The sequence below is a fragment of the Myxocyprinus asiaticus genome, chromosome 45 (assembly GCF_019703515.2).
Source record: "Myxocyprinus asiaticus isolate MX2 ecotype Aquarium Trade chromosome 45, UBuf_Myxa_2, whole genome shotgun sequence".
Lineage (NCBI taxonomy): Eukaryota > Metazoa > Chordata > Actinopteri > Cypriniformes > Catostomidae > Myxocyprinus > Myxocyprinus asiaticus.
In genome coordinates this window covers 6052400-6124488 of record NC_059388.1, presented here as the reverse complement: position 1 = coordinate 6124488, position 72089 = coordinate 6052400, and the positions used below count along the sequence as shown (strand labels likewise).

Here is a 72089-nt window from a genome sequence, read left to right as displayed (position 1 = left end):
ACGTGCTCCTGTCGTCAAGACTTGCCCAGACTTGGTGCAGTTGGATGCTTCTGCAGAGGTCAGGTACGGGTGTGTCCCCCATAAGTGGATGTGTCCCTCCCATAGGTGGATCTCGAACATGAGATGATGAGAGAACAAAACAGCTGAAAGAGGGATCTGAGACTGTAACAGGTAAAGGTGGGCAAGGAGGAGGCTGGAACCGGCTAAAGAGAAAATGTAATGTTTAATGACAAAACTCAACATTAAACAAATATAAACAAACACAGACACACACACACTCTCCCGAACTGGCGTCTCCGGCTGCCCTTTATCTGATCTGCTGATTTAGCACCTGCTCCATCATGGCCTGGCCACACCCACCTCCTCGTCACAGAGCCATATCTAGAGACCATTGTCCAATCACATTCTAGTCAAGTGAGTAAATTCAGCTTTCTGCACGCTATTATATTTGCACACATTTCAGTTGGAGGCAGTTTGTCAACAAAACCGCTGGAACAAAACCACTTATGCACATCCTGAACGTACAATGACATGCTTCAATGTAACTGGAGCTTGGGAGTGTCAGGGCAATCCTTGCATGCATTCAAAAGTGCAGAACTGCAAGATAATATTGTGGGTACACATCTAGTTCAGGACATCAAGCACTTTAAACCTTTTTTACTGCAACTATTTATTTAGTGTCAGACCGAATCAGAAAAAGAATTTAACCTCTCCACAGCACCTCACAAATACCGTAACATTAGTCACAGCAGAGGATTTAATGTCTGACAGTGATCGTCTTGAACTGTTTTGTTGATGAGCCGTTTTAAAGGCTGTAACAGCAGCCAAGGATGGATTAAGAACTGGGCCGGTACACTGTGGAGGGCCCCCATGACGTGTCAAGTGACCTCACCTTTATGTGCTTCAAGATGCTTGGCAGATTTGGTTGGATTTTTCAAACTGACAGAAGAAAAGTTTGTAGCAATGTCTGACATGGCCAATTATATGTACTTTTTAATTATAAACCGATTCAAAATCATGCGTTATTAGGGATGTGCATGGTAGGCCTATTCAAATACCAAAATCACTATTATTCTGCGCGTTTAGAGTTCTACAACCCGATCTGAGTCTGACGGTACCCGACAAACCATCAGGTTTTGGGCCAGGTTCGGGTCAGTGTTATGGGCTTTTCACACGTGTGTCTGCACTGTTTTTAAATTGTTTTTTTGTGTAAACACGCACTGGATGGACGTCTTTGATCGTTAAGCCGCGTCACAACTCAGGACCGTCAAATTTTTTAGACATTGCATTAAGTTTAAAAGAACTTTAATATTTATAAACTCATCTCGTGACACCTGTGTTTCACCATTTGTTGTGCTGCATTAAGCTTTTTCAGCTCTGGTGTCACAAATCGACATTCTGATGAAGTTCAGGTTGCAAAGAAAACTTAATGTGACTGTTACACATGAATCCAGAATGTTTTTCACCTGGCAAAGTTTGATGAACAATAAGCCAATGTTTTTTCCCCCATTTTGCTCAGGTGTGCAGAAAATCATTACACAAGTTAAATGCTAAATCATTTAAAATCAAAGCATCCCAAAGAAGTCCTATAAACCGTAGCTTTCACTGCCTCATGGGAAGTGAACTTTATTCTCTGCTATCTGAGACTGTGTTTGATGCATCCATGGCAATAAACGTTCTTTATTCCCGAGTTCCGACAAATAACACAATAACCATGCGTGAACTCATGCCGTTAACCAAATATTACAAATGGTTACTGTGCACATATTTAGGGTATTAAGGCACCTTTCTCTTTATCATTAAACATTAAATGCATGCAGGACTTAAACATTTTAAAGTCCTCTATACTGTTGAACGAATGCTATCACTTATATGAATTTAAACCATCAGCTTTGCACACAGCCGGGGTAAACTGCACCTTATATTTAGAAGCATTCTGTGAATCACAGGCTGTGCTTGTCCTTCAAATAAATGCACTGCATCTGTGAGACGCAGATTCCCTGAGCGCGCACTCGAGTGTCTGTGCTCGAGCTGCTGTCACCCAGCACGCATTCAGCTGCACAAATAGTATTTCTCATAAGGCTGACATTTATGAGGATTTATGATAGGAATCTCAAAATAAATAAATAATTGATTTAGAGCTCGGGGCCCTTTGGGTTTATAGGCCCCTGGGCAACGGCCTAATTGGCCCGGTGGTTAATCCGTCCTTGACAGCAGCACATAAAATGACTAAACCTAAAGCATTAAAGAGATTAAACTTCTTGTGGAGTTTTACTGTGCTGACTTTTATTCACTGTTAAGTAGAGTAAGCTATCATCAAACAAAAATGATCTTTAAGAAGTTGCGTCTCAATTAATTGTCTCCTATTAAAACCACCACCACTAAAAATATCAATGTTAATAGACGACCCCACTAATCGACAAGTTGGTTGGCTGACTAGTTGATTAGTCGACCACCTTAGCACATCCCTAATGTGCTGTCAAAGCCACAACGTGGGCAATTTTCTGCGAATGAACATTTGTTACATGGTGGTGCTCGTCTGGAATTTGGCACATCAGGGCTAAATTTGTACTAGCACGCTGATATGCCGTGAGATGATTTTGGAATTGCAAGCCAAGCATTGTGTTTATAAAAAACATAACATTTCATGGTGTTTATGATGGTTAAAACTCAAGACTAATTCATAACACAATGGAAGTATGCAAGGAGAGAAGCAGTAAAGTTAAAACATGAGTTACTTAAAGAGAGGAAATTCTGAATTTTAACTGGCAGAGTCTTGATATCAGTGTAACTGCAATGATGTGATCTCAAACTGTTCTAGAATGACTTTCAAAAATATATGTGAACTAAAATAGTTTTGAACAGTGGGCCAAAGTCTCTACTAACCACTGCAGAGATCTAATAATTTATTTATTTTGCTAATGGAGCAAATGGGAAATAATATTAAGGCTCCAATTTACTGTTATACAAGGTTTCCCCACTATAGTTTACATCCTCAACAGAACCTGTTGTTTTTATTTCATGTATTTATAAACAAAGCAACAAAAAAGTATCTAATTTGTACCTAAGGGTCAGATTGAACCTTTTTTTCTTCAAATTTCAAAATCATGTAATATAGGCACTGTTTGCTCTCTAATCTCTCTACTTTCTCTCTCTACTAAAAAAAAAAGACTGGGTGTCTATGGGCGGAGTCAAAAAACATGTTGCATGTTTTACATGTTTTATAGTTTTTGCTGCCATCTAGTGGAATGATCTAAGATTAAAAGTAGGGAGATCGAGCAAACAGAGCCTTTACTACAAGCTTTTGAAATTGAAGATAAAAAAGGTGTCAATTTGACCCTACAGGTATAAAGTAGGGACTTGTTTGTTTAAACCATGGAAGGGTTAAACCCGGAAAATGTGTAAAGGGTCCAATGAAACAGGAAATTGGGAAAAGATATATCCAATTTTGTTTTTTTACTAGCTATTGCTAGTAGGTGGTATAAGTGGGAGAAGAATTCTAAAGACCATATTATTGGGCAAAAAACTGTATACGTTCCTAAGCATGAGATGATGTCATCAATATTTTTAGTGCATTTTCACTGTCAATTTAAGTTTAGTGTTATATTTTATAGTACACAAGCATATAGATGGCTGCAAAACTAACAAATAAACTTAAAGCCACAAAACTCCAATTTTCATTTCATGGCATCTTTATGGTTAAGAAATTTAATTTCAATTTCAGTAAAATCTCCTTATATAGTATACAATGAGTTCTGATTTTATGTGTCTGAGATGGAATTTACCGGGGAGAATTAAAATGGCTTTTAACATTGTGTTTTTTGTTTGGGACTGAAAAGTATCTTGAAATGCAGTCTTTACTAAAGTACTGAGCCTGGTGGTTCACTGGCTTAAAAAAAAAAAAGAAAAAGGTTTGTAAGCTCTTACAAGTAAGGACTATTCAGCTTTTCTCTCATTCCACAAAGACAATCACACAGTTACAAATGAAGACAACAGTTCTAGGCTGAGGTGTTTGTATGTCAGGTGTTGCTCACATTAATGCCAACTGCAGTTCAACAAATGTGAACAATTGTTAGTTATTTGGTCGATTTGTGTGTTTCAGGTTTTGCAAACTGATTCCATAATTGCAGCCATGGTAATATAAACACTTAAGACAATTGTTATACAAATGTACAGTATGTGTAGACTGGGGACAGTATCTGTTTTTCTGTGCCAGTGCAGCTTTATAATGACTTGAGAGAGCTCATTATGAGAACACAGACTACACTGTGGATGCCCAACGGATAGTGCCTGCAAGACAGGGAGCGAAAACGAGTGTGAAATTTTACTGGGCCACAAATTCACAAAGGAAATTTGCTTGTCTCTTCACATATAAATAATCTTCAAATGGGCTTGATTAGAAATAACACTGAAACACAAACTGTGCAACATGATTTGTGTCATAACCTTTTTGGGAGTTACCACAATTACAACTTGTGTTATTTCAAGTTGTCTGTTTGTCCACTGTCTTCTATAGTTTTCTATAGTCTTTGGACAGACAATTATTCATTTCTTTTTGAATTTATTCAGTATATAATTATGGTAGTTCATACAACTTAAGGCCTATTCACACCAAAGGCGACGCGAATATGAGAGGAGAATAACAGACGAATGGCCTTTTCTCATAGAAAGCGAAGCGAATGTTTGCCGTTAGAACATTAACACCTTTATAACAGGTGGCACTAATTGCCAAGCAATTTACCACGGTACGGTAGGTGGCTCAACAACGCACATTTGAGCTAGTCTGCCATCCGGCCATCACCGGTGAAAAGAAATAACCACTTGACAACTATGCAAAACAAACAAGAAAAGCAAACGATTCTCTAACGAGCAGATCAAAAAAAAAATAAAGCAGTTTTCTCTACAAGATGCAGGAGCGATGACAAGTGTGTTGTTGATTTGCTCAGTGAGAAAGAAAACTTGTCAAGTACACTTCACAAACTATTTCAGTTCATCTGCTGAACAAGCTGACTAACAGTATTATCATGTCTACAGTCTGAGGAGTGATTAGAAATAATCAATTGTAAAAAAATTTAATTAATTATATGCCACTGTCACACATACTGTTTATACTTAAGTGCATTTGTTTAAAATCACAGCATAATGCACACTTTTAATGACTGTTAAAACAAATGTTTGACTGTATCTTATTGCCATTTACATCTACTTCTGTGATATTTACTCAAAGCCCTGCATGTTAATAATTTAAACATGATGAAATTTAAATGCTCCAAGAGTGCAAGCAATAAAACACAGATCTCACCCAGCAAAACCCATCTTCAGTCTGACCCATTATTAGATACTTTAATACTGCTAATGACAGACAAGGCTGTTAACAACTATTTAAAAACAGCACAGCAGTAATGATTTTGTTTTTGGTATTCAAAGGCACACTGAGTGCACTGCAAGTAACCGCAATAGAATTCATATTATTCATATTTGGCGAAGAAAAACACTTCTGTAAAAAGGGTTTATTAAAAAAGTGATACAAAAGGCAAAGATGCCACGATATATATTATATTAGAGATATAAGAGAACTCGCATAAGACTAAATGCAGCAATTCGGAATAAAATATAAAGAAAATCCACATGAGATCACAATTTTTTAAACGGGATGCAAGGCAATGAATCAGCAATATCATTTACATGTTAAAAGAACCCATTTGAGAATGTTTTTTTTTTTTTTTTAAGGCATTTAATGCAAATTAAATACATATCCTTATTGCTGGTTCAGGATTTCAGGCGTTTAATGTTGGTGGTCAAAACAGCTTTCTGTTCAGCCTTCTGCCACGTTACTCTGGTTCTGGTAACTGCAATGGCTTCATACACGTGATCTAAAGCTTATATATTATTGTTCAGGGCATTTCTTCACCGGGCGAACAAAAAACTACACACCATAAAAAAAAAGCTTCGCTTTGTTGCCAATGTTCGCTCCAGGTGAGAATGGCTCATTAGGAATCCATTGTTTCGATTCAAAATGTTAAGCGTCGATAAATCACAGAAAATTCGCTTTTGGTGTGCAAAGGCCTTTAGATCTTCGAATGCTTTGTTGTTTGTCTGTGTCACCACTTAAATACCGGACATCTTAATTTCTGCCAAAATACTGGATGTCCTGGCTTATACGGAACACTTGGCAACACTAATGCCTAATGGCATTGGTTCAGATACTTTTGTGGTGCTTTTTTGCAGTATAAATCAACATTACCATTCATTTTATGGAAGCAGCAGCTCGTACATTCTGCCAAACCAACATGATCAGACAGGAAAACATGTTATTTAAAAATGTTTTGACCCAGTGTGCAAAATTCCAGACAAGTGCCACCATAAGTTAAATGTGAATGCCCTGAAAATTGGATGTGATGTGCCTTTTAATGTATCATCCATTCCGCGAAGTAAGAGAAAAAAGCAGTTTTACTCTCAGTACTATTGTGCTTCAGCTTCAGAAATTGCGGGGCAGTTCGGGCATTCGCCATTCCCAAAGCAAAGTGTGATCTTGGCAAACAAAACAACCAACTAATCGACAGAGATCAGTCTGGCCTAACATCTTTTGTGTTTCAAGGAAGAAAGAAAATAATACAGGGTTGAAATAATATGACATGAAAATAATATGACATGAAGGTGAGTAAATGTTTTTTAAATGTCAAAATGTCAAAATTAATTTTTCAAAATTAAATTTTTTGGTGAACTATTCCTTTAATGTAACACCACTGAGTTATCTACAGATTAATTTTACATTAATATGTTGATTATTTAATTGATGATTTAATTTACTTTGAAACCCATAAGAACAACATTATGTTTTAAACTGACACTGGCTTTATGTTAGAAATATACTGTAAATATATAAATAAGCAAAAGGATAAAAAGTCTGAATGACCCCAGTCTCTCTAGAGGAGGAATAACAGGAAGAGAAAGACCTACCTTGGCATTTCCTGTAAAAGAACATCCATCAAGAGTGTCTAAACAATTTGGGCCTAACTTACAAAAGAAGCCAGTAAAAAAACACTGGAGTAGTTAGTCAGTGACATAGTAAAAGTGCACCATTCTAAAATATTGAAAGCTCTGATTGATAAATAGACGGGGAAATGACCAGCATATAAAAGACCAGCAGAGCTGGTCACTAGCATATTTTGTGTTTTAGATGCTTGTAGTCAGTATGGGATTCAGGTCTGCTTGTGTCTCAACTAGGTTTTCTTTACTAGCTTAACCAGAAGAACCAGCTTTACCAGAAATACCATGCTGCTTGATTAGCTTCAATTCCCAAGTTTTGCTCAGGAATATCATAGCTTGCTGGACCAGCGCCAAATGGTCACTAACAAGCGCAAACCAGCATGGAAATTTATTGTCACTGTTAATTCCACAGAGTCTGTAGGCTCAGGAGAATGCAGGCAGGGTTAGTGGATCTGGCATAGTTTCATCAAGAAATTTCTTTCCCTCATTTATCTTTGATTGTGGAATGGAAAGAGGAACCACACAAAGAGGTCAGGACATTTTACCAGTGACTGATAGAGAATAAGTAGAGCACGAACACTGCCACCACCTCCAGGGCAAGACTCGAGTATGTTGAATTGAACTGTGCCACTCAGTCGCTATGACACGCAGACTTCCACAATCCTTTCATTGACACATCATATCTAATGGTGTTTCAGGAGGTCACAAATGTTGCTCCACAAGATGACCGGCCTGAAAGAAAACTCTCTCTCTGCCTGGAAAAAAAGTGTGAGTTTTTCACTTGTGAGAATTTCGAGGTATAAAAAGGATTGGATGTCCAGTTTTGATGGCTTTGCTTTTAAAAACATCTATTTTAATTTCTAGGTTGTTGGTTAAAAGTGAGCATGAATGACTGATGGAACTAATGATAACTGATGAATGACTGTCGCTGTTGAAGACAGTTAAAAGACTCGTCAGCTTACCATAAAATCCTAGTAAAAGGATTTAATACTAATGTCGAATTATTTCGAATAATTATAATGTAGCTACAACTTTGTTTTTCTCGGCTTAGTAATATGCTTAAAGCCAAAGTAACCAGAATTCCCTCAGAAGCAAGAAGAGGGAAGAGCCCAGTGCTGAAGAGACTGCTTTCTGTCAGCAATGGCTGGAGGCCTAAGTCCTTCTTCTGATAAAGGACGATGTAAGGCTGGTAAAGGCCTCCACCTAGCCAAGGTATGGTCTTCTTGTAGTCGTGATGTTTGGGAATTCAAAACTGGAACCCAAACCGGGTGATAAACTCCACCTAAGACCAATAGTCGACAAGTACCTTACGGAAAAGTTGGAAAAAAAATTTAAGACAGAGTCAAGAGGGTGTGAAACCTTAAGTGCATGGGGTCTGCACGGAGGATTCAACCTGGCGAGCACAGTCAGCCCGGTCAGTGCGTGCGAATCCCCTCCGCGTACGGTGCCCATCCAGGCTCGGCCACTGCGGGGTGCACTTCTTCCGTGAGCGGTTCTGGTGCACTACGACTGGCTCCAGATTGGCTTGGAAGGGTCAGGGGCCAAAGGTTGCTCTGGCTATGGCTGCAAGCTTTACAACATCTTATCACCCCAACTTTACCACTTCCCTCCGGGGCCTCTGCTTCCTCTCTCCCCTTCCCGGGGATGGGGCCCCAATGCAGGGGATGCAGGCATCAACCAGAGCTTACTGACTTTAGTCCGCCTCCAACTGTGCTGCACCACCAGGGCAAGGATCGGCCCATGTCTCGAGGGTGTTCGGGGTCTGCAGCGACACCAGCCATCCATCTGACCTGTCTTGATACAAGGACCAAGGCCAAAATGATCTCAACCTATTCTCAAACATTTAACATGTATTATACCTTATACCTGTAATAGTAATACACATTAAACCAATATTATTTCTTTTTCAAGTATAACAATCACACCCTATCACCCGCTACAAAAAGTCATGTAAATATTGAATAGTATCTTGAATATGGCACATATATATGTTTCTTATACCAAAGGATGCAAGTAGATTTGTAGTAGTCTCTGTAACATTGTTAACATTTTCCTTCATAACTCAATGCTACCCAACCTAAAGCATGTGTTGTCATCTTTTATCTTGTTTTGGCAGGATCAAGATTAACAATTTGATTGGACTAGGCTTATTTGCCTGCCATGTAGATGACCCCATATAGGGATGGCTTCCATGACTTTGTCACTACAGTTTTTCCATGCCTTAAACCTGCATTTAAGGACATGAGGAATATCAACACTTTTGTTAAGTGGGATTGGCCTTTGTCATGATACATAAGCATTACAGATCCAGCAAAGTACAAGAGAAGCAAGATCTTGCATCCTGTCACATGGACCCCACAAATGAAGTACACCAATCCTGGTGTACTGCTTTTGTGGGGTCCATGTGACAGGATGCAAGATCTTGCTTCTCTTGTACTTCTTAGTAAAGCTGTAACAGACCAATTCTGGTCTAAAGTAGTCCTTAACATCTAGCATTAAATGATGGTATCTGGACAGCATGCTTGCAGCTAAAACTCTTGCAATATCTGATGGTATTGATAATGTTATATTTTTGTTATATTGTGGGCTGGGGCTGGATTCACAAAATGTTCTAATATTTTTCTAATGTCCTAACTAATATTTTATTCCTTTTTACTAACTTAAGAAAAAAGTTATGAATATATTGTATACCCGAAAAGACTTCTAAAAGGTGCATTAAGTTGTTTTTTTTTTCACATTAAAAAGAGAGTATTTGAAATTTTGAAACACGTTTATAATCCTGATGACTCACGAGATGCTGCGATTTTTTTTCTTAAACCCTCAACGTTAATAGCTAATGACCCACTTACAAACTTCTTGTAATTTATCCAAAGAATTTTCTTTTTTTTTGCAATGGTATTTCCTGATGGCAGTGTCCTCTTTCAGAAGCATAATGTGCCCTGCCACACTGCACACATTGTTTGGGAATGGTTTGAGGAACATGATGAAGAGCTCAAGGTGTTTTCCTAGCCTCCAAATTCCCCAGATCTCAATCCGATTGAGCATGCCTCGGCAGGTTGCGCTGTTTTGGTCATCATCTTTCTATCTATCGCTCTGCTGCCCCATCTATCTATATCCTCTCTATATATCCTGTTCAGCAAATAACACCTTTGATCAATAAAACGAGTCCCATGTGTCTGGCCTTTTTCATGGAGACAGCTGAGCTGTGACATTAAATATTTATTGGATAGGAAATTGATATTTTAGAATGCAATGGCTCCTCTAAGGTCATTTAGACACGTTATTACTCAGTGAAGAATATGCATTCAAGGAAATATGATTGTAGATGAAAACACCAAAATACTGTACATCCTACAAACAATTTTAATTTAATTCATATACAATTCCCACTGGACATACTGCAGCAGATTATTTGACAGTGGTTTTGACAGTATTATTTCAGTGTTTTGCACACTACATTTTCTTTTCATTGACCACATTTACATACACATCATTTTCAGATAAAGGCCCATATTCTGGTTAAGCCTTTAAAATATATTTTTTAAAATGCTCCACAGCTATTGAATTATTCCTATATAATTGCAGTCTTCATAATCTGAATGAACTAAGCTGTACATTCTGATTAATACAGGCATATGTTTAAAGGCCATATTCAGATTTGTAGAAACCCGAATATTGACTTAATCTGTTTATGGCAATTAGGTTTATACGTTTTTTACATGACGCTTAATCGGAATTTGAGCAAAATCTGAATAATATCGGAATATTGTGCATGTAAACAGTCAATGTTCTATTTATTGGCATAACCCAAGTGGCACGTTCTGTTTTAATGTCAGTAGATTGTGACATGCTCAAGTTTAAACAATATCACCATACTAACTGAGGAAAAGATAATCATAACAGAACACATTTACAGCTTTTGGGAGTAAAAAATCCAAATGCCCATGTTCTTCAATGATGGATTTAACACACCCTCATATGGCTCAGAGAGGGCAAAACATAAAATACAATAATAGTTCATGAGTTTACATCTCAAAATCAGTTTCAAAAACCAATTACATATCACAGTCCTGCATGCCTACATACAAACTATCTCACTCATTCACAATACTGAACAACACAAAAAAGTTGCAAAACAATTAAAACTGTCAGCTTGTCAACATCGAACACTTTCAAACCTTAACGAATTCCAAAAAAATGTGGTTTTACAGTAACATAAATTTGTCCTTCTACAACTGCATGCTAAGACATTTCAAAATTCCCATCCAGAATTTTCATTTCATTTATCAAAATTTTTAATAAATCAAACGTCTCTACATTTGTACCCCAACAGTCTTGGTTGGAATAATCCATAACTCTTTTAGGTTATTTAAGAGTGAGGGACAAAAATAAACAGATTTAAATCTTTAAAACTTGTCTTTGATCAAATTATGTTCTTAGCCTTTTTTTTTATTTTTTGTTTTTCATACAGGCACTCATCTGTGTAAAAAGTGTGAAAATATGGTAATGAGAATAACTGGGAATTACTGTAAATACATGCCACTAGTCACGAAAATGGCCTGGTCAAATAATACGGTCTCACAACTTTATTAAGGCCAGAAACATACTTTAAAAAAGTGAACCAAAACACATAGCTTCACAAACTCCATTTCACGCATAGCTGTTTTCCGAAATGTGTCAGGATTCAAAGTTTTTGTGTTGCATTCTCAGCGTTGCCCCAAGGGGTGATATTTCAAGCAATATGTCAAACTTCTTATCGCACATCTTCTACGGTCAGTATTCTCTTTTAAGTCAAGTTAGTGAAACTGTTAGTTAAATGGTTGACATGTTTACAGCTAGCTACCTGAATAATAACACATCTGGTTTAATGGCGCAGACATTTGAAGTTACCTATATCACCCTCTTGAGTACTGACATGTTTGTCGTCTTCGAAGATCCCCCATCCTTTATTTCAAGAAGTCCTTAAGCATTGGACGGGATCTCCCAAATATTGAATTCCCATGCTGTGATCCTAACAATACAATACACTATGGTCATATATGAAATGAGCTGCGTTTCGTGGCGAAGCAATTTCAACAAAGTAGTAACTTCACAGTGTATACCACTCTTCCTAAGATTTTAAAATAAATACAAGAAAAATAGAAACATACTGACAAGAGTACATGAGCCAATCAGCTTGGCCAGGCTGGGAGATCAGCTAAACCAGTTTGGCCACACTAGAAGACCAGCTAAACTAGCTTGGCCAGGCTGGGAGATCAGCTAAACCAGGCATACATCAGCTTTGTCCGGTTGGTTGACCGGCTTGGCCAGGCTGGGAGACCAGCTAAACCAGCTGAAAACCAGCTTGTCCAGACTGGGAGACCACCTTAACCAAACAAACACCAGCCTGGTCAAGTTGGTCAACCAGCTAAACCAGTTTGGCCAGAATGGGAGAACAGCTAAACCTGCTTAAAACTAGCTTGACCAGGGTGGGGGACCAGCTTAACCAGATAAACACTAACTTAGCCACACTAAGAGAACAGCTAAATCAGCCAAACACCAGCTTGGCCACAATTGGAAACCAGCTAAGACCAGCAATCCACCTTAGGCTGGTCTAAGCTGTTTTTCAGCAGGGCCGACATTCAACTCTACTTCCCTTTTCCAGACTAAACCTGTGTTTTTACACTCATTTGTATACAGTGCATCCAGAAAGTATTCACAGGGCTTCACTTTTTCCACATTTTGTTATGTTACAGCCTTATTCCAAAATGGATTAAATTCATTATTTTCCTCAAAATTCTACAAACAATACCCCATAATGACAACGTGAAAGAAGTTTTTGAAATCTTTGCAAATTTATTTAAAAAAAAAAAAAAAAAAAAAAAAAAAAATCACATGTGCATAAGTATTCACAACCTTTGCTCAATACTTTGTTGAAGCACCTTTGGCACCAATTACAGCATCAAGTCTTTTTGAGTATGATGCTACAAGCTTGGCACACCTATTTTTGGGCAGTTTCTCCCATTCTTCTTTGCAGGACCTCTCAAGCTCTGTCAGGTTGGATGGGGAGCGTCGGTGCACAGCCATTTTCAGATCTCTCCAGAGATGTTCAATCGGGATCAAGTCTGGCCTCTGGCTGGGCTCAAGGACATTCACAGTGTTGTCCCGGAGCCACTCCTTTGTTATCTTGATTGTGTGCTTAGGGTCGTTGTCCTGTTGGAAGATGAACCTTCACCCCACTCTGAGGTCCAGAGCACTCTGGAGCAGGTTTTCATCAAGGATGTCTCTGTACATTGCTGCATTCATCTTTCTCTCGATCCTGACTAGTCTCCCAGTTCCTGCCGCTGAAAAACATCCTCACAGCATGATGCTGCCACCACCATGCTTCACTGTAGGGATGGTATTGGCCAGGTGATGAGCAGTGCCTGGTTTCCTCCAGACATGATGCTTGCCATTCAGGCCAAAGAGTTCAATCTTTGTTTCTCATGGTCTGAGAGTCCTTCAGGTGCCTTTTGGCAAACTCCAGGCGGGCTGTCATGTGCCTTTTACTGAGGAGTGGCTTCCGTCTGGCCACTCTACCATACAGGCATGATTGGTGGAGTGCTGCAGAGATGGTTGTTCTTCTGGAAGGTTCTCCTCTCTCCACAGAGAAATGCTGGAGCTCTGTCAGAGTGACCATCGGGTTCTTGGTCACCTCCCTGACTAAGGCCCTTCTCCCCCGATCGCTCAGTTTGGCCAGGCGGCCAGCTCAAGGAAGAGTCCTAGTGGTTCCAAACTTCTTCCATTTACGGATGATGGAGGCCACTGTGCTCATTGGGACCTTCAATGCTGCATAAATTTTTCTGTACCCTTCCCCAGATCTGTGCCTCAATACAATCCTGTCTCGGAGGTCTACAGACAATTCCTTGGACTTCATGGCTTGGTTTGTGCTCTGACATGCACTGTTAACTGTGGGACCTTATATAGACAGGTGTGTGCCTTTCCAAATCATGTCCAATCAACTGAATTTACCACAGGTGGACTCCAATCAAGTTGTAGAAACATCTCAAGGATGATCAGTGGAAACAGGATGCACCTGAGCTCAATTTTGAGTGTCATGGCAAAGGCTGTGAATACTTATGTACATGTGATTTTAATAAATTTGCAAAGATTTCAAACAAACTTCTTTCACATTGTCATTATGGGGTATTGTTTGTAGAATTTTGAGGAAAATAATTAATTTAATCCATTTTGGAATAAGGCTGTAACATAACAAAATGTGGAAAAAGTGAAGCGCTGTGAATACTTTCCAGATGCACTGTTTATGAACACTGTAAGAATAATTTTTTAATTATTCCTTATTCATCTTCCTCAAAATAAAAACCAAAAATTGAAAACAAATAATCAGTCCTCAAGATAAAACAATCAAAATATACACAAAGTACACCAAATGCTAAAAAGTCAAAGCACTGCTCCCATTTTATGTTATCCAGTTTCATTTTCTTAAGACTTCATTTGAAGCAGTGCCTCCTAATACCCTCCCCCGACCCATCTTTATGTTAAGTGAACAAATAGCCCCTGGGTTCAAGGTTCCAACGACTCGTGGACGCCATTAAATAGGTCAAGTCAATTAAGTCCCCATCTTTCACGCAATTTATTTTGAAAGACACTACAAGCTTCCAGTGAGTGCATACATCAGAATGGGTACACATGCAAGTCTTTACAACAGTTCCTTGGCAACAAGAAGGTAGGTTTGGTAGCGGATGAGTATTCTGGGGTATATACAGAGGGGTCAAGCAAACAGACACAGAAAAGACAGCCATTTTGTGGGTGGGGTATCAACTCAGAACTCACGTTCACCCTTATTTTTCCCTCTTTGGCTCCTCCCCCTATTTTGCACAACTGCCAACACGCATACGCAGAGTGCCGCTCTTATGCAAGTGCCAAAGCTGTAGAAATTCCTCAGGCATCGCGTGATATCCCGAGGTGGGGTGGATGTTATCATAATAGTGGTGGCTAACTGGTTGTTTGTCCAGCCCTACAGAAAATGGCCAGAAACCATAAGAGGTCACTTCTTCGCACAAACCGAGTGCGAGGCTCACTAGAAACAGGCCTGTGGAGAGCCGTTTGCCATGGACACCGTGGTTTTTCCAGAATCTACCAACGTTTTTGAGGAAGTCCGGGTTGGCAAAAACAACAGTCTGGTTGGAGGCGGAGTCTGCAAGAGCGTGGTATGCCCGCAGGGAGGGGTCAGTGCCAGGTTTCATGGAGAACGCTGGCATGTAGATGTAGCTGGTACCGTAAGCTTTCATGCTCTCTACAAAAGCCTTCCGGGACCAAAGTAGGTTCTGAAAACTGATGGGTAAAAATACAAAAGGGATAATAAGCAATGGTTCCAAAATTACAACTCAGCTAAAACTATTCTTTTGTCGTGTTGGGAACAAAAACTGGCTTTTGATATCCAACCCTAGTACTAATACCAATACACACTGTGGAGATCTTCCAGCTAATGCATGATTTAAAACATGTTATCTACTAAGATCAATCAATATCTGTCCCTCAGGACTGGCTGTCTGGAGAACTGCATGTCCTCTCAGCCTTTCTTGGCCATTCTACCTTAGCTTCCCAGCATCTCATTACTCCTAGTTGCCTTAAGAATTTGTTTTGTGAATTCTATCCTCTCTGTTGGCCAAAAACAATGGTTTGACATTTTTGTGACATGTTTGACATGTTTCATAATTGTTTCACTGTTTAGATTTAGCTGAAAAGCCTATAAAAGTCTGTATTTAATGGCAGGTTCCCATTATCACAACTTACCCCATCTAGTGTGACAACATGCCCCACTATTGGTCAAAATGTGTTAAATGAATTATGTTTTTTTCCTGGTCAATAATGGTGGAAATGTAATGAGTTTTTTTTTTTTTTTTTTTTGTAACCAAGACTTTGAGGCATCTATAGAAATACACTTGATTTGTAAAAATGGATATAAATCAAGTACTAAAGGCCTGTCCATGCCAGCTCCACGAGATGAACTCCTGACGAAAGGTCTATTCCAGGGGTCGGCAACCTTTTTGACATGGAGTGCCATTTTTTATTTTCCTGGTCAATGGCTGTGGAAATCTCAAGGATTAATAGTGGTGTTTTCCTTATTACATCACAAAAAGAAACAAATGAAACACAGAATGTAGGTTGTCATCCGCGCAGCCTGACCAAAACAAAGCGGGCGTGTTTACTCGCGCGATTAACTGAAAGTGAAGTGCTGCCGGCTCGTGATGCGTGAATGGCTTGCATGCGCTGCACAAGTCTGTTGGGTATACTGCAGTCTCTTCACATTTTAACTTTTTGTTTAGCCTTTAGTGTTAATTAGTGCTTTTTTGGTTGAGTAAGATAAAGAGCGCTATTGCATAAATATACTGTACATCCTGTGTCTTTATATTTTTGCACATGTATTTCGCTACATATATACTCCAAATGAACTCCTGAACCCAGCTTCTCTTTTTTTAATACCTGGATAATATATCAGAAGGTACAGTGATATAAATACATATGGACTAATGTACATTATAAGCATGTATAGTACAAATTATGATGCATAACTTTAAAAATAATATATTTTTCAATTATTGCATATTAGTTTTGTATTGAATTCAGGGTATTTTGTGCGTGGTGAGAAAAGGAGCACTGTTACAGGAATAATTTACGTGTTATATTATCCTTGCAATAAAATAATAAAAACAACAGTGAGGTTTGGCAATTCGTTTGGCTACACTTGTAGTAAAATATTGCAGGTAAAGGCTCCCAAACAAATTGCTGAACCTCATTGCTATTTTTAATGCCAGGATAACACAACAGGCAGGGTTCGGGTTGAAGGGGGATGTAGGGGATGCCATCCCCCTTGTTGCAAGAAATACCAAAAAGCATCCCCCTTGTAGAAACTCCATCCCCTTTAGATCAGTTATGTCATGTATTACTTAGAACTAATCATGCAAGTAAAATATTTAATATTAATAGGTTTGATAAATAACAGTCTTTAAATAAGTGCGATTAGGCAGTCAGAATTAGATTTCAACGTGTGAGGTTGCCAGATTTCTATAGGTGAAATCCCCCAATCAGTTTTCATGCAGGGTGTCATGCAATCTGGCAACCTTGAGCGCACGAGCTCTGGCAAACAGGTATATCGGAGTTTAGCGATGACTTTTCATTCATTGTGTTCACATGAAACTTCTGAATTTTTCAAAAGTTTCACGCACTTTCAAAAATGGCCAAGAGAACAGTTCAAGAAAATATTTTGTCTTTATTTAAAAAGAAGAGAACAGAAGGTAAGATATTGCTATGACGAGTTACAACATGTACATGCTTTTAATTCAAACTATTTTCAGGGTTTCGCCCATAAAACACTTTTGTGTGTAGAACAACTTTTTTACACCACTGTTTAAACATCCTTCATAGAAACAGCCCAAACTTCCTTTACTAGTTTAAGTAGAAAAAATGGGTGTATGTGACAGTGGGCGAGCGATCTAGAAAAAAACCTTTTTCATGATCATAACGTGGATTTTCACAAGATTCATCATAAAATCCAATACCAGATGGTAACAGGTGCATATTATGTCCTAAGGGTCAATGAAGTGACGCTCATTTTTGTCCAGATCTTTTACATAAAAAATACATAAAAAAAGTTCATTTCACATGAACTATTTACTTGAATTCACCTCTTCTATTATGAACATATTTTCAATTTCTGATTTTAACGTCCTATTGACATTTTTTGGGGGCTTTCAGTAAAAAATGTGCGGTGTCCAGAGACAGTAAAAAAGCCAAAGTCTTATTAAAAGCTGAAATTCCTGAAAAAATTTATTTTGCCATGACTAGTGCAGAATAATCTTTTATTGTTATTTCTTAAAAAAAAAAAAAGTAGTGAAACAATTGTGATTTAAAATATGATTTATATTTAAAAATGCTTTTGTCCACCAAATCAAAGTAATTAGGTGTAACCAACACGTAGGTAGCCATTTTGTTGTTTATGTTGACCATAAAAACCACAAAACAGAGCAGACACCTTTAGAGCCCCAAGACGGAGCTAAAAATTCATGAGAACTTGACACGTGTTATAAACTAGATTTTTATAAGATTTCTCATTTTAACATCTTGGACAACCTTATTTGTCAATGAACAGTAGGAATTAGACCCATCCCAAAAAACAAACAAAAAAATTATTTGACTACACCATCCCCCTAGAATTTTTTTTTTTTTTTTTTTTTAACAAATCGACCACTGATAACAGGCACAGTGATATACATATTAAATAATGTACATTAAGAGAAAACACACATTATAAAATATGAGGTATCAGCACATTACATAACTATTCTAAAAAGAATGTGTTTACAGCTTCTATATTATTTATCTACTGCATAATTGCATTCATTCGAGAGTTTTTGTGCCTAAAATGTAAACCAAATGCAATAAAATCCAGTACAGCCAGTGAACGAATAAAATGCAAAATAAAAAAATAAGTTGGAAGATTATTACCTTTTTTCAATGATGCTAGGATTAGCTGTCACCAGGTGTGTTCTGGTACCTACGTCAGCAGTATACTCTTTAGACAGTGGAGGAAGGTTACATCTAGTAGAGATAAGATTGAGAGAGTGGGAGAAGAAAAATACACTACAGCAAACTGAAGGAAAATTGTTGTTAAGACAACATTATGATTGTTTTCATAAAGGTTCATCTAAAATGCAATAACTTTTTCTGCCTCTGAAACCCATTTTTTTGTGGATCACACAAAGGCAACATAGGAAAAATTTAATAATATTAACCAACTAGATTTTTATGTTTTATAAAGAAAATGTGTGTGGTGTTTGCCTATGCAAAACTTTTTGCCACAATGCTAGGGTGATTGACATTGCTAGGTTTTTGGAGTGTTGTTAAGCATGCTGCGATGCTGTTGCTATGGTGTTCAGTGTGTTTGTTAGGGCATTACTAAGTGGTCGCTAGGGTGTTCTGGGTGGTTATTAGGGCATTTGCAAGGTGGTTAGTAGGGAGCTCTGGGTGCGTTGCTAAAGTGTTTGGAGTGTTTTTTTTAGTATGCTATGATGCGGTTGCTAAGGTCTTCTGACTGATTGTTAGGGCATTGCTAGGGTGCGCTGGATGCATTGCTAAGGTTTTCTAAGTGGTTTTTAGCATGTTGCTATGCGTTTGCTAAAGTTTTCTTAATGTTTTTTTTTGGCATGCTGCAATGTGGTTGCTGGAGTGTTTTGGGTGATTGTTAGATGATTGCTAAGTGGTTGCTAGGGTGTTCTGGGTGGTTGTTGTTAGGGCATTGCTAGGGTGCGCTGCTAAGGTTTTCTAAGTGGTTTTTAGCATGCTGCAATGCGTTTGCTAAGATTTTGGAGTGTTTTTTCTTTGGATATTGCGATGCGGTTGCTTCGGTGTTCTGGGTGATTGTCAGGGGTGGTTGTTAGGGCATCCTGGGTGTGTTGCTGTCTGGTTGCTAAAGTGTTCAAAGTGTTTTTTAGTGTGTTGCTACATGTTTGCTAAAGTGTTCTGAGTATTTTCAGCATTTTGGGTTGCTAAAGAGTTCTGGGTGGTTGCTTACTGACGCATGATATTCTGGTCTCTAAATATGGCAAAAAGTGTGGCACAAATTATGCTAATACTAAAAATGTATAGTGTATAATTTGATGTATGAGCAATAGCAATGCCGTAGCCAACATGTTTTCACTGTTCAAATCTAATCAGCCAATCAAATCCCAGTGAATTAAATTAAGTTCCACCCTACATTATTTCCAACTGAACATTCAGTTTCACTCTGGAATCTTAATTTTTTAGAAGTTAAATGTGTTGCAAATGCCATTTTATGTTCATCTTGCTAACACATATGGTATACTGGACATATTCTTCTCCTACAGTGGCTCTAACAAGTAAAAACCAAAACTTGACCCATATTCAATAAATATCTTCCACACAGCTATTCATGTCTGTCATTTCAGTCCATCCAGGTCTTCTGAACAAGCAGAGATTTGTACAGCCTGTCTCACCTCATGATAAAGTCAGCCTGGTCAATTTCACCTCCACAGCTGCTGTGTTTCAGGACACCTCCATTGCCCACCACAGAGCACTTCTTCAGAGGAAGCTGAAATGGTGTATCCTAGCAACATAAAATAGTGGGGGTTACACATGTACTCTACACAATGTAAAAATGACTCACTCACACACAGTACATTTCCATTGGTTTCTTTTGATGAATACACATTCAAATCAAGGTTCCTTCAATATTCACATGCTTCAAAGCGCAGTGAAGCTTCTTGAAAATCCCCTTTGTAAGTCCCCCTTACTCTATCAAATGAGCTCATGGCCAAATGGAAAATCTCGAGTGGGGTCGAGTGGATGAGTATTTGCTTTTAAATTTTATTTTAATTAAATTTCTTGTCATAAAACAAATTCCTGTATATAATATAGTAAACATGTGAACAAGTGGGTTATGTCTGATGTACTGTATGTTTTATTTAATTTTTATAGCTGTAAAAAACAAATGAACAAATAATATCAGCAGTCCGGTTTTCCTATGTGCACTGTTTGACTTCTCAGACATTGTGTGTATGTGATAAGTGCTAATGTAAACAGACTTGGCTGCATGCATTGGATAACCACACTTGATCAGCATGTTTTCTCATTGAGTATATGAGTTTTAAACTGTTGTCGTGGTGCTTTTGTGATAGTTTGGCTGTCTATCTGGGAAGGAAGAAGGTACGCTGCTATGGAGTCTTCATCGCCGCTGGAGGAAGTCTTCAGATTCCTCACCAGCATCCACCAGGCCCTAATGGATCTATAGGTGGAACAGCAACAGCGTTTTGAGATGCTCCTTCAAGGACAAGAGGAGGACCGACAAGTAACGGAGCTTGGTACCCCAGGAGGCGCGTCCACCACGACCCCGGCAGTAGCGACCCCCCATGTAATGCTTGCTAAGATGGGGGCGCAAGATGATCTGGAGGCATTTCTGGAGCTCTTTGAACATATGGCCAAAGCTCTGAAATGGCCGCAGGCGCAATGGGCAGTCCATCTCCTACACTGTTGACCGGGGAGCCCCAGCTAGCGACACAACAACTTACGGTCGTCAACCTCCTGGAATACCTTGTGTTGAAGAAAGCCATCTTGCAGCGGGTCGGCTGCAGTCCAGAAGAGCACCGGCAGCGGTTCTGATCCCTGATGCTGAGTGAAGTCGGCCACACATTTGCCTTTGCTCAACAGCTCCGTGACGCCTGCCGGCGGTGAGTGCTGGCTGAGGAAGACAACGACGTCGGTGATGCCAACAATCTCGTGGTGCTGGAGCAATTCTGCCTAAGGGGACGGCGGAGTGGGTCCAGTGCTACCGACCAGCGTCCCTGGATGAAGCAGTGCAGCTGGCGGAAGACCATCTAGCAGCATATCCGGAGGCTGGCGTGCCCCGCTCTCTCTCTCTTTGGTCCCTCCATCTCCCCCTCTCTCTCTCTGCTCCTTCCTTCTGCCCTATCCTGTTCCCCGAAAATAAGCATTGCACTCACTCTCCGTATTTTTCAATTATAAACGATTGTTGTATCGAGTGACGCAGGATGCTCAAAGGAAGATACAACTCAGTTGTTAGTACCAAAGAGCCGTCAGGAAATGTTGTTCCAGGCAGCTCATCATAGTCCGATGGTAGGTCACTTGGGACAGGGGAAAACAATAAGCCGTCTCATGGCCCATTTCTATTGGCCAGGCACTCGCGGGGATATTAGCCGGAGGTGTGCGACATGCCACGAATGTCAGCTGGTAAAATCCGCCAACCACTCCAAAAGCGTTCCATTGATCAAGGTTCCCTTTGACAGAGTTGGCATGGACCTCGTCGGGCCATTAGAATGGTCAGCACGCGGGCACCGCTTTGTGCTAGTTCTGGTGGACTAAGAAATGTGATACCTGGAAGCAGTGCCATTGCGCAACATCTCAGCATGTAGTGTTGCGGAGGCACTCTTCAGAATAATCTCCCGAGTGGGGATTCTGAAAGAAATCCTGGTCGAACAAACTGTTATTTGCAGTTTGAGAGGTCCCGCAAGCCTCCACAGGGTTTTCCCCATTTGAATTGTTATATGGGTGTAAGCCCCGTGGTGTGTTAGATGTCATGAAGGAAAATTGGGAGGAGGGACCTTCACAGAGCAAAAATGAAATTCAATATGTTCTTGACCTGAGAGCAAAACTCCACACACTGGGGCGTCTATCACAGGAGAATTTGCTACAGGCGCAAGAATGTCAGTCCCAGCTGTATAATAGGGTAGCATGGCTATGGGAATTTTCACTGGGAGATAAAGTACTTGTATTACTGCCCACATCAAGCACAAAATTACTCTCAAAGTGGCAAGGACCCTTTGAGGTCACACGGCGAGTTGGGTGCTGTGCTGTGGTGGGGATTATGATGAGCGAGGGAGGAAAGAGAGCATCCAGGGCCTACTGCCTCTCAAACGCTTCCAAATTCATATAAACTCAGCAAAAAAAGAAACGTCCTCTCACTTTCAACTGCTTTTATTTTCAGCAAACCTAACATGTGTAAATATTTGTATGAACATAAAAAGATTCAACAACTAAGACATAAACTGAACAAATTTCACAGACATGTGACTAACAGAAATTGAATAATGTGTCCCTGAACAAAGGGTCAAAATAAATAGTAACAGTCAGTATCTGGAGTGGCCACCACCTGCATTAAGTAATGCAGTGCATCTCCTCCTCATGGACTGCACCAGATTTGCCAGTTCTTGCTGTGAGATGTTACCCCACTTTTCCACCATGGCACTTGCAAGTTCCCGGACATTTCTTGGGGGGAATGACCCTAGCCCTCACCCTCCGATCCAACAGGTCCCAGACGTGCTCAATGGGATTGAGATCCGGGCTCTTCACTGGCCATGGCAGAACACTGACATTCCTGTCTTGCAGGAAATCACGCACAGAATGAGCAGTATGGCTGGTGGCATTGTCATGCTGGAGGGTAATGTCAGGATGAGCCTGCAGTAAGGGTACCACATGAGGGAGGAGGATGTCTTCCCTGTAACGCACAGCATTGAGATTGCCTGCAATGACAACAAGCTCAGTCCGATGATGCTGTGACACACCGCCCCAGACCATGACAGACCAAATCGATCCTGCTCCAGAGTACAGGCCTCGGTGGAACGCTCATTCCTTCGATGATAAACGCGAGCCCGACCATCACCCCTGGTAAGACAAAACCATGATTCTTCAGTGAAGAGCACATTTTGCCAGTCCTGTCTATTCCAGCGAAGATGGGTTTGTCTTATAATATAATAAATATAACTAAATATAGCTAGTTCTTAGAATTTTTGTCCAGTATGTGGTGCTGTTCTGAAACATTTTGAATGGAAGTCTATGGGGGCAGTTGCTAGGGTGCCGTAAATGATTGCTAGGGTGTGGCTACACCATTTCCAAGATGATCCTTAAAGACTGATTGGCAGCCCGATTGAAATGAGCCAGCCCCCATGTCTCTATTTCATTCTGATTGGGAGATATGATTTGACAACTTTCTAGCACTGACTGCCATATGACATGCCTATGGCATACTACATTTTTGGGACGTTTTTTGCCCCTCAGGTGTACACCGTACCCCCAATCCCTTAGAAAAGTCATAGCACAGGTGTCGTCAATAGGCCGGTTGATTTGACACCTAATTCATGGGTCTACTACAAACGGTGCAGGACGAGTTAGGTGCCGAAGTTTTGTACGGAATAAGAAGAAGAATAATAAGTATGTGAGATTACAATAGTGATGCTTTGCTTCGCAAGCACCACTAACTAGATAGAAAATGTGAGTGGTGCTTGCCGGGGCAAAATTTCTCACCAAAATATCCCACCAACTGCCCCAAGTTGAAAGAGGCAACCCCCATGACAGTAGGATGTTCTGGTGCAGAGATATGTGATTTGTTACTTGGTTACTAGGGTAACCCCATCTGGTTGCTATGCAGTAACCAGGGTGATACTTAACAAGGCTCCTTGCTATCCTGAGTGGAATAAGTCAACCCGGAAGTCTCTACGATTTTCTGGTGTAGATATATGTGATGTTACTTGGTTGCTAGGGTAACCCCATCTGGTTACTAGGCAGTTACCAGAGTGATACTTATCAAGGCTACTTCCCATCCTGAGTGAAATAAGCAACCCGAAAGTCTCTATGACATTCTGATCCTGAGATACCCATATTAGTGATTTTGAATGGAAGTCAATGGTTTTTGGTTGCTAGGGTGCTCTAAATGGTTGCTAGGGCGTGGCTAAGTAATTACCATGATGATACTTGAAGACTGCTTGCTCACACAATTAAAACAAGCCAACTCTCATGTTTCTAGGACATTCTGATCCAAAGATATCACACTCTAATTGAAAGCAATATATTTGGTTGCTTGGGTGCTCTAAATGGTTGCCAGGGCATGGCTAGCCAGTGAACAGAGTAGTTCCTATTGGCTGCTTACTAACCAGTCTCAAAAGAGCCAATCCCCAAGTTTCTACGACATTCTGTTCTGAAGATATCCTTCTGAGACATTTTGAATGGAAGTTAATGGGGGTGGTTGCTAGGGTCCCATAAATGGTTGTTAGGGCATGGCTATTCCATTTCCAAGGTGATACTTAAAGAGTGATTAGTATCCCGATTGAAATGAACCCGCCCCAATGTCTCTATGTCACTCTGATTGGGAGATATGATCTGACAACTTTCTTGCATTGACTGCCATAATAGGAACAAAAATGTCTTCCCATAGTACCCTATGGGACTTTTTGGGACATTTTTTTGCCCCCCTTTTTACCCCCTGGGGTACATTTTACCCCCAAACACAAGGTATGTTCGAACATGGCTTGCCAGCACGAATCAAATGAGAGCACCCACATGTGTCTAAGACATTCTGATCAGAAGATATCACACTCAGCCATTTAGAATGGAAGTCAGTGGGGATGGTTGCTAGGGTTCTCTAAATGGTTGCTAGGGCATGGCTAGCCAGTGACCAGAGTGATTCTTATTGGCTGCTTACTAACCTGACTCAAAAAAGCCAATCCCCAAGTGTCTACGACATTCTGTTCTGAAGATATCCTTCTGAGCCATTTTGAATGGAAGTCTATGTGGGCGGTTGTTAGGGTGCCATAAATGGTTGCTAAGGAGTGGCTACACCATTTCCAAGATAATACCTAAAGACTGATTGGAAGCCCGAGTGAAATGAACCTGCCACCATGTCTCTACGACATTCTGATTGGGAGATATGATCTGACAACTTTCTTGCATTGACTGCCATAGTAGGGGAAATTTTTTTTTTCATGGGCGAAACCCTCGCCATATTATGTCAATGGGACATTTTCGGGACATTTTTTGCCCCCCAGGGGTGCACCATACTCCCAACCCCTTAGAAAAGTCATAGCACAGGTGTCGTCAATAGGCCGTCGATTTAACACCTCATTTGGGGAGATATGTGATTTGCTCCGTAAGCACCACTAATAATAATAAGTATGTGAGATTACAATAGTGATGCTTTGCTCCGCAAGCACCACTAATCAGTATGTGAGATTACAATAGTGATGCTTTGCAAGCACCACTAATAATAATAATAATAATAATAATAATAATAAGAAGAAAACTAACGAAAACAATAAGGGTCTTTCGCCCCTTCGGGGCTTGACTCCTAATAATAATAATAAGAAAACTAATGAAAACAATAGGGGTCTTTCGCCCCTTCAGGGCTTGACCCCTAATAATAATCATAAAAACATGAAGATTTTGAATAGAAACAATGGATTCCTCTGGAGCCTTTCACACCAGGAGCGAGCATTAGCGCGCCGCCAAAGCAAGGTTATTTTCTATGGTGAGTGTATCTATTTTTTTACCCTCGTTGACCAATCAGGGGCGATAAAGCACAGAAAGCCGTTTTCCCCACCATTGTTGCTTCGCATAATCCGCATAAGCAGGGACTCGCTTTTCAATATTTAAAAAAAAAAATGTACTTGATAGAAAAACCTTTTTAGAGTTAAATCATACTGTTATATTCTACTTTCATACTCTGATTCCATGGTTGCTTTGCAAACTTTTTAAGTAGTTCTTCTCATCCATGACATGCAGAGGACGGACCAGCTGTGCCAGAGTAAAATTGATTGTCAATCAATTCCACCTATTGCAAAGGTGTGAATGTTCTAACGGTGAGTATTTACATTGCTCTTGGTATGAAGGGGCCATTTGTCTGCAATTTGTCTTGCTTTGTGACACATTTGGTGTGAAAGGGTCTTTAAAAAGTAATACAGGTTTGAAATGACATGAGGGTGAGTAAAATGTCAAAACTGTCAACTATTCCTTTAAAACAGCTTGGACCAGCTACAAACCATATACATCCAACATGTGAAAGCCATGGTTTTAGTTGGATTTTCCAGCAGGTTGGGTTCTCATTTATTCTGGCTTAGCTCCAAAAATAACATTTGCAAGCCACTGTGAATCAAATTTGCTAAAACCATTTCCTCAGAATGCTTACGTTTATGTTGCACACATATTGCCTAGAGACAAGTCATTATGGGTAAAGCACCGTTGTTTCCTTTTTTAATAATTCCTGGTTTGGTTCTGCTGAAATTATGAGTAACCACGGTGCAAGTCTCTAAAACATAAAACTTATGTGTGTGAATGTCCTCTAATGAAACAACAAATTGTTTAATTTATAGCTAGTTACTAGATTTCTAGAATTTACTGGGACATTCTTTTCATTACAGGTTGTAATAAATTCAGTTCTGTCACAGCCTGACCATTACACATACCTGGTTTAGTACCTTCAGATACTAGTCTCTAGTATACCATTATGGCTTTTGGAATGTAAAAAGATTCAGGGTAACATGGCACTGCCACAGGGAATTGAATGGAGTGTAAAAGGCTTATTTCACTACATCACTCGGACCTATCATTAAGGCACATTTTTCCTACCACTGCTACGCAGATGATACGCAACTCTGCCTGTTGTTCTCTGAGATCTCTGCCTGGATGAGGGAGTCACCTTCAGCTCAACCTTGCCAAAACAGGACTCCTCGTGATCCCAGCCAACCTGTCTGTTGACCACAACCTCTCTATTCATCTTGGTTCAACTACACTTGCGCCAACCAGGACAGCTCAGAACCCGGGAGTGGTTGTGGATGACCAGCTTAACTTCACTACCAACATCACATCAACTGCCCAGTCTTACAGGTACGTGCTTTACAACACCAGGAAAATCAGACCTTTCCTGTCTGAATATGCTACACAGCTCCTGATCCAAGCTCTGGTCATTTCAAGGCTGGACTACTGTAATGCCATGTTGGCCGGTCTCCCAGTTAGCACGATTAAGCCACTGCAGATGGTCAAGAATGCTGCAGCGCGTCTGGTCTTCAATCAGCCAAAGAGGGTTCATGTCACCCCATTCTTGATTTCACTCCACTGGCTGCCAGTAGCTGCCCACATCAAATTCACTTCAGGACAGCTAATGGAACAGCTCTCTCTTCAATTCAGTCCTTCAGGTCTATGTCTCAACTCGCTCTCTGCGGTCAATGAACGAGCGGTGCCTGGTGGTTCTGTTGCAAAGAGGACTAAGGCCATTTCAGGATAATTTACTCTCTCTAGTCCTCTGTGTGGAATGAGCTTCTAACCTCCACACGATCTGCTGTTCCATGAGCACATAATCAATTAAAACAAAGTGCTCATTTTAACAAAACTTTGTCTCTTTCTTCTGCGCTAGCATCTTTACTGTGAAAACTTGGCAGTGCAATACTGAAGATATTGTTGATTTTTGTATGAAAAATTGCTTGTTTTGTTCATTTGTAGGTCGCTTCGCATAAGTGTTTAAATGTTTAATGTAAATGTTTTTGGAAGATCTAGTTGGGAAGAAAAAAAAAATACATTCTAGAGTTGACATGCTGCCTCTTACAGCTCAAACCACACCAATTGTGAATTTGGTAAAAATGTTATTTACTACTTGGGTAAGCAAGAAACATCCTTTTTGAAGCCAAGGTTTACGATAGATGCAGTTTCACTTTGTACCTATCTTTATGCTGATTTAAAGGAATAGTTCAATTATAGCCAGCTGGTTGGGTACCCTTTTCTTTCACAACAAATCATTTTACCCTTGGTTTATGGATTGTTGGGAACTTATGGCATTGATTATAGATTTATTTTTCTTTACAGTACTTTTTTAGCACACAGTGGTGTGCCACAAATAAAAAAAAAAGTGGGGGAATCAAGATAGACACATTTTTCAGGGATCTCTGGTGACAAGTTCAAATATCTGACAAATTTACATATTCACTCAGAGAAATCATTCTTCATGTTTTGGCAGTTACTGTACAATGTGTCTATGTCAATAACTATGTCAGAGCACATATATGATTTAGAGAATCAAGCACGTAGATGTAATTTGCAACTTGTTGGTTTGCGTGAGGACACAGAAGGAAGTGATCCGGTGGCTACCCGAGTACCTGCAAATGACAACAAAAGCAGGTTGGATCAAACTCGATCATGCTCCTTGGCACCAAAACCTGGCCCCAAACAATGTCCCAGGCCCGTCATCATGAAGTTCCATAACTTCATGGACAAGCAGCGTGTTGACCGCAGCTCATCAAATTGGCAACAATCCCGGCTGGAGCACCGATTCAAGGCCAAAAATCTGTTACTTTAATGATTATTCTTCTATGGTGGTTAAGAAACGCAAGGCTTATGATAAGTTTAAGAACCGACTAAAGAATATGAATATAGAATACACCCTGATGTATCCTGCAACCCTGAAGCTGTCTGTGAATGGGACAAAGAAGTGGTTTGTCATTCCGGAGTTGGCCGCAGCATTTACTGACAATCTTGTCTAGACTCCCAAATCATTACAGACAGTCGTTTAGTGCTGATGGATTTATATAATAAGAAAACACTTACATCAATTCTCTATTTTTCTTATTACTATAAGGTGCAAGTGACATGTATGTAATCTGAGGGGTGACTGAGGGTCTGTAGATCAGGAATGCAATAACAGTAATTGTTCATTTAGCCCGGCTCCCATAGAATATACATTTTTATATTGTACTGCATTTATTACATAATTAATCAACTATACTATAACCACTTGATTTTATTGTAATTCAGTCATTGTTCTTCATGTGACTCATGTACTGACCTTTCCTTGACTGTCTTTGTATGTGTGTGTTCCTGAAGATATACAACTTGTTACAAATTGTAAAGGACAGAGTGTTCTTCTGTCCGTGTGCACAAGCAGGTGCATCTCACGGGTATGTGCATGACCTTGGTCATGCCCTAGTTAGGGGAGTATAAGACACAGCTGTTGTTTTGTAGTTTAGTTCAATTTTCTTCTCTCCTTCTTCATTTTTTGTATACCAGTTTGGTGCTTGCTTGAGCTCTAATAAAAGCCACTTTTTTTAAGCCCTTCATTCTCAGCCTCCTGTTGTCTTCTTTTTGGCTTAATAGAGAAACATCACTCTGATCCAACATTCATGGTGTTACGAACAGGATAGAAGATGGTGAACTGAGGGAACCTGGGCAGAAATCACACTGAAAGACTACGAAGGTTTCCGGAAGCCATAAATCCCTAGGGTGCTGAGGAACTGGGAATCGCTGAATGGTCCACGACATCTACTGCACATGCAGCGTGTGAGTTGCTCACAGTATTACCTAGTTTTATCTCTCTCTATCGAAATGGGTAAAAGGGGGACAGAGAAGCCAGAGGCATCAGGTCTGGGGATGAAGGGACCTGATCTCTCCTTAGAGGAGATAAAAACATTATGTGTAGAGCAGGTGCTAAAAGCCATAAGTCTAAAAGAAATTGAGAAAAAAATGTTAGTTGACATAACGTCTTGCAAAAATGTAGGCAAAGGGTGGACAGCTCCAGAAATTAAACAAGCATACAAGAAAAGGCTGTTCTGAGTAAGGTTTGAATGCATGCAGAGGAACAAGAGAAATTAAGTGACAATAGGATAATCAAATTATGCAGAATAAATTTACCGCTTTGTCAACAGAGCTGGAAAAGGCAAAAAAGAAAGTCACTGAGCTCGAACAAAAGTTGTAAGAAGCAAACTACCGAAATTAAAAGAAAAACGGAAGAAAAACCTCAGTTAAACCAACCACGCAAGACTTTATATCCCGTGTCCGAGCTAAAACAAATGATACACATAGGGTATAATGACAATAATGACAATGACACCAGTACCGACACATATACAGAAATTGACGAGCCTACTGGCCCCATACCTAAGATTATCTGAGAGGGAGGCATCCCTGAGGCTAGCGCGCAGCTCAGGCCCCTCAAAATGAAGCGAAAGGTGAGGAAGTCTGGGGAGAGTCAAGTAGAAAATGAGACGGTACATTACGTGTACACAGATCTTGAGCCCGGAACAGTCTGCGCTTTAGCTAAAGAAATCAACCCTGTAGGGAAGCCTACAGAAGCCCTGGAAAGGATTCTCCTAGAGATGTGCATAATTATTTATACAGGGATGTTTATAGCATAGCCATGATGTCATTGGGGTAAGGCTCAGAAATGTAAACTAAGAACAGTTATGACAAAACATCTAGCAGGGCATACCACCTCCAAAAAAAAAAAAAAAAAAAAAGTTCTGACTCAGTATTTCGATGGATTGAGAAAAAAAAAGTTGATTAGTCAAAGATTACAGTGACAAGGGGGGGGGGTCAATGAGTATACCAAATGGTTTAGGGAGGTCCTGATGGCTCATAATGGTATTGTAGCGGATGATGAAGAAGCCCAAGATGCCTGTAGAACGGCAGGAAGGTGGGGCCCATATCTGGCGCTCTGGCTATCAGGCTTACTCCCCACGGTAAAAGCCACTTTAATACAACATAAACTATCTCTAGGAGACCCGCCTACCAGTGACGAGACCATAGCCGATTGCGAAACTGACGCGTCCTGATTATTGGACGGCGCACAACTGAGAGCGTTTCAGCCAATCCCTGCTGAACAGAGAGGTGGAGGAAATGTTCAAAGAAGGCCAAAAAAAAGGGAGTTGCAGATATTGTGGTTTGGCTGGCCATTGTGAAAGGGACTGTAGGAAAAAGAAAAGAGACGAAAGAGCAAAGGAACACTGGTAAAGTAATAGACAATCCAAATAGTACGCGCAATGCAGCTAGACACAGTAATGACAATAATCGCCAATTCACTGAGCTATCTGAAGAACAAAAGAGGACGGTGTTAGCAGCAGTCAGTCGGAGAGATTCAAACTAGAATCGCCACTCCTTAGTACCCTGGGGAGAGACTGAACATTGAGATAATGGATTTACGTAAAAGCAAGGGTGAATGAAGCATATGATATTTAATTTTTGGTAGACACAAGAGCACAACTGACAGCAATACCTTGAAAATTAGTACCAGATTTGCCACTAACTAGTAGTTGAAAGCAGGTGGAGCTACAGAAGGCATTATAACATTACATAAGACAGAGCTTGTTAATATGGTGCTGGGTCTGTATGAAATACATACCAATGTGTGTGTAGGGGATGTATTACAACCGCTGTTGGGTATAGATGCGTTATGTGAATTACAAGGAAAACTAGTGCTGTCAGGTGATCACATGGAATGGCAACGGCCATTGAGGCTGTGCTCGATGGAGAGTCCGGGCGAGTTAGCTATCAGGGTGAAAGGTCACCCTATTTGGGAAGAATCAAAAAATGACTGTGGTCATCTAAACATGCCACCTGTTACACTCATGGGCTCACAACCACCCTGCACATGGCAATATCCATTTGGCAAACAGGCAGAAGATCAGATTATTCAGGTGGTAAATGACCTTACTAAACAAGATATTCCAAAAGAAACCACCTCTCCCTGTAATTCCCGTCTGGCCAGTCAGAAATCCGGACAGTTCCTGGAGCCTCACAGTAGATTACCGGGAGCTAAATAAATGTGTAGGCAAAATGACCCCATTAGTTGCTCACCCCAGTACTATATTCTTAGCAGTCCCACAGAATGCGAAAATATTTTCAGTAATTGGCATGTCTGTCCAAATGGATTTTGGTCCGTCCCACTCCATCCTGATATTCAACACTGGTTTTCTTTCACTGTCAGAGGTAATCAATATATGTGGACTAGGCTCCCACACGGTTTTCATAAAAGCCCTACTATCTATCATACAGCATTGAAAATGCATTTGTCTGACCTACATCTCGAGTCCACAATAATTCAATATGTAGATGACATTGTAATATGCAGCACAGACTTGGAACAGCATTGTAAAGATGTTGAGTCACTTCTAAACTTTCTGTATGAGAAAGAATTGCAAAGTTTGTGTTTTATTCACTGTTGAAGAATAACCTAAATGTATTATTGTGAGATTCTACAATGAAAAGAAGGAACAACTGTTATAGAGACTTTGAAAAGTTTACTCTACCATAGATTAGGAACAGCGTGTGAGAGCGGGAACACATTTTTCAGGGAGCTCTTGTGACAAGTTCAAATATCCGACAAATTTACATATTCACTCAGAGAAATCATTCTACATATTTAGGCAATTACTGTACAATGTCTCTAGAATATTACTTCTCTAAAGGATCAGACATAATGCCCAGATCTAAGAAGATTTCATCAAAGAGTTCTACTGAAGGCGACGGTGATCAAGATGCTAATGTGGAAGATACAAAAGGAACCCCCCATCCCCCCCAACTCTCTCACACACTCAGTCTAAGTTTGATAACGTCTACTGAAACACAAGAGCAGTGAAGGTCAAGAGCAGATTTTGAAGTGTGCTAAAGGCACTCTAAATTATTTTATTTCTGTTTTTTATTTTTGCATATACAGTATTTTGGGACCAAAATGGGAAGGACCGTATACCATTTTGCTAATCACTCCAATCGCAGTAAAGGTTCAGGGAAAGACACATTGGGTACACGGCTCTAATTGCCGGCTGGTCCGTAGTGGGGATAGAGACTAGAGGCATGAGAAAGCTGTTAGGAAGAACTCACCTATTTAGAGGGTGAGGGGCCACCCTGCATGGTGAAGATGTTCGACTACTCTATGTCTCTGTTAGATTGCTCTACCGCTCACCGCCGGTGCTAAAAGAAACAAAAAAATAAGGGAAAGGCAGGCAGGAGTGAACCCTCTGTAAAACAAATTATTGCCTATGTTTTTTAAACGTTAAATTTGAGGAGATATTTGAAGTGATTGTGGGACATCTGACAAGGGGAAGGACAATTCAGTTGTTAGATAGATCTATTGTATTTTTCCACCCATGGTTTTTGAATGAGCCTCCACAATAAAGCCCGAGTTGAGAAATTTACCAACAGACCCCGCAATTGTTGCTGCAGGGGTTATTAGACCTGTTTTGTTCCAGATTGGCCCAAAAGTCCTTCATTATACTACGATAGAATTGTGTTGTTTTGACTTAACTGTCCGACCTTGCTTTGACACCGAATCAGGAGACATCTGGCTGATTCAGTATAAACAAACTACTAGAGATAAGACACAAAATAGTGGCTAAGATTTGGTTTTTAGCTGGCATTAATTAAGCACTGAGCTATTAATAAAAGGTAAAATTAAGAACTTCACATTCTTACTGCCCCTCTCAGGAGTAATTTATTTAGGTAACATTAGGCCAATCAAGAGAGAGGTGCCTACTTATGAATATCATGCATCTAACCTGCTGAAACACCATTATGAACATAATTTGTTTTGGAAATATGCAAATTTCACTGCAAAATGACATTCGCCTGGAAAAGATTGTTATGCCTGTGCTAGAATACCTCATTCATCAACATATCTGTTCCCACTGATAGCATGCCCTCTCACACGCAATGAGACTATTTGTATGGCAGGGGTTAGTTTTTATGGATTAGGGAATCGACTGAATGTTAGTGCCGAAAATATCACTCTAGAGGTGAGGGCGTGGTCAGTCGCCCATCTGGGGAGAGGGAGAGCGGTAAGGACATCCATCTGAGATGAATTGTGACTTATTGCCATTTCCATGTTCACAGTGAGAGGCAGGGGAGATAAAAGACAGCCTTGTCCACTGAAAGGGGGAGAGAGCATGGCTGAGAAGCTGTTTGTGTGTTTGAATTGAAGCTTCACTGCTGCGCTTTAAGTGAACGTGTTGATTTTCTGTTAATAAATAGTGATGTTCCTGAGTTGGTATCGCCGTGTGCCGCTTCCTCCTTTGACCCAAATTCGAACTTCTGCTACACTTACACACCCACAAACCGAACTGATTTTGTAAATTGCACTGTCTTCAAAGATGAGTGGCCCATATTTGACCAAATGTTATCTAAGAGGAAGGACCAATTACCAAGGAATGAGAATTTCCCTCTCTGCTTTAAACATGTAGATGGTAGTGTTAAAGTAGGGGAACTTGACCAATGTACAGAAGTACGGGATGTCTACAATAGCACTGGTAATACTACAGGGGTGCGTGGTTATACGACCACCTATGTGATTCCTGACTTTTATTGGCTATGTGGTCTAACTGTCTATAATAAACTACCTGAGGTATGGATAGGCATATGTGCACCTGTTTGGTTAGACAATGGAATAACAGTAGGAATAGTGCGCAAATGCACCACAGTGCGGAAACGGCAAGATTTGGAGCACCGATCGAATGCATCCTGGTTGAAACACGACATGTATGATATTCCAGAAGAACATAAAGTGATAAGTAGACCAGCCCAATTCTGGAAGCCATTATTAATCCACAACGCGGTAGCCGACTCTATGAATTGGATAAATAGGTTACACTATGAGTTATACCGATTTGCTAATGAAACTAAGCGATTGGGACAGTTGTTGCAATAGGAACTCAAAGATCTTAGGCAAATGACTCTAGAAAATAGAATGGCTTTGGACATGATCCTAGCCTCTGAAGGAGGTGTATGTGTAAAGATAGGTAGGGAGTGCTATACATACGTACCAGACTATTCAGGAGATGAGGGTAACATCACACGAGTACTTCAAAATATGGAGAAAATTAAATATGATCTATGGTTAGATGAACAAGAATTAGGGGTGTTGCTTGCCTCATCAAACGTACTTTACCTTTTAAAGTTTCAAGCTGTGTTAAAGATAGAGATGGTCGTTATGATATTATTTAGGGTACATTACAGGGACAGGTTATTCTCATACTAAACATGTATTATACTCCAGCGCATCATCGGACTTTGTTACTAAAGTGTTTCTGGACATTTCTGTCATGTCAGCGGATTTGATGATTGTGGTTGGGGATTTCAATTGTGTAATAAATCCAATTATAGACAGATAGCCACATAATTCTGCACCTCTTACTACTCAGGCCAGGTCTCTTCAGACCATTTGCAAGGATCTTGGTTTTGTTGATGTATGGAGAAATCTTCACCCTGTGGACAAAGATTATGCTTTTATTCTGCTTCATATGGCTGTCAATCTAGATTAAATTACTTTTATCTTCCTAAAATGTACCTAAATTTAAATACAACTTGTAATATAGTAATAAGTATTTTACTAACGAATCATGCCAGTATGACCATGGATTTACTACTTAGAAGCCCAGTGGAGTGGTCTAGACAGTGGAGAATTAATACTGTATCTTCTTAGATTACTTCTCCTCTGAATTAAAATCATTTCTTTCTATTAATTCATCATCTATAAGTAATCTGTCATTATTATGGAAAACTTAGTAGCTCTCCATTAGCAGACATAAAGGAGTTACAGGTGAAGAAAATGCAGACAAGAAAATCAGATACTTGAGACAAGAGATGTTATGAGCACGAGATCTGTCAGGGGAAGTATCTAGCATATTTTGCAAAACAAATTGTGACATCCATATTTATTGATTCAGACAACAATAGTTCTCATGATAAGAGAAATAAACAAGTTTTTAATTAATTTTATATGAGTCTATATTCAACTGAACAAACAGGGGACCATCGTAAACAAATGGATGATTTTTTCCCCCAGCTTAATCTCCCAACAATTTAAAAAATATAGAAAGATGCTCTTAATGGTCCAATTACTACACAAGAAATTATTAATGCTATTTTCAGTCTAAAAAATGGAAAGTCGCCAGAGCCGGATGGGTTTTGCTGTGAGTTTTTTTAAGGAGTTTCAAGATTTGCTTGTTGATCCATTGCTTAATATGTTTCATTATTCTTTTGTATTTAAAGAACAACCTTATGGCACTTTTCCACTGCACGTTACGGTTCGACTCGACTCGACTCTGCTCGTTTTACTTTTCTGAGCTTGCTTTTCCACTGCAGTTTAGTGCAGCCTATACGTGGGTGGGATTATAGGCTGATCGTCATAGTTACGCCGCCTCTACTGCCGTAGAGCTACTAACGTACTCCTCGGCTACTAACGAGAGGAACATCTGCACTTCGTTTATTGACCACAGCGTGGTTTTGCACACAGCCATTTCTTTTTACAATTCGAAAGTTGCGTGAACAAATGATACTGCTATCGCTGTTGCTAAATTTAAAACTAGTGGGTTGATGTCCCGTCTCGCAAATCCAGTGACGCTGGTAGTGACGATTCTCAATGACCAATCAGTGATCTGCAGGGTTTTGACATCACATTTAGTATCGGCTCGGCTCGCTTGGAACCTCGACCGAGGTGGTACTAAAAAAAGTACTAGTTACCAGGTACTATCCACAGTGGAAAACCACCAAAAAGTGAGCAGAGTCGAGTCGAGCCGTACCGTGCAGTGGAAAAGCCCCTTTAGACCCTTAAACAAGCTTAAATTTCTCTTATACTAAAAAAGGTAAAAGCCCTGATTTGTGTTGTTCTTATAGACCAATTGTTTTATTGAATGTTGATCAGAAATTGCTTTCCAAAATTCCCAAAATCCTGCCTACTATTATTGGAGTTGATCAAACAGGATAAATACAGGGAAAGAAATTCTTCAAATAATATTAGATTTAAACAAAAATCAATAGATGGTTTAGTGCTCTCTTTGGATGCAGAGAAGACATTTGACCGCACTGAATGGTCCTCTCTTTTTTATGCTTTGGAGAAATTTGGCCTTGGTGACAATTTTGTTCAGTGGTTTAGAGTGTTATACACAGATTCATGTTCTGCAGTTCTGACAAATGGGTTTAGATCAGATTATTTTCCTATGTACAGAGGCACCAGGCAAGGTTGTCCCTCGTCACCATTCCTATTCGCGATTGCTATAGAGCCACTAGCTGAAGTGGTTAGATTGGCAATGTCTATTTCAGGTTTACAGTTGGGACATGTACGTTATAAAATTACACTCTATGCTGATGACGTATTAGTGTTTTAACGAATCCTGAGAAGTTGGTTCCAGCTCTTGAGTTAATTACTTGTTTCAGTACATTTTCTGGATAGAAAATTAATTAACCTAGCTAAATCAGAAGCTATGCCCATGGGTACTCTAATCACTAAACCTAATATTGTACCATGTTTTCCTTTTAAATGGTCTCCCTCAGGCTTTGCTTCATCACTGAAGCAGATGTAAACTCAGCAGAAAAAGAAACGTCCCTTTTTCAGGACACTGTATTTTAAAGATAATTTTATAAAAATCCAAATAACTTTACAGATCTTTATTGTAAAGGATTTAAACAATATATTCCATGCTTGTTCAATGAACCATAAATAATTAATGAACATGCACCTGTGGAACGGTGGTTAAGACACTAACAGCTTACAGAAGGTAGGCAATTAAGGTCACAGTTATAAAAACGTAGGACACTAAAGAGACCTTTCTACTGACTCTGAAAAACACCAAATGAAAGATGCCCAGGGTCCCTGCTCATCTGCGTGAACGTGCCTTAGGCATGCTGCATGGAGGCATGAGGACTGCAGATGTGGCCAGGGCAATAAATTGCAATATACATTCTGTGAGACCCCTAAGACAGCGCTACAGGGAGACAGGAAGGACAGCTGATCATCCTCGCAGTGGCAGACCATGTGTAACAACACCTGCACAGGATCGGTACATCCGAATATCACACCTGCGGGACAGGTACAGGATGGCAACAACAACTGCCCAAGTTACACCAGGAATGCACAATCCCTCCATCAGTGCTCAGACTGTCCGCAATAGGCTGAGAGAGGCTGGACTGAGGGCTTGTAGGCCTGTTGTAAGGTAGGTACTTACCACACATCACCGGCAACAATGTTGCCTATGGGCACAAACCCACCTTCGCCGGACCAGACAAGACTGGCAAAAAGTGCTCTTCACTGATGAGTCATGGTTTTGTCTCACCAGGGATGATGGTCGGACTCGCGTTTATCGTCACACTGAGGCCTGTACTCTGGAGCGGGATCGATTTGGAGGTGGAGGGTCTGTCATGGTCTGGGGTGGTGTGTCACAGCATCATCAGACTGAGCTTGTTGTCATTGCAGGCAATCTCAATGCTGCGCGTTACAGGGAAGACATCCTCCTCCCTCATGTGGTACCCTTCCTGCAGGCTCATCCTGACATGACCCTCCAGCATGACAATGCCACCAGCCATACTGCTCGTTCTGTGCGTGATTTCCTGCAAGACAGGAATGTCAGTGTTCTGCCATGGCCAGCGAAGAGCCCGGATCTCAATCCCATTGAGCACGTCTGGGACCTGTTGGATCTAGGGTGAGGGCTAGGGCCATTCCCTCAGAAATGTCCGGGAACTTGCAAGTGCCTTGGTGGAAGAGTGTGGTAACATCTCACAGCAAGAACTGGCAAATCTGGTGCAGTCCATGAGGAGGAGATGCACTGCAGTACTTAATGCAGCTGGTGGCCACACCAGATTCTTACTGTTACTTTTGATTTTGACCCCCCCTTTGTTCAGGGACACATTATTCCATTTCTGTTAGTCACATGTCTGTGAAACTTGTTCAGTTTTTGTCTTAGTTGTTGAATCTTTGTTCATACAAATATTTACACATGTTAAGTTTGCTGAAAATAAAAGCAGTTGAAAGTGAGAGGACATTTCTTTTTTTGCTGAGTTTATAAGGGTCAATGATGTGAGGCTAATTTTTTTGTCCGCATATAATAAATTATTCAAAAATACATTACAAATTCAATTCACACAAAACAATTACTTGAATTCACATCTTCTATGATGAACATGTTTTCAATTACTGAGTTCAGACTCAATTGACATTTTTTCTAGGGCTTGAAGTAAAAAATGTCATGTGGTGCAACCGTCCAGAGACAGTAAAAAAATGTCAAAGTCTCATTAAATCTGGAATTCTTGAAAAAAAGAAATGTTGGCATGAGTTGTGCTGAATTATCTTTTATTATTTCTTTAAAAAATGCAGTGAAACAATTTTATTTTAAAATATGATTAATATTTGAAAAACTTTTGTCCACCAAATCAGTCATGTGGTGTAACCAACATGTAGGTAGAAATGTTTTTGTCATGTGACAAAAATCATAAAACAGAGAAGATCTCTTTAGACCCACAAAATCATTATTTTGTCATTTCATTAAATATCAATATTTTGACATTTTAATAAAAATATGGTTCAGGTTATTTGGTGCAATCATGAGAAAATGTCTTTACATTCTTGACTTTAAAATTAATGATATTCTTAAAAAATATTTTTTACCTTGAAACAAATGTTTGAAAACGTTTTTGAAATTAATGATGAAGTTGTGTACACTCATGTATGCAATGTGCAAGGAAACTATTTAAATATCTTTTACTTGATGGTTGCACCACATGGCATAAAGTCATTAAATAAATTATTTGTGCAAAATGCTATAAATGTTTTTCAAACAATTTGTAAAAACAACATGAACTCAAAGATTACATGTCTACAGACATGACATACTTGTTTTAAACCAGATTTTTAAAATATTTCAAATTTTTAGCACCTCAGGCAACCTTATTTGTCAATGACCCATAAATCTAATTTTGTCCCTTTGTTTGAGAAGATATGACAGAATTTAGAGCGTTGGAATTCCTTACCTAACTCATGGCTAGGAAGGATATCACTTGTAAAGATGAATGTTTTGCCCAAATTGTTGTATCCCATTCAAATGGTTCCTATTCGGTTTTCAAATAGGGTGTTAAAAGATCTGAATAGTTGGCTCAGCTCCTTTATTAGATTAGATTTGAAACTTTTATTGCCACACAGCTGGACCGGTGGCAATTGTTGAAGGTATAATTATAATAAGGTATTGATAATTCCTTTTATTTACATTTCTATTTTTCAGATTCAAAATACTTTAGTCACTAATTTGGCTCCATAGAGGTCTACATAATTAAATTTAACCAGAATTTCATAACCCCATAGGGTTGGGGTGTCCTATTAGGTTTGCACATATCTTTAACAGCTACAGTGTGTATTTCTGGACCTGTCTTATTCCTGAAGTCATTTGTTTGTTATGTTCCTTCCACATCTTGGGCTTCTATAAAGGACAGTACCTGAAGAAAGAATGGGTAGGTCTCATTGTTAACTGTGTGGTAATGGTAGAGCTCCCCGTCATACCACAGGACTTTGCCAATTGGCGAGTTCTCCTTTGTCACGGCAAACATCCTTTTTGGGTCACAGCATTCTGTGAGTAACTTCCTGCAAAAAAGAAGAACAGAAAATGTAAAGACGCTGACATAAGCAGTGGAGTTGAACAGACAACGACCTCATGAAAAGTTTGAGGGTCTAACATAAATTGGACCGGATTTAAATATTGTTGACCAACCAAGAGCCAATTTTCCGCAAGTCAAAGCTTGTCCTGCTTTAGGGGTTGAAATGTATCACTTTTAGTTACTTTGTCTTTTAATTATGACATTGAGTTTGAGGCCTACAAGTAAAGGAAATCTGATAATGCATAAGAGGCTTTAAAATATGTGGCATATTTTGAGTTATGAAATTGATTTGGCTGATCATCGGTGCGGGTTTGAAAACTGACCGACCGATGAAATAAGTGCTTTTAGTCATGTATTCAAAGCCCTGCAGCTACAATCTCCAGCGTGTTGGTGGCTTGAAAATAATGGCTGGAACGTTGCTTGAAGTCAAACATCCGAATCGTGGAGTCGGGGTAGATCGATCAACCTTGACCTCAGCGAGAAGAGAACATACTATATACAAGAAACATACAAGATATTAAGAAGAATGCTTATGTTTTAACCTTCTTTGCTCATTAAATAGCTACTAGATAGCCAGCCATCTAGCATCTGAAAGTCTGTCCATGCCATTATATTTGATGTGTGATTGACTGAAAACTAGGGATGTCATGAAATATCGATATATCGATTATTATTTGAGGCATCGATATATTAAAATTAGCTGACATTTAAATTAGAAGCCCAGTTTGCATGTTTTCCAATACACTCAGTTGGCCTCTGTTTAACTGTCTGGCGTAATAGTGTTGGGAGACCACAACTATATACCATTTACTGAAGTGCGCGCGCACACACGCACACACACGCACACACACACACACACACACACACACAGGATGAGTTGAAGCGGCACAGGACATGGTAGTCCAAATTTACAAAACTTTTTAAAAAATGAACAAAGTTACGATGAGTTTTTTAGGTTAGTGAAACTGGTGTAACTGCGCAAACTGAACAATTAGAAATGGCAATGTTTATTATGCAATTTCTCTGTATGTAGCCTTGAATAGATCTTTCATTCAAGCGGTCAAACCACTAAACGACATACTTGTAACTGAAAATACAATGTATAGGCTATATGAAAGATACATACAGTTGAAGTCAGAAGTTTACATACACTTAGGTTGTGACACACTCATTTTTTAACCACTCCACACATTTCATATTAGCAAACTATAGTTTTGGCAAGTCGTTTAAGACATCTACTTTGTGCATGACACAAGTAATTTTTCCAACAATTATTTACAGACAGACTGTTTTACTTTTAATTGACTATATCACAATTCCAGTGGGTCTGAAGTTTACCTTCACTTAAGTTAACTATGCCTTTAAGCAGCTTGGAAAATTCCAGAAAATTATGTCAAGCCTTTAGGCAATTAGCTTCTGATAGGCTAAATGGAGTCAATTGGAGGTGTTCCTGTGGATGTATTTTAAGGCCTACCTTCAAACTCAGTGCCATGGGAAAACCAAAAGAAATCAGACAAGACCTCAGAAAAGAAAAATGTGTGGACCTCCACAAGTCTGGTTCATCCTTGGAAGCAATTTCCAAATGCCTGAAGGTACCACGTTCATCTGTACAAATAATTGTACGCCATGGGACTACGCAGCCATCATACCGCTCAGGAAGGAGGTGCATCCTGTCTCCTAGAAATGAACGTAGTTTGGTGCAAAAAGTGCAAATCAATCCCAGAACAACAGCAAAGGACATTGTGAAGATGCTGGAAGAAACAGGTAGATAATAATCTATATCCACAGTAAAACAAGTCCTATGTCGACATAACCTTAAAGGCTGCTCAGCAAGGAAGAAATCAATGCTCCAAAACCGCCATAAAAAAGCCAGACTACAGTTTGCAAGTGCACATGGGGACAAAGATCTTACTTTCTGGAGAAATTTCCTTTGATCTGATGAAACAAAAATGTAACTTTTTTTGGCCATAATGACCATCGTTGTGTTTGGAGGAAAAAGGGTGAGGCTTGCAAGCCGAAGAACACCATCCCAACCGTGAAGCATGGGGGATGGCAGTATCATGTTGTGGGGATGCTTTGCTGCAGGAGGGACTGGTGCACTTCACAAAATAGACAGCATCATGAGGAATTGTGTGGATATATTGAAGCAGCATTTCAAGACATCAGCCAGGAAGTTAAAGATCGGTCGCAAACGGGTCTTCCAAATGGACAATGACCCCAAGCATACCTCCAAAGTTGGGGCAAAATGGCTTAAGGACAACAAAGTCAAGGTACTGGAGTGGCCATTACAAAGCCCTGACCTCAATCTAATAGAACATTTGTGGACAGAACTGAAAAAGCATGTGCAAGCAAGGAGGCCTACAAACCTGACACATTTACACCAGTTTTGTCTGGAGGAATGGGCCAAAATTCCAGCAACTTATTGTGAGAAGCTTGTGGAAGGCTACCCAAAATTTCTGACCCAAGTTAAACAATATAAAGGCAAAGCTGCCAAATACTAACAAATTGTATGTAAACTTCTGACCCACTGGGAATGTGATGAAAGAAATAAAAGTTGAAATCATTCTCTCCACTATTATTCTGACATTTCACATTCTTAAAAACAAATAGTGATCCTAACTGACCCAAGAAAGGGAATGTTTTCTACGATTAAATGTCAGGAATTGTGAAAAACTGAGTTTAAATATATTTGGCTAAGGTGTATGTAAACTTCTGACTTCTACTGTATATCATCCAGTAATGGCTAGAGTAAATATTCTTTGTCCATTGATAATGTTGAAAGTCTAATTTAATGGACAACTATGCAAGTTGCACTCTGTGAAACTTCAGAATGTTGATGCTGAGCATTGGCGGTATGTGCGTATCTTTGTAGAAATGAAATAATTGTTTTGAATTTTAGAATGTGCCATGTCATCCGCCAGACATGTCCGGTGTACAACCCCCTTTCATTTTTTCTGCTGCTCACACTTTACCAAAGTTGTCTTGAGAAATATGTCTGAAGAGACAAATACTATTGTGCAATGAAAAGCCCTATTTATATCTGAACAAAATCCCAATATATATCGATAATCATCAGGAAAATCTTCCGATTATCAATGCGTGAAAAAGGCATTGATCCCAAGCCTACTTGAAACGCATTGAGTTCGGAAGTAGGAAATTCAAACTCGGGTATTCCCACCTCCGACTTCACCTGGAACGTGGCATAAACACCTGACGAACAAAATTTTGTTTGAATATTTTAATTAGTCTTGCAATTCAGAAATTGTTAGCAGGCTTTTAACAAACATTTTGATTTGTGTACTGGAACAAAATTGCTTTCGTTAAGTGCCATCAATTATTCACAGAGAAAAATGGTCTCGTCTTGATGTGAATAGACAATTCGTCTGCAGTTCATCTCGCAAATTCATCTCGGATTTGGTGTGAATAGACCTTTTTCTAATAATAATGAACAGTTTATCCAATAATAATTAAAAGTTGTCCCAACGGGACAGTTTGTCCCAATCTGCAGGGACAGATAATGTTATAGTATGTTACGAGCTGATCGCTCTGCATCTGCGAATTATCCTAACACTATATATATATATATCCATCCTACTGTCTTAGAAAATGCACCCTCCTTTTAACCTTTGAGTCATTTTTGACCCATATTGAAAACAAATATGCATCAAAATTCATAAATTCTTGATTAGTGTACAATGGCACCAAGGACCCTCCTTAACGAAAATCATCCACAGTGTACAATGATGGGGGAAAAAAATATACTGAATACTAATGGAGTAACTTAATTTTTTAAGAGGTCATGAAGAATCAAGTTTTTTTTCTTGATATTTTTATATATATTGTACTATAAAAACATACTGTAAGTTTCAGAACTGAAAACTTCCTCTCTAGTCCTTTAAAAAAAAAAAAAAAAAAAAAAAAGAAGCATTTATTGTTTCCAATCTGCAAAAATGACTCATTCTGAAACGGCCCCATAGTGATGCAGGAACAGGGCTCATTTGAATAGTCCCCACATAACAAAGAAAGAGACAATGCATGTTGTAGGAGAGACTCCTCATTTATCGCTGATGAAACTGAAACTAAACACTGACATGAGCGCAGCTGATGCGCCTTAAGTGCTGGGCAAATTCACATGGATTCAAATAATAAAGCACATCTTTTAAATTCACTGTCCGAAATTAGCATAATCACAGAAGTAAACACTGTTTTACTTGCATATAACATATCTGTTTGTTGGAGACACATTGATGTGGCCAAAGGTAAATGGAATGTGCTTTTTCAATCTGACAGCTATCTGATCAATAAAAACGCATGAAGTGGCCAAGTGTAAATAGGCCCTTTAGATCCTAAACGATAAATACGATTTTCATACAATTTAGTACACATATACAACATATGATTCTGGGGAAGCAGGCAATTTTGTGGAAATTGGACAATAGATGGCGCTATAACAGTCAGAAATTTTAAAAATGCCATCACCCTATTGGTTCTCAACCTGATAGTTCTTAAAATTATGCCAATTTATCTCTGTTTTAGGTGCTAACGGAATGTCTTACAAATACTTAATATCTATTACATATGTACTTATATGCCTTTGATCACCTGAACCCTGTTAATTGCTGCTTGCAGCTACTGTATATTTATAATTAAAATTTTCTTATTGTTATTTTTGATTAACAACTGTCGGTAAAGAACAGAAAGGATATTAAAAAAGATGCATCACAAATGGACTGCGTGCATCTAGCCTTTGAACACATTACATGGGACAAAGCAGGGATTAATAAGTCCCATTTAATATTTCCTTCCAACTCCACGAGTTCTCGTGCTTTGGATTTTTTGGTGAATGAGGCATACTGTATGATCCGACCCCTAAGAACAGCCTTAAGTGCCTCCCAAGCCATGCCCACAGAAGATACTGAGGACCAGTTGGTCTCCATATAGACATTGATTTCAGTCTTTAACATTTGTTGGAAATCAGGATTTTGCAAAAGGGATACATTAAAAGTGACAACTATATGATTTCTTTTTCTCTGTATGTGGCAACATCTCCAAGTTCACCAGGGCATGATCTGAGACTAAAATGTTTCCAATTGAGCAATCCACAACAGATGAAATGAGGGACTTAGATATAAAAACAAATAAAAAAAAATAATCTATTCTAGAGTAAATCTTATGAACTGATGAAAAAAAAATTATAGTCCCTAACAGATGGGTTCAAAAGTCGTCAGATATCTGCAAGACCAAGATTTTTACACATCCTGTGAAGTGTCAGTGTTGCTCTAGGGGGCTTGCACACTTTTGCTTCACTATGATCAAGGACTGAGTCCATCAAAAGATTAAAGTCTCCTCCCAATATTATGTCATGAGGGGTGCCAGCAGCTCGCAACATCCCATCAAGATCTATAAAAAAGCCCAGATCATCAGCGTTAGGTGCGTAAATATTAGTCAAACCTCAACCTTTTCCCCTGAATTTCTCCTAAAACAACAATGACTCTTCCTAATTTATCTATAATAAGTTTGAGACATTTGAATTGTAGATGCTTATTTATCATTGTAATGACTCCCCTGCTCTTACTTGAACCAGCACTAAAGAAAACATGTCCACCCCATATCTTACCAAATTTTTCAGCTTCCTGCGGCGGAAGATGTGTTTCTTGAAGAAACACTATATCATATTTCTTAAGTTTAAGAAAAGAAATAACCTTCCTTCTTTTTATAGGGTGCCCCAACCCATTCACATTCCATGTGGAGAGACAACTTATTCATATTAACATTTGACATATTGATATAATAATAAAAAAAAAATTGTGTGTCAAAAACAAGATTACACAGACCACATTCCCCATTAATGAAACAATCAAACCCCAAACTTCCCCACGAACAAAACAAACAGAAAATAGATAAACGTGCGCATTAACCCCACGCACGACAGCGCCAACCGGCATCAATCCCTCAAAACTCAAAGAGTCCATGTATGCCTAAGAGAACCCCCGCGACAACTTTGCAATCGGATTATTCAAGGTATCCGGTGTTTCTGCACAAATTTTGTGAGGCAAAATTACATAACAGAAAATACTTTGTAAAACAGACCCCAGCCAACAGGCAGAATAACAGAAAAAACATGTAGATTCATTCACAGAACTGTCTCGAAGGTGTGTTCCTCCACAAAACAAACTCCAGCTGATATAAAGCCGTTCAGTTTCCTCGGACAAACAAACATTTGTTCAATGAGCCGGCTGTTATGAGTGCAGCAGATGACGTAATCATTCTACTGTCCCTTAAAAATACTCCACAAAAACAAACTCCAGCCAGCAGGAGGCATAAGCACAAAGAATGAACAGATTTATCCACAACTGTCCCGAAGTAGTGTAATTCCACACACGAAAAACAAAACCTGCATCCCGGTTCCTCGGATGATCAAGAGCCAAACTAACTCGGAGCCCGCGCAAAAAAACAAAACAAAAAAAAAAACACCATAACTTACTCAGCCCATCAACTTTATAAAAGACATCCTTTATGTGAGCATGTAGATATTTTGCGGTCATCCATAGTGTCCATTCTCGATCTGGCCGGGAACTTCAGTGTAAAAAAAGATCTTCCGTCAATGCAAAAGTTTCTTGGAGTCATGCCATAAAACAAACTCCAGCCGCTAGGCGGAGCCAACGCAAAAAGAAACAAAAATGGCACCCAGCTTTCTCAGATAATACAGGTCCTCAACAATGAGGCAGTCCACTAATATAAGAAACATCAAATGGCTTACTTCAATGTATTTATGAAGGAGAGTGCCCGTTTTGGACATGTAAATACTTTGCGACCATTCTTCGTTTCTATTCTCAGTTTGGCCGGGAACTTCAGCGCAAAAGCTATCTTCTGTTGGTGTAAGTGTTTCTTGCATTCCCTGAACCGATCGCGTTTCTCTCGTCGAATTCGCAAAGTCCGGGAACAAGAAAATATTATGGTTCTTCCAAGAAAGCTTCCCTTTGCTCCTCGCCTGGCGCAACACGAGATCTTTATCGGATGATTTCAGAAATTTGGCCACTATCGATCGGGGCCTGTCTCCCTCAGTAGATCTGCGAGCCGGGACTCTGTGAGCTCGCTCGATTTCCAGTTTATGGCCTGTTATGTCAAGCAGACTCGGGAAGGGCTCGTCCAGGAATTTCACCATATCTCTGCCCTCTTCATGCTCAGGAATTCCAGCAATTCGTATGTTATTCCTTTGGTTCATATTTTCGAAATATTCCAGTTTTTCCGAAATTAATTCCAAATCTGTTTTGGACACGGGCGGATTAGAGGCTAATTCCCTTTCCGATGACTCAAGATAATCGATCCATCTTTCAACTTCTGTCACTCTTGTAAACAACTCAGAGAATTTTGTTTCCATCGCTGAAATCAATCAACGTATTACAGCGAGATCCTCCAAGTCAGCAACAACCCTCGTTAGCATTACCAAGATGTTGGACAGTTGATGCTGGATTTCTTCTCTCGACGTGCCGTCCAAATCGAGTCCCAGGCTCGCAGGGCCGCCAGAGGCCTCAGTTTGAACACGTAAGTGTCTTTTAATGTCTCCAGAGTCTGAGGATTTTGACTTCTTTGCCATGTTTACCTCAAAGAGCAAGTATGTAACTGGGTGTATCGAATCTCACCGGATTATAACATGAAAATAATTTAAAAACTAGCAAAGTTCGCAGAGCTCATGTCTCACACGTCTGCTTCTCGCATGGCGTCATGTGAACTCAATAATACTGGTTTTCAATGCAGCTGTGTTTTCTAGAGTGAACATTGTCATTGATCTTTTGCTCATACACACAAAACACACATACACACATTTCTCCCCCATAAACACACACAGAGACACACAGACACAGCTATTCCAAAAGGAAAATAATAGTTTAGTCTGAGGAGAGCGTATACCTGCTGTAATTATAAATGGATAAACACACACACACTCACACACAGGCATGGTGAACACCCAACTTTCTCACTTCAATGGGTGGGGCTAAAGTGTATAAATAATGCTTTACTGTCTGCCCTGTTAATATTTTACTCTTCAGCAGCCTCTGTTTGAATCTTTGATGCCAAGTTCAAGTGGTTTTGTCATTTATCTCCTGCGTGGCAGGGGAGCAAACTAAACAAAGTGCTTCCTGAACCACAAAGCTGAAACAAACATATGACATATCTTACAAGACCAACACTTGGCATAAATGACATATATATGTGTTTTCTGGTAATGATGTAAGTACAATGAAATAACAATAGAACTCTTCACAGAAAAACAATAAATAGACAATTTACCGAGCTAAACATAGGTGACATGCAGTGGTGTATAGTGTGTGTGTGGGGTTACTATAGATTGTACTTTACTGTTACTGCAGACTGCATAATCTGTGTATAGAGAGCTGTGGAATTGCAACTCTGTACATATGGTAAATGGGTAATTCCTAAAATTCGATGACATTCTGGCTTCAAAACTTTTGAAAAATAAAAAATACTTTTACAAGTTTCTTCATGTTTCATCATTACAGGGACATATTAAAGATTGTATTAGTCATACTGGTCAAGCTAAATTCCAAAAAAAGTTTTTAAATTTTTTGTGTGTATGTATTCTATTTGTGACCACAGGGGTGTTCGTTGGGGGTCGGTGACTGGGGAGGGGTAATATTGGGAGTTAAAAGTTGACTCAATGTACACATTTTAGAATAATAGTAAAGTCATGAAAACTATGGAATAACATAAATGGAACTATGGGAATTATGTTGTGACTAAACAAAATCCAAAACTGTGTTATATTTTATCATCTTCAAAGTAGTCACCCTTTGCCTAGAATTTGCAGATATGTACTCTTGACATTTTCTCAACCAACTTCTTGAGGGATCACACTGGGATGCTTTTTAAACAGTATTGAAGGAGTTCCCATCTATGTTGGGCACTTATGGTCTACTTTTCTTTATTATTTGGTCCAAGTCATCAATTTCAAAAATGTTTTTTTATTTTTTATTAAATTTTAGTTTTATAATGAAATAAATTAATATGGTGGCACAATTATATTTTTGTCTACAAAACTAATTTCAAACATTTAAGCATACGCCTTCAGATCAAAAGATTTTTAAGATCGTGAGAAACATTTCAGTCAAGTGTTTCAAAACTTTTGACCGGTAGTGTATATATGTTGTTTTTCAAACCAATAATAATGCACCAATTACAACAAAGAATCTCCAGTTTCACAAAACAGCATCCAGTACAGTTAAAGGGAAACTAACTTGACAGTAGATTATGGACTTCTGAAACAGTAAAACAAGTAAGGTATACGCAAATATTTATACTTAGAAGTCATCATACACAAACAGCCCTGGGAAAAAGTAAACATACGGCATATACGTGCATATGGCCCCGACTACAACACTTGTGACGTGTGCGGTAGGCTTTATATTGTGAGATTTCAGCAAGTTACTCTGTAATGCAAAAGAAAGCAGGCAAAATATGTACATACAAATGGATGTAGAGGCAACAAAGGAGCATATATACTGTATGTATTATAGTGTATGAAAAATAATATGCGTGTGTCTGTGTGTATGTGTGGGTGCGTGTGAGTGTAAAAATGTATAATATGGCTGCCTGGTATGCACAGCATACACTGTAAAAAGTGTACTTGTGCAGTAGTTGAAGTAATGTACATTTTTTAATGAGACTCATTCAGCTTTCTGATTTAGTGATTTCAGTCTAATTTTGTGGATTATATAAACCTGAAAATACACCTTGTTCCCTTAACCTGCTATTCTAATTTCATTAAAAGCGGTCAATTAGGTTTCTCTTAGTATTGTACGTCTGACATAATGACGTCTACCTCCTTTCCATATTTTTCCACCTGCAATTCAACTGCCATTTTCTCATATCAAGATATTGTAACTCATAAAGAAGGTAAGCGCATGAGACTTAATTCTAACTCTACTAGTAATGCAAGACAAAATAGAATTTTGTCATGAAATAATGTATTATCTCCAACTGAATTGGCCAAATTGTGTTTAAGTTTTCAGACTTGCTGAATAAAATTAGCTATCGTTAAGTCATGGTAACGTTAACGCTAGCTAGATGTTAGTCTAGCACTTCTAAAATTGGTGTAAAAGTTTATGCATTTTGACTGTTTTAAGAAACATTATGATGTGTAACGCTTATAGTAACAATAGCCAAGTAGTCTAGTTTTTATACTTCAGTAACTTGAGTTGTATTTTATGTTGTGTGCTGTAGCTGCTTTTGAGCACATTAGCAGCAATACGGAGCTGGGTATGGTTAACGTTAGCTTGCCATCAAACCAATGCAGGGCCCAGCTCTCGCGGCCATGGTGATATGGAAGGTGTGGGCTAATTTTGTCATAACGGTTGTGCTTTATGAAAGCGATGTTTAAAGTCAACACTGCAAAGCCCCCAGATATGCCAAAAATAACGACAAATATCCATTCTTTTGGTAATAAGTTTGGGAGCCTCTGTACTGAAATGGAGCGAGAGCACAAGCGTGTCATACTGTACTATCGGATCCAGGTAAGCTAACCTATCATACTATGGGATGAAGGATTTACACGGCATGTTTTACCCGCGTTTGGCAAGTGGTTAATTTAAAAAAAATGTAGGGGAAACACTGCTCTGCTTAAACGAACAAAACTTAAGCTTAACACAGGAATTCTCACTCCCTAATGTTAATGGTCTTTTAATTTTCTTTTTTCCAGAGTGATGGTTAGCTACTTTAGATTTTGACACATGACTCATTGGACTACCTAAGTTAAGTTCTACTCCTAGAATATTGTGCTACCATGCTATTGACAAGGCCTTATTGTGGCTGTATATACAGGACAGGGTGTTCTGAAGTGAATAATATAGGCCTAGATGGACTGAAAGTAATTTCAACAGATACATTAAAAGTGAAGTGCAAGTCATGTGGATAACATAACTGTTTTAACTTGTGTTTCAAACTTCTAATAGTTTTGTAAAAGTGAAGCTCAAACATTAGTAACCCATGCCAGCTTGATCTGCCTTTTAAATCAGACAAATCTATTTGAAAGGTGAACTGTCCTGAAAACTGAGCCTCCAACAAAGAACATGCAAAAACAAGGCTTTTACATTTTAATATATTTTAAAGTAAATATTTGCAAATATCCGCAAATATCCTGTTGCCCTCGACCTCAAACCTTTTTTGTTGCATGCTTTTTATACTTAAAGGATAGGTTAAAAAAGTCAGATGTACATTGAAAGCAGTGTTCACTAATATATTCTCACCACCTTCAAAATTCATTTCAATGTAAATGATGGGGCACCCAATACAGGCCATTTTTGTGTCAAAATTCCAGTGTTCCTGTTCAGTTGTACATAGAACAAGGGCAATGGATTTTTTCCCCCACCTGATTTATATTGAAATTACTTTAGGAAGGAGGACTCTTTGCAACCAGTATTGACAGAAAAAAACTATTGCAACAGCCAACAAAGTTTTCAATATGTGGGACTATTGCCTTAAGACAGACTTGAAAAATGTGTATGTTATGTTTATTCAGAGAGGGCTGGCTACATTCGATCATATGGATTTTTTTTTTTTTTTTTTTTTTTTTTGGTGAAAGAGATCGGGAGAAGGAACAACGAAACGGTGATCGCAGACAAAATGGCTCACACTTTTGCCTACAGATGACAGGAAGTGGTAAACCAAGGACCCAGCATTAGGGACTTCAAGGACAGATGGCGTGCACTGTTTCAACAGAAAAAGGTAATAATGGAACTGAATTGATTTAAAGTCTGTATCTTGAGTTTGTCAGTGTAAGATCAAGCTTTTATGAATGAATTGGTCATAATTTGTTTTTCTTTTGTGCGTTGATATTTTGGCCATTGTAAAGGCATGCTTCGGTGGTTACTTTGTTAAAACTGAGACTGTATTCATGCCAAGGCCTATTGCATTTACTTTGAGGGTATAATATCCATCATTTTTTTGTTTTAGATCAATGCAGAGTTCCAAAGGCTCATGGCTCTTCCTCTCGAAGAGAAGTACATGGCCCAGTTGGACATGCACTCTAGGCAGCTGATCAGAGTCATCCGTGCCAAGGGAGGATCAACTCGCCTAAAGACTGCTGATATCATGGACGCTTTGGACCAGGTAGATCTCGATCATCACCAAAGGAGACCCCAAGTTTCCTTGTTAGCTAAAAATGGTGTCACAGTTTCTGTATCCTTACAGTACTGTTTTTCATACACAGGGTATGTTTGCCAGCTACACTATTGAGCTCAACTCCAGTTTTCTTTTTTTATGAAACTAGCATCAAGCTTTTTTAGATGCAGCTAAACTCCTACATTTGCTTTAAGAGTAAGACCATCTGTCTTCAGAGAATTGGAAAAGTAAAATTAATCAAGGTTTTGTCGTCCTAGACTGAGGACATTCATCTTCGGAGAGAGTGTGTCCTGAAAGCTCTCATCAGCTTCTTGTGAGAAGATGCGGATATCCTTATCAAGGAATATCTTGTAAGTATCAACAGTAAACTGCATGTCAGCAACTTGTCAATGGGACACATGTCAAAAATATCCTTATAGTATCTATAGTAATGTCTCATACTTGGTGCATAGTCACTGCATAACAGTGCAAAGTGATGCCAGTGATGTTTTGTGCTTATGTGTCATGTTCTGTAGAACTGTGAAGCAGATGAGGCTCAGAGGGACCTAGAGCAGCACACCATGGCAGTGTTTGTCATTTGGGGAGAGGGGGCAGGGCGGCAGGAGCCACCTTCAAACACTGGCATTGTCATTGAGGGCGTGGTGGTGTTGAATGAACTGACCTCAGTCTCCTCAGCTTGTGCCTGCTGCTAGGTTTAATATGTACTCAACTTAGCTTATCCAAAACACCTACGTTTCACTTTTGAAGTGTTCCAAAAAATCATCATGCAGCTTGAGCAGCAAAAGATGTCCTCCAAAGTTCAAAACCTGTATGGCACTATTCAAAGCTTGCAGTAATGACACAGTACAATGTATTGCTCCTCCGGGACAAAATGCCTTGTGCTGTGTTACGGAAGCACAGTGGTGGTTATTGAACTCCAAGAGATGTGGTCAATGTAAACACATATATTCCTCAAACCACTATGAAAAGCTTTTTACCCTGATTCTGCATCAGTTTTTTATAGGAGTAGTTTATTTTTCTCCTAAAATGTTTTTTCCTTCTATTAGGCATACAAACTAGTATCTTTTCAGCAATATTTACCATTTTGAATGAACATATGACAGTCACATGCATAATGTAAACCACACAATTATATTTTCGGGGTTGGTGGGGGCAGTGCCCAGAGACGTTTCAGAAAGCTGTTGTCACGCCAGAAATGTATAGATTTAATTTCTGGATCGCGACGTAATGACAGCTTTCTGAAATGTCTCTGGACACTACCTCTCCCCTGAAAATGGAATCTTACATTTTACGTGATACACGTGACTGACGTTGATTCAAAGCGGCAAAAGCCACTAGTTTGCAGGTCTGTTCTATGTGGGGAAATGTTTAGTTTGTTTTGATGTGTTCCAAAACGGTTACACATTAGTGTTTGTAGAGCAGAAGCTGTGTTAGCGGTTGGCTCACTGTGGTGTTAATGTTGATTTTATGTGTTATCTGTTTACAACAAATGTCTATATCACTGCTGAAAATTTTCAAGAGCATAAGATGTATGTTTTGTCTATAACACATTTTCTTTCCATGAAGCACTGGTTTCAGTTACTAGTAATAATGAAGATGCCTGATATTTTCTTGGAAGTATTACACTTACACAGGATTAATCAGATTTTTTTTATTGATTAATCATTTAATCTGAAATAGAAAAATATTGTGAAAACTCCATTTTATTTCACAATTACTACCAGTCATTATAGACCAAATGGAACTATAAAGTGTTCATATTTGAGAAACTAGAATTGGACATTCTGTATACATAATTTGGTAATTGATTATTTTGTATCCAAAATGCCAGATTCCAAATATATAAAATATATCTAGTTGGCTTAATATATGGCATAGTTCTTCTTGAACGTAAAGCAGAAACGATTGACAGAAAATTTTAATCATTATATTAGACCAATGGAACTAGAAAGTATTTGTAAGTAACTGACCATTCGTTTCTGCTATACATTCAAGAAAAACACTGCCAGACATGAAGCCAACTACATGTGCAGTAAGACCTTCGATTTATGTGACTTTATTGTATTACCATGAACTGAAACTGTTGGCTTCCAGGAAAGTGCGAAAAGTCTGATTTTTTTTTTTTAGCTTTACACTCTTGAGTGCCTTTTTGTTTTTTCTACATTTATATTTGCATAATATTCACAAGTTTTATGGTTAAAGAGAAAATTTTAAGAATCCCCTTTACCACCCAACTCCTGTTACCCACTTTTTCCTACCGATGTGTTGACTTATGCACATTATGCATATTTACATTCATATTTGGCTGCACTAATTTGCACTTTTTGCATTTAACAAATGATCAATAGTTGAAAGCAAAATAATTATGGTATTAATCACTTATCATTTTGTGCATATTTGTTTTTGAGAAAAGGACATACAAATGCAGTTTTTTTAATGCATGTTTAGTCCAAAAGTCATGTTGGTGACCATGTTTTTACATTTGTATAATAAAGTATAGAAACAGTATAAAAAAATGTTTTGTTTCCAGCCAACTTTTTTTTTTATTGTTTGGAAAGTATTTTAGTATCTAAAACTAAAAGAGTTACTTAAACTACTTTTGCTGAAAGTAAACTTTTAGGTTGTTGAGGAGCAGTATTATACTTTTGGGGAAAGCATATAATTGAGTTAGAAAAACCAAGTTAATTGAACCTTACATTTACATTGCATTAATGTCAACTGTTGTTTTTAAAGCACTCAGATTATTAAGTACACCTGACTTAAAGCAATTGTGTTAACTCATTTAGGTGTTACCAATTGAAGAAATGTTTTAAGTTGGTCCAACAATTCTCTTTTTTCCGTGTACAAGTACACAGCAGATGAGTGAGCAAGATGAGTAGAAACCAGATGTACACCACACTTCAGGCTTTGAAGCAATTTTGCACCCAATAAAATCATGTTAGTAGTAAACTTATTTACTAACATATTACCTGTTCAAAACTGTAAAAACAACAAAAAATAATAAATAAATAAATCCTCTGTGTGGGTTTTGTGTATGTGGACATGTGCATGTGTGCACAAACCTCTTTGAGAGAGAGGAAAGTATGCAATTTGTGAGAAAGTTGCAGTACCCAGTGGGGGGGGGGGCTAAATTTAAAAAATATTTAAGCTCAAAAGGAATATTTTGGAAGATCAAAATTAAATTAAAAACTATTTAAAGCTGTATAACATCCAGAAAGTCAGAAGGTGAAAGGTCACAACTGGTTAATTTTTAACGTATTCTTTACCTGCCCCAGGTCAACAATTATCCTAAGACAATAGGAGGGTTAATCTTTTTTTTTTTTTTTTCCAACAGTGCAATGTCCACGTGATCCGTTATATTTGCGTGTAAACCAGATTAGATGGAAGATATAGGGTACAACAGGGCTAAAATCCCCCTGGTGTAAAAGGCACTTTTGATTTGATTTTTCCCCAAAACATTAAACAGCAACAAAAACTACCATTGTACTTTCCTTCCTAATATCTAAAGATTGATTTTATGTAATTTGATCTAATATATAATATTGTAAAAATGTTGCAAATGTAAGTAGCTAATGAGAATCCCTGAAATTTTAACATTTAAGACAAAATCCTTATCGTTTTCAGTTTTTTTCCCCCCAAGATGATTAAATCAAAAGTTTTTTAATAACTGTGCAATAAGTTAAAGGATAGTATTTGGGGTAAAAAGCCCCATAAAACCCTGTTTTTCTTAAGCGGGCGAATAGATTTGTTAAGAAACATGTTCAAAGTGGTCTCAAATTGACTGATCCAATCACAATGGAGATTAATTTGTTTATTAAATACTTGGGATGTTATGAAATGCCAAATGTGATTGACAGAAAATTGTTAACCATTTTCTGAAGTGGCTATTAAGAATGAGCACTATTTTAATTTGTTACTCAAAAAAGCATCTTGCTATCTACAAATTTTGTCCATTTTTGCCCTATAACTATTGTCCCTCAACCCCCTGGGGGGCTTTTACCCCAAGAGTGTCTTGGTGTGTCTTTTAATGAATTTTAATCAAGACTTCTGTTATTATTTCTTATCACACAAATTATGTTGCTCCATCGATATTCAGTAAAATGCATTTTCAATCTTAATACACTTTGTGACCAGAAGAAAACGCCAATTTTCTTTAAGGTGTGCCTTTAGTCCCATTGTAACCTACTGATTGTATCTGCTCCATTAACTTAATTACAGCAAGACAGGCTACCAAGACTAAAATGTCAATTAAAACAGCATCACTAGACCGATTTATCTGACATATGTGGCATTGCACATCATATACACTCTCACAATGAATGCATGGATGAAAAAAAAAAAAAAAAAATGCACAAAAACGTCTATTGGGATACCTGTACAGATCGATTCCCGTTTGATTTCTGCTCCACGTTTGTCCCTGCCGCAGAACGTCCTCTACCATCTCCTTGTCGCTTGGTATCCTGTACACGGGAAAGATGTAGAGCCAACACAACACCAACACACCCAGAGTAACCCATACAGATTTACTCCTGTGACATTTCAAAGGCATCATCCCGCCGATCTGTTTCAAAAATCCCCAAAACATGTGCCCACGATCGATTATTTCGGTGCCACCGCCATTATTATCATACAACACATTTAAATGCCGTTATCCTCCTTCTGTCATCAAGCGGTGTGGAATAAAAGAGGTCAACAGTTGTGCATAAGGATCATATTTTCATGCACGCATCAAATCCTTCCAAATTCCGTAACATCACAGTCACGGTCGTGTTTTTAAGGGATGTGGTGGAACGCCATGCATCGGTTCACTGTGGCCCAGCTGGAGGAATCTCACGCGTTTTATACAGGCTTCGCAGCTTCTTCTTGCCCCATCACCCCCTGATGTAACCCGGCTCTCTCTCAGCACGGCGGATCCTAAAAATCTGATCCGTCCTCTATTTTGCCTCATTGCCTTTTCCACATCACAGCCTATTTCAGTGCCCCGCTATGCAAATTACTTTCGTAAGGCCCCCCAAATCTGACCGTCTCAAGGTAATCTTCGGGCAATTATGAGACAAAGCTCAGTCTCTGAATGCTTGAACATGCAGAATTGCTCCCATTATTTGGTCTAGTGCTGCCACCTGCGGGTCAATCTAATAACAGACCTTCAGAGTAGGCCAGACGAAAGACCGGAAGTGTAATTTTCATTGGAGAGTCGGATGGGGGCGGTGGAGTTACGACCAGAGGCGTTTTTTCCAAACAGCATTGTTGCGCCCCTAAAGGGCACTTCGGGAAGGGTACACCACTCGAAGAGTCGTTCCAAACAAAAGTAAGAAAGTGAATTTTGTCACAAAGGCCCCATTTACAAGACTTAGTTGGGTCATTCCTAGCATTCGGTGCCATTTGAGTCCCCATGACATAATGTGGTATATTTTGTGTAAAAATGGGCTAATACTTGTAAATGCTCATTTTACGTAGTTAATCCCCCTCTACCATAGAACACAATAATATATACCCAGGATTAATAACAAATAATTACTCTGATTTTAGTGCAAGTACACTTGATCACATGATTGTGAATAGTGACTGAGACTGAATATTTCAATACATTCCACTAAAGACCAGTGTTGGGTAAATTACTTAAAAAAATTATCCACTACTGTTTATTCTCTAAAATTGTAATCGGATTACTTTTCTGATTACTTCATGTGGAAAGTAATCAGATTACTAATTACTTTGTAATTACTTCTAAAACCAATCAAACCTGTGAAAAAAACAAATGTGACACTAATAGCTCTTTTAGTACTTTAATATTGACTGAAAATGATAACAAAATTACAGCAATATGACAAAGACAGCAACTTGGCTAAAGAGATCCAATGCATTTCTAAATATGCAACTTAACTTTCTTATCTCAAATATGCTGAACATCTTCAAGTGTGTGTGTGTGTGTCCGCTATCTACAACCTTCTTAGCTGTGTGTGGCATGCATGTGTACAGTATGCTAGTTTACCTGTGTTTGTGTTGAAGTGAAAGAAAAAGATTATTAATGAACTGAATACATTTCTGAAAACACATTTGCAGACAGCTTTGATAGTAAACCCATTGTGTATTTGAATACTTTTTGTTTCTTTTCGGTGTGAATATACAGGTTTGCTTGTGTGTTGCATCATGCATGTGTGCATGTAAGCCTACAGTATGTCTGTTTGTGTGTGTACATGTATGTACACACACTGTCTGTATGTACACGTGTGTCTGTAAATTAAGATTACTTAATTTTTTAAAGTAACACGTTACATTACTGCATTACCACAAAATGTAATTAGATCACAGTAACGCGTAACACCCAACACTGCTGAAGACATACATATTTGGAACATACTGAGCCCCTCTGAGAGTACAGGGAGGGTTTTTTTCTTTCCCTGAATTTTTTATTTAAAAAATATCCAATCCCTTGCAATAAATTTTGTGCTCCCTCTTCAACTATTAAACTATTGTATTTGTAGTGAAACCATTACCAAAAAAAAAAAAAAAAAAAAAAAATTATCATGGTTTTACTATAGTAACCATATTTGTAGTGAAACCACAATAATAATACAGGAAAATGAAAACCAAGGTAAAAAAAATAAAATCAAAAAATAAAAATCAAAATTTTTTGGTTCCTTTGGTTTTACTAATAATACCATAGTTTAACTTTGGTTACTGTATGAAACCATGGTTAGCCGTTATGAAAATTAATCATGGTTTTACTACAGAAACCATAGTTTAACCATGGTACTTTTAGATACACCATAACCACAAGATTAACCATGGTTACTCCAATAGTACTAAATTAAAACCATGGTCAATGTTATGCAAGGAAAAGGAAAATGTATTGCAAGGGCATGCAAAACTATTTTAGAAAGGGGTCTATAGAAAGAACATAAGTGTGAGTAGATGACAGGATTTTTAAATTATCCCTCACACAATAGACACTTTATAAAGAAATGTTACTCTTGAAAATAGAGGACAGAGAAAAATAATGGATACATTATTTCCCTTTGCAATTACCAATTATTTCTAAGGCAAGTTCTTTGCTCTTGTGATATTCAGTTCTTTATGTCTCTGAGTTATATTTTCATACATCTACTAAAGAGAACTTCCTAGAACACAGCCATCCATATAAAAGCAGAGAGAAATCTGGTGTGGTGTAGGTAGGACTGGAATAGACGTCTGTCCAGGCTGAAACAGGTCAAGGCCAACATCTGGCTCACCGCAAACCTGCAATAAAAACAATACAATTCAAACATAGCCATGCTCATTTCAAAATATCAAATCTTAGCTGGTCACAAGAGTATTCAATAACTGTAACAACTCTTCTGATGCCTTAAATATCCTTAAATATCTTTGCCTTTGTTGATTTTTTTCTTCAACCTTGTGTCTTTGTTACCTTCGTATATTAGGGATACTATGGACTTTACACCTGTTCTTTTAGTGACTATGGATGTGGAATCACTTTATACTAATGTTCCATTTGAAGGAGGTCTTAAAGCAGCAGAGTTTTATTTAAATCAACGGTCTTGCAAGGTTCCTAGCACTTTATGTCTAATTGATTTAAATTGGTGCGGTCACATAATTATTTTCTTTTTGGATCTGATTTCTGAGGTTTCTGAAGTCAACATGGGTTCTAAAATTGCCCCTAGTTTTGCCTCTCTATTCTGTGGTTTATTTGAACAACAATTCATGTACAGTCAAGAATGTAACCCTTTTTTAGATTTCATTTTATTGTGAAAACGTTATATTGATGATGTTTATTTCAAATGGAGTGGTACAGAGTCCCAGATACTGCTATCTTGTTAAAGATAGCAGTTGTGCATTAAAATTTACTATGGAGTTTCATTGTGATATAATGAATTTTCTAGACATTTATGTCAACAATACCACAACTGGTCTTGAAACAAGTCTATACCGTAAACCCACTGACCGTAATAAATTACTACATGGGTTTCTCAATTTAACCATATCCAGAGGATCTGTAGTAGAGATGATGACTACCAGCATCAATCAGATATTCTGTCAGATAGGTTTAGACAAAGAGCCTACACTGAAGAGTGGATTCAATCTGCTGCGAATTGTTTCAAAAACATGTCACAAGAATGTCTCGTAAACAAATCTAGAAAAACAGAACAACGAGTCAGTTGTTATTTCCAATATTCACCGTTGGCTAAGGAAATAGAAGGCATTATTCAGAAATATTGGTACATTGATGACAGTGACCCCCACCTCAAGAAGTGTTTTGAAAAACCACCATGTTTGGTATATAAAAGACCACCCAACTAATGCAAAATGTTGGTCAGAGCCGATTTCTCCACTCTTAAAGTATCTCATATTTTGAGTGTGCCTTTTGGCAACTATCGATATGGTGATTGTCAACAATGTCATTTTACTTACAAAACACATACTTTAAAAAACCCATATACTGGGAAGACTTTCAAAATTAGAGAAATAATTTCTTGTAAGACCATGAATGTTATTTACATGCTGTGTTGTCCTTGTTATATTGGTAAAACCAGTACACTTCTTAAAACCCGTATCTCCGAACATCGAAGTGCTATTAGGCATCAAGATCCCAAGAGTCTGGTAGTACAGCATTTTACTGCTTTAAGACATTCCATTTCCACACTTCAGTATATAGGTATAGAATCAGTAAAGTGTCCTCTTAGGGGAGGTGACATTAATAATTTACTTTTAAGGCGTGAAACCTATTGGATTTACACTCTAGATACTGTTGCACCAAAAGGCCTGAATGAAGAGTCCCTTTCTCTGACAATTATTTGATTTCTTAAATGTTTCTGTGCGATATAGTCTAGATATAATAATATAAAATATTCTGCAGTAGGGTTGTCCATTGTACAAGGACATTCTTTTATGCATTGATTGGATTTTCACCAGTAGTTAATAATTCAACGTGACTTTTCCTTTGCCCCATGTCCTGAAGTTATTACGATGGTATCTTAACCTGATGCTTTTTGCCTTTGGATTTTGATTGATTTTGTATATACTTTGTGTTATTCGTACCTTTATTATACATATTGGTACTTTGGGTTTTGTTGGCTTTATGTGTTATATATAATAAACACACACACACACACACACACACACACACACACACACTTGAAGTCAGAAGTTTACATACACCTTAGCTAAATACATTTAATCTCAGTTTTTCACAATTTTTGACATGTAAATCATAGAAAAAAAAAATTCCCTTTCTTAGGTCAGTTAGGATCACTACTTTATTTTAAGAATGGGAAATGTCAGAATAATAGTAGAGAGAATAATTTATTTCAGCTTTTATTCTTCCATCACATTCCCAGTGGGTCAGAAGTTTACACACACACTTTGTTAGAATTTGGTAGCATTGCCTTTAAATTGTAGAACCTGGGTCAAATGTTTTGGGTAGCCTTCCACAAGCTTCTCACAATAAGTTGCTGGAATTTTGGCCCATTCCTCCAGACAGAACTGGTGTAATGGAGTCAGGTTTGTAAGCCTCCTTTCTCACGCACGCTTTTTCAGTTCTGCCCACAACTTTTCTTTCGGATTGAGGTCAGGGCTTTGTGATGGCCACTTCAATACCTTGACTTGGTTGTCCTTAAGCCATTTTGACAACACTTTGGAGGTATGCTTGGGGTCATTGTCCATTTGGAAGACCCATTTGCGACCGAGCTTTAACTTCCTGGCTGATGTCTTGAGATGTTGTTTCAATATATCCACATCATTTTCCTTCCTCATGATGCCTTCTATTCTGTGAAGTGCACCAGTCCCTCCTGCAGCAAAGCACCCCCAAAGCATGATGCGGCCACCTCCATGCTTCGCGGTTGGGATGGTGTTCTTTGGCTTGCAAGATTCACCCTTTTTCCTCCAAACAAAACAATGGCCATTATGGCCAAACAGTTCAATTTGTTTCATTAGACCAGAGGACATTTCTCCAAAAAGTAAGATCTTTGTCCCCATGTGCACTTGCAAACTGTAGTCTGGCTTTTTTATGGCGTTTTTGGAGCAGTGGATTCTTCCTTGCTGAGCAGCCTTTCAGGTTATGTTGATATAGGACTTGTTTTACTGTGGATATAGATACTTGTCTACCTGTTCCCTCCAGCATCTTCACAAGGTCCTTTGCTGTTGTTCTGGGATTGATTTGCACTTTTTTCACCAAACTACGTTCATCTCAAGGGGACAGAATGCATCTCCTTCATGAGCATTATGATGCAGGGCTCCAGACAAAAAAAAAAAAATGACTTAGTAGCCATTGGCTCCTAAACTGAAACATCAAGGAGACAAATGGCTGTATTTAGTCACCAAATCATAGAATTGTTCAATTTAGATTGTTGTTCAGAAACAAGATAGAAAACAGAAAAAAAAGGAAGACAGCTGATATCCCATTAATCAGAGGTTTAATAAACAGTACATATAGTTGAGAAGATGCATAAGTTTGCATTCCCCTTTGGTCTCATCAGTGTTCACACCCCTTTCATAATTTATAAAAATATAAGAGATAAAACATTTTTGTATTTAGTACTGCCCTTCAGAATCTACATAAGCAGATATTTACATAAAGCACAGTATGCATATATTAGTGTGTTTCCTTCTTGAGCATCAACGAATGTTTGCAAGTGTCAAAAGCTGGATCTCTTTATATATATATATATATATATATATATATATATATATATATATATATATTACACACACACACACGGTGCTGGACTTTTAATTATAAAGAAGCCCGAAATACACATGGGACTCCTATATTTAAATGTTTGCGGTCCCAGCTGTGAACACACTGGCGGATGATTCACTGAGAAAGTGACTCTGATTCAAACTGCTAACCTGAGCTCTCAGTTCTTTTCGGGTGGTTCATGAGTCATTTGGTCACGACTCTCTCACACTTTCTGGGCTGTGAGGGGCTTGGAGCAAATGCTGGTGGAGCTGAACATGCAGAGCCAGCAGAGGCTTGAGCCAATGAATAGGTCCAGAAGGAGGTTGGTCGAAAGAGGGGCAGTCTCTGATCCAATGCTTACAGTAGATGGTGGTAATGCACCACTTTAGCTTGTGAACCGCTATAAAAAAAAAAATAAATGAAGAAAAAGAAAGACTCTATCACGCTGGGTTTGTTGTTGCGTGCAGTGCAGTGAGCTCATCACAACAGAACGGGTAAAAAGCGGCGCGAGACACATTGGTGGTGCACACTCTAAAGATGTGTTCAATAACACACAAGATTATATCTGACAAAACCGCATATGAATACACACAACTTGACTGTCGCCAATGGTGACTAGATTTTAAATTGTCACAATCAATTATTTTTGGTCGCATTTGCGACCGTTTTATTTGCAGTCTGGAGCCCTGTGATGGATGCGTGGTCTTATGGTGTTTATACTTGCATACTATTGTTTGTACAGATGAACGTGGTACCTTCAGACATTTGAAAATTGCTCCCAAGGATGAACCAGACTTGTGGAGGTCCACAATTTTATTTCTGAGGTCTTGGCTGATTTCTTTTGATTTTACCATGATGTCAAGCAAAGAGGCACTGAGTTTGAAGGTAGGCCTTAAAATACATCCACAGTTACACCAGCAATTGACTCCAATTAGCCTATCAGAAGCTAATTGCCTAAATGCTTGACATCATTTTCTGGAATTTTCCAAGCCACTTAAAGGCACAGTTACTTAGTGAATGTAAACTTCTGACCCACTGGAATTGTGAATCAATTAAAAGTGAAACAATCTGTCTGTAACCAATTGTTGGAAAAATTACTTGTGTCATGCACAAAGTAGATGTCCTAAACAACTTGCCAAAACTATAGTTTGCTAATATGAAAACTGTGGAGTGGTTAAAAAAAAAAAAAAAAAAAAAGAGTTTTAATGACTTCAACTTAAGTGTATGTAAACTTCTGACTTCAACTGTATATTCTTGTATGATTTTTTTTTTTTATTCAGTTTGATCATTTATTCTCTTTTTGCATGTTGCATCACAACATTTTATTTATTTTTTTTATCTCTGGTTAATCATATGATGTATATTGGTTGTTCTCGGGTATACAAGGGCTGACCTATTGTCTGATGAAGAGCTATGGGCTCAAAACATCACCTTAGGTGAGAACACTATAATACATTTTTCAATTTTTGGAGCTGTGGTGTGCTGACTTTCTTAAATATCCCTACAATGGTTTTTGTATCCTGGGGGACAAGCATTTGAGAGGCTGGGGAGAAGAGCATCGAGTGAGTTGGCCAAATTTCTGAGAAAATTGAAAATAGAGTCCCTGCAAATACTGAGGTCACGGGACTTTGTATTAAAACACTGGCATCAATTCACAATCTTAATTTTAAAGAAACATGGCAGCAATGTTAAAGGTTAGTTCACTCCCAAATGAAAATCCTCTCATGATTTACTTACCTTTAAGCCATCCCAGATGTGTATGACTTTACTTCAGCAGAAGAGAAATTAAGATTTTTATAAGCTGATTTCAGCTCAGTTTATCCATACAATGCAAGTGAATGGGTGCCATCAGGCTTCTGGCTGTTTGACGGCCCAAAAAGGAATATTTAGGGAGCATATGTAATGTTACAGAGCAGGCAGGACAGGCTGAAGACATGACAAAATTAAGATGTTTGAGAACCCAAGTGCAGTTTTATTTACAATGCCGGTAGCCAAATGTGAATTCAAAGCAAAATGACTTGACCATGACTTGACCTTGACATGGCTTAAATACATGGACATGGGTAACCACATGACATAGACAATCAATGACAAGACTAAACTAATGAACATGATAACAAGACTAATAAACAGGAACCAATTATAAAACAGAACTAATAATAAAATAACAAGACACATGAAAACAGATACTCACATGACAGGAACAAATGAGAGGAACAGGAAATCACATGACAAGGACACATGACCAGAAACAGGGACAGAAAGTAAACTAATTTCAAAACAAAAGGCATGAAAACAAAACATGAACAAAAACACATTTAAACATGACAGCATACAAGTAATCCATAAGACTCCAGTCGATCAATTAATGTCTTCTGAAGCAAATCGATAGGTTTGTGTTAAAAAAATAAAAATCGATAATTACAATTTTATTAACTTAAATTAAAAAAATCTCTTCCTGCCAGCAGTGGACGCATCAGTGACATTAGTGCAATGGCGAATTCAAGTGATACGTTTGAAGCGCGTGCTTTGTATACAACAGAGGAATGAACGTCACGCAAGAATTCGTTTATTTCAAACAGAAACACAGCGCTGGGCGGAAGCAATGACTTAAAGTTAAAAAAGTTTTAATTATCGATTTGTTTCTTACACCAACCTATTGATTTGCTTCAGAAGATATTAACTGATCAACTGGAGTCGTGTGGATTACTCTCATGCTGCCTAATTGTGCCTTTTGGACCATTAAACAGCAAGCAGACTGATGGTGTTGTGGCAGATTCCCCACAACAGCCATTGAAGCACAGTTGAGTCAAAGATTTCTCGGAGGTGCAAAGTTCTGATTCCAAAAATAGACTTTTATTACAGAGCAACAAAGCCGAGGTGGTCCATGAAGCATCTGAAATTACACTTCAGAATCATGCATTTTTTATACAGTTTCTGTTCCCCCTTCTCTCTTTGAGTGATGGCCTCTATCCAATAAATTCGTCTTATGCCCCCCTAGTTTTGTCAACACCATCTCCCTTATAGCTGGTCATCCTGACCCAACTTGCTTCAATGATGGCAAAAGCATGACTATTTTTTTTATATTCATAAAACACACTGTAATAAACTTCATATGGTTACATATTTTATATTAACTAACAATCATTACTTTCTGCATTAATTTGATTAGTATATTAAATGATTTCCCTTATTACAGTCATTGGTTACATTCCTGTAAGATGGCATTTCTAGATCATTGCATACATATTAATTCATTATCAAAAATTGATTAACTGAATGATTAAATAAAAATATTCCATAATGGCACTCATTTACATGTATTGTACAGATAAACTGAGCTGAAATCTGCTTAAAAAAGGTAGAAGGAAAGTCATACACATCTGGGATGGCTTAAAATCATGAGAGAATTTTCATTTTTGGGTGAGCTATTCCTTTAAGCCCAAAGTATACTTCAGTCAGACGTGGACACTCGCAGGACGCAGAGTCATTAGCAGAGTGCTCGAGCACTGAATGCGTGCAGCCTGATTTTTCTAACAGCACGTCTTTGAATGCGCATATGCCTGGAATTATCTACATGAATTAGTCGATCCAACAGGTGGCAGTACTCACATTTGAGCCGTTACGGTCACGAAAGGCTAGAAGATGTAATCGGCAGCAAATAACAGGAAACGAAGGTAAAAACAACAAAAGTCATAGCGTGCATGCGCTAACCGCCTGTGTATGCGCGCTTTCAAATGGAGCATACTTTGACAAGCTCGCGTTCGACTGTAAGCAGACACTGAGCATTCGCATCAAAATCGAAGTATACTTTGGGCTTTAGAAGTCCATTGACCTTGTGGTGAATGTTCTTACATTTTACATGTTGTTTTCATGAAAGATACATGCTGTAAAATTGACAATAAAAGCAGTACTTTGAAGAGAAAAAAACATGTTTTTATAAATTAATTTGTGAGTATTTTATGTTCTTGTCCTTTTAAAAGGAATATTATTATTAATTATAATTTTATTTATCACACAAAATTCACACAAATTAAGCTCAATTGACAGCATTTGTGGCTGTGATGAGGAGGAGAGCGGGGCCATGACTACGCATGCCTGGCCCCCAATCTGGCTAATCAGCCGAGGAGAGGGATAAGTGCAGCAGAATGCGGTAGTTCGGGAGAGAGAGCCACACGCAGCTGCAGTGTGTGCGTTTGTGTTCTGTGTCTTTTTAAGTTTTCATTAAACCATTATTTTGACGGTTTAGCCAGTTCCCGCCTCCTCCTTTCCCATTGTGAACCTTGTTACATTGGTGCCGAAGCCCGGGAAGGAGGAGGGATGTGCTTTCGTGGAGTCCTCGCCACTACCAGCCAACTGAGGAGCAGCCACGGCCGTCCGCCCGTGGACGGAGACGTCACTGCCGGCCACCGAGGATCTGAGGCATGCTGCCGTTTTCCCCCATAGAAAGAAAATAATAGAGAAAAAAGAGAAAAGAGGGGGAGGAGCATGACCGTCTGCCCAGGGCCGGAGGACCTACTACCGTCCACAGGGGGAGGAGCGAGATGTTGTCCGCCGGAGGTTGGGGAGTGGCTGAGGGAAGGGCGCCGGCGTATCTGGGTGCCGGCGAACCAGGTTATTCTTCTCTCTCACTCTGCTTTGCCCTTTCCCTCTCCTCTTTTTTATTTTTTTCCCTCCCCTCATCCCCCTCTCCAGCCCCAGAGAGGTGGGGACAAGCCTGCCGGCAGGCGGGGCCAGAAGGGCAGATTATTATAATACTCACTGTTTCAAAAGTATAGCCACAACACAGAAGGGGTAATGATCAGTATTTTTTCTGATTAATGATTTTGTAATTTATGTTTAAGTTATTTATATGACTGCAAGTGTACATTTATCAACATTTATTTCTATTGACATTTGTTGTTTTATTCTGCAACATGTATGCTTCATTCATACATTTACAAATCCTCTCTGATTAGATTCAAAAGCTTACAAAGTTGGAAAATTGTAATCAATGCCTTTACCATTCAGTGATGATGTGGCTCTGTTGAGGAGTTCCTCCCTAAAAAGAAAAAACATCAATCACAGTGAAACTGTATTTCAACAGTGGGTCATTTCATGATAAACTCAAGTCTTATTAATGAAAAGTCAGGAATTATACAGAAATAATAGGTTTTCCTATTTAACTACACCATATATCATACATGAACTCTTTTAATTACCTTTACAATACAATACTCAAAAGAATACCACTGTGTTCTGTATTTGAGCCTCTTATGGGTGGATTTACCACAAAGACAATCCCTAATAAAAAATGCAGCCGAAAAGTTATAATGCAAAATATATTATTGTCTAAACACTATTACCTTCTGAAGCATGACGCAAATGACACAGGAGTAATGCATGACTCTCTGAAATGAAGAAATACATACAAGTGACATTATTAAACAGTACTACTACTAATAATAATCATAAAGATGATATTTAAGCATTTAGATAAAACACAAAAGACACTGTTTTTCAGCACAATTTATAGGTAAAGCAGATGACAAAGTACTTAAATGTATGTTATATTGCTGTGAGATACAATTGTAATATAGCAAAGATAGACCTAACTTTAGACTTCTACCTTTGCCATGCAAAGGTGGTCCTCTATGAACATTAATGCAGAAAATGCCACCGGGTTTGTCCCTGAAATTAAAACACAGTCTTTTTGAGAAAGTTTTTGAGACTTGTGTGTTATTGACTCACTATGCAGGCTTGAGCGCGCGTCATAGGACAGTCCTGAGCGGAAGTCAGAAAAATGAATAAACTAAAGACTGATCATGTTAACGTTGCCAATTTCCAATAACTGAAATTAGTCCAACATGGTGAATTATCTATTATAAATTTACCTCGGTTACATGCTGCTTCACGGTTGACTGGCTGTGCACAAACAGGCTATTTAAAATTACAATATGACGAACCAGGAAAGTTTTTAAAACACTGAGGGATAAAACATTTCAACTATACAGTGATTCTCAATTATATATGTACAAACCACTGTGTAAAATGATGAATACAAATATATTTATGCTTACTTTTTCCCAAAGACACGTCGACTGATAGATGGCCTCAGATATTCAAATTTTGCTCCAGAACTCGCTCCAGGCACTTATGCAGGTGTGTTGGCGTGTCTGTCTGGCAGTGTCTGTGTATGGCGGGAACTCCGTGTCAAAACCAAGTGTCCGACCGACCGACCGACCGAACGCCTAATGCCGAGTTTACACTACATGATTTTAGGCCCAATTTTCACTCGCCGACAGTTTTCATAGGCAAATCAGAGCTCGCTCCTGTGAGTGACGAACGCAATGTATGAATTATAAAAGACGCGATCTGACGCGTCGCCAATGTCAGCGAGATATCTAGCATGTTAAATATCTGGACCTGTCTGCGATTCCAAATCGCGCAATGTGAAATTTGTTTTGACTGAATACAACTGCAGCGCTGACCTACAGCCAATGAGAAAGCGAGAAACGAGCACGGGAAGTTTCAGTGGGAGGAGTCCTGATGTACCTGCAACAGAACATCAACTAGCATGGCTGCGGTATCAAGAAAGTCTCATTGGACCAAAGAAATAGAGGAAAAATTAGTGGAACATTGGCAGGAGCACCAATGCCTATTTTATGTTTCCTCTGAACTGTACCACAACTGGGTGGATAAAGAGAAGAGTTGGAGAGAAATTGCCAATTCTTTATTGGTAAGCAAATAGGTAGATTTTTCTGTAGGAGGTACTTTTTCATATTGTAACCAATAAAATATATGATGCCTTTACACATTATGTAAAGGCAATGAAAAACATACACATCATATTCTGAAATGCATAACACATGATCATGCTTTTGTTTTCGTATCTTGTATCACTTCTCGCGTGTACTCTGTTGTGAAACGTAATTTAGAGTCCAGGCAGAGTCGTCGGGGGTTTGATCAATAGTGAAATGTTTTGTAATGTGTTCACCCCTGTTGCCGATTCCTCGTGTAATTTGAAAACCCTATGGCTTCCATGACAAGACAGACAGTTGTGTAATGAACGGTACTACAATTCGACGTCTTTGAAAGTCGTGTAGTGTGTAGGAGACTTAACCGAATATGTAACCGAACATCGACGGGTGACCCACGTGACGACCTGACATGACTTCAATGTCTTGAAATTAGCTTGTTTTTAACTAGGTAAGGGTCCAAGCTATTGTTTAAAGACTATAAATGGACAATACAGGCACTAGATGTATATATTTTATACCTAAAACAATACTCAGCCATTTTTCCTGCTGTACTTCCCTCAATAGTCATTCAGAGAAAGGTGTTGTAGGCTATTCTAAGTAATTCTGAGTGATGAACTGATAGCTATACAAAAGCTACCACCTGTCTATCATGACTTTCTCGGATAATTTTTAAAGAAACTTATCACTTAACACATTCCATGACAGAAGGATCTAAAGTTCTGTTTTCATTTTTCGAAGGCAACGTGTGTTTGTGAGTCTGTGTGTGCTTGTGAATTACTTAAAGAGAGCAAACATACTGTACAGACATACATACTAAGTCTTATTTCATTTCTTTCAATTTTTTTATATTATTTTATTATTCATACATATATCATTTTATATAATCATTTTTTACTCATTTTTCATATTGTTATTTGTCAAATTCCTTAATTTTATGTTGTGTGCTATATTGTCTCACAAGTTAGAGATAAAGAGTTTCAATTTTAAGGTCTTCAATGTCATGGGATGATGTTGTGAAGAAGTAATTGTCCATTGACTTCGCATGGTACAGAAACACTTGTTGAATTAGTGCTGGTCAGACAAAGTCAGACTGAGCATTGAGAAAGACACAGTTAAGATTATTCAATAAACTCTGCTCATTTTTACCATCACTTCGTCTCCTGCCTTCTGCTGTATTCCCCCTGCTGATTCTTGGGCTGGTAGGAGAGTGAGTGTCACATATTCCCTGTTTTTTGTATTGACTTATGTTGAAATTCTTGTTTAGTTCCTGTTTCCTGTTAGTTTATAGTCCTTTTGTAGTTTCATTTTATGATTGGTTTTCCCCTGATTGTTTCCACAGGTGTTCCTCATTCCCTTGTTTGCCCCTGTGTATTTAAGCCCTTGTTTTCCCTGTTTCCCTTGTCAGTCTTCACTTGTATTGTCATATTCTGTACGGGGTTCCCTGTGTTTTGTTTTCGTTACTTGGTTCATCTTTTGTTTCTATTAAAGAAGCTGCATTTAGAGCCTCCATTCTCTCCTGACTCGTTACAGACAGACTGACCTCAAAAAATGGATCTAGCGGCCGTCAGAATTTTGCTCCTTCAACAAGGGGACCGTCCAGTTGAGGATCACATCCGTGAGTTTTTAGAGCTGGCAAATGTAGTGCACTATCCAGACCGCTCTCTGGTGGTTTTCTGGGCCGGTCTGAATAGTGCACTGAGGGAACTGATGCCTCCGGCTGATCCTCACTGGACGCTTGGCGAATATGTGGAGAAGGCTCTGGAAATTTATACAGTGGATTATGGCGGGAACCCCGTGCCAAAACCTGCGTCTTCGGCTCCCTGTCTCGAAACCCTCCATGGCCCCTGTCTCAGCCTGTCTCCAAGTTGTATGATCTGCCACTGATGTCGGTGCGTAGGTCCATGAAGACCCTACCTCAAAAATTGTCTACAATTTTTCGCCAGTCACCTCACGATACGATACGTATCACCATACATATATTACGATGCATTACAATATCATGATTAAATTCAGTTATAATTCACAAGCTCTTGATTAAATTCCAACTAATTTGGGTATATTTCAGTTATAATGTCCATATTTGCTCATATATGAAA

The 72089-nt window shown here is 38.8% G+C and overlaps 1 protein-coding gene across 1 annotated transcript; it reads right to left on the bottom strand.

Annotated features, from left to right (window-relative positions):
- Positions 1-14220: 14220 nt before the first annotated feature.
- On the bottom strand, positions 14221-57609 carry LOC127435346 (alpha-N-acetylneuraminide alpha-2,8-sialyltransferase-like). The gene is made up of 5 exons (XM_051688774.1): positions 56952-57609; positions 40282-40426; positions 19986-20095; positions 18478-18570; positions 14221-15303 (listed from the first exon to the last, which is right to left on the bottom strand). Exons 1-5 carry the CDS (start codon positions 57161-57163, stop codon positions 14838-14840), a joined length of 1026 nt encoding a protein of 341 aa, XP_051544734.1. The 5' UTR covers positions 57164-57609; the 3' UTR covers positions 14221-14837.
- Positions 57610-72089: the final 14480 nt, after the last annotated feature.

What these genes read in the sequence shown, in the direction of transcription:
- LOC127435346 (XM_051688774.1), bottom strand. Translation starts at nt 57,163, where the DNA reads ATGTTTTGGGGATTTTTGAAACAGATCGGCGGGATGATGCCTTTGAAA. An exon ending in CCTACCCATTCTTTCTTCAG is followed by an intron (nt 20,096 to 40,281) that starts GTACTGTCCTTT and finishes TTATGTTGCTAG; the next exon opens with GATACACCATTTCAGCTTCC. An exon ending in CCTAGCATCATTGAAAAAAG is followed by an intron (nt 15,304 to 18,477) that starts GTAATAATCTTC and finishes TTTACCCATCAG; the next exon opens with TTTTCAGAACCTACTTTGGT.